The sequence below is a fragment of the Centroberyx affinis genome, unplaced genomic scaffold (assembly GCF_046629955.1).
Source record: "Centroberyx affinis isolate AG114_WGS23_722 - 3 ecotype Tasmania unplaced genomic scaffold, CSIRO-AGI_Caff_v1 ptg005133l_1, whole genome shotgun sequence".
Classification (NCBI taxonomy): domain Eukaryota; kingdom Metazoa; phylum Chordata; class Actinopteri; order Beryciformes; family Berycidae; genus Centroberyx; species Centroberyx affinis.
Window position 1 is genome coordinate 9,027 of NW_027282547.1, and position 63,918 is coordinate 72,944.

General features: G+C 42.4%; 2 protein-coding genes across 3 annotated transcripts; one reads left to right on the plus strand and one right to left on the minus strand.

Annotated features, from left to right (window-relative positions):
* Positions 1-413: 413 nt before the first annotated feature.
* trmt1 (tRNA methyltransferase 1) lies at positions 414-21,594 on the minus strand. The gene is made up of 16 exons (XM_071546127.1): positions 21,462-21,594; positions 19,430-19,787; positions 17,615-17,810; positions 14,726-14,913; positions 13,882-13,997; positions 12,201-12,313; positions 11,371-11,519; positions 10,702-10,785; positions 8,872-8,941; positions 8,422-8,556; positions 7,177-7,262; positions 6,371-6,479; positions 5,092-5,168; positions 4,281-4,400; positions 3,153-3,267; positions 414-842 (listed from the first exon to the last, which is right to left on the minus strand). Exons 2-16 carry the CDS (start codon positions 19,771-19,773, stop codon positions 783-785), a joined length of 1,962 nt encoding a protein of 653 aa, XP_071402228.1. The 5' UTR covers positions 19,774-19,787; positions 21,462-21,594; the 3' UTR covers positions 414-782.
* Positions 21,595-22,622: 1,028 nt separating this feature from the next.
* Positions 22,623-43,983, plus strand: nacc1b (nucleus accumbens associated 1, BEN and BTB (POZ) domain containing b). Of its 2 annotated transcripts, none has more exons than XM_071546128.1 (8): positions 22,623-22,685; positions 31,038-31,188; positions 35,029-35,271; positions 36,696-36,917; positions 37,915-38,338; positions 40,102-40,408; positions 42,182-42,279; positions 43,614-43,983. In XM_071546128.1, the coding sequence occupies exons 2-8, from the start codon at positions 31,063-31,065 to the stop codon at positions 43,949-43,951; spliced, it is 1,758 nt and encodes a 585-aa protein (XP_071402229.1). In that variant the 5' UTR covers positions 22,623-22,685; positions 31,038-31,062; the 3' UTR covers positions 43,952-43,983. The 2 variants fall into 2 exon arrangements, with proteins under 2 accessions (XP_071402229.1, XP_071402230.1); XM_071546129.1 differs by lacking the exon at positions 22,623-22,685 and adding an exon at positions 25,358-25,388.
* Positions 43,984-63,918: the final 19,935 nt, after the last annotated feature.

Genomic DNA, 63,918 nt, shown 5'->3' on the forward strand with positions numbered 1-63,918 from the left:
CACCTGTTGTACTCTATAGAAGGTGACATCATCCCCTAGCACCAAAGACCAGCCAATAGCAGATGGCCAGTTCAGTACCATACTTTTCACCATTAGATATCAGGCCTCACCACAGATTTGGGTTTGGGGTTTAGTTACTCTTTAATATAAAATTTTAATTTTAACATATTTTGAATATATTGCAACTTTTTTAGTGCTTTTCCATCCGAAAAGCCAAGTGACGTGAAATCAAATATAGTTGAGAAGCAAAAATTTTTATTGAATATCAAAGAGTGTGTTGGATTTGGTGACCGGTACACTACTTTAGCTTGAAGGCTAATGGAGGAATTTTTTGACCAAGTGACCAGGCTCTGTCTCTCTCTCTCACACACACACACACACACACACAGGCTGTGTGTGAATATGTAGTCAAACTAACATCCAGTGGTTTCCTTCTGGCTCAGCAATGGTAAAACTGTCAAAACTGATGACTTGACACAAAACTTATACACACTACACAACGAAAGGAGGGGGATTTAGAGGCGGGATAAGGACTTTATTAGACCGTCAGTCACAACAGTCAAAAAAAAAAAAAAAAACTGAAACAGAAAGCTCCGGCATAAAATGGATACGTATATTTCCAATACAGTTCTTTGGTTGCATTCCCACCCAAAAACAATCTAATTTCATTACATCATCCTCGCCATGCGCAGGCTGCACTGGGCCTGTACTTAAACCCCAGGAAAAAAAAACATAATAAAAAAAATCCAAAAAGGATAAAAGTGAGTGAAAGAGGAGGAGAATCAGTCCGTCAGCTGCAGGTCGTGGGAGTAGCAGCAGTCGTCTCCGTGGCTGCAGGTTCCCTGGGAAAGAGCACAATACACTGTTAAAAAGTGAAAAAATACAAAAAGTTTATTAAAGTAAATATGGTATTATTATTATTATTACACACTATTATTTTCAGTGTGTCATTCTGCAGTTATTTTGCACACAGCACACCCTCATAATGCTGCAGTTAATTTCATTTTTACCATTCTTTTCATTCATACATTTCTTGTATTTAATTTCATATATGTAAGATAATGTTAAACAGCAGGTATAACATGGATGGATATTTTCAAGATGTTAAAATCAATCACATTAATTGAGTCATTAAAATAAGATTCTACCATTCCTATTTAAAACATTTAAAAAGTAAAAAAAATCTTTTCAAACAGTTGAAAAGAATGGAGAAGTGATTCCTCTCCTTGTCATATTCATAGAGCCCGGTGGGTTCCAGTGTTTCTAACCTCCTCTCTCTCTGTTTCACCAGTGAAGCTGATGTTTAGAGCAGAATCCAGCCTCCAAACCTCCAAACACAGCTATGTTTTGGCAGAAGCTGGTAAATGGATCATCTCCCTGGCAGGTGAGCGGCGTGGCGAGCTGCCAGAGAGATGATAGAGGAGACAAATCCACCAGCGTGTGTCTGGTGTTCACTTCCCACCCAGGACACAACTACTGAACAAGTGTAATCATTATTAATAAGTTAACCGTCTCCCTCCAGTTCCAGGAGACTGGTGTGTGCCAGCGCTGCCATGCAGTACATGATGTGCTGAAACCATATTTCCCACGAGAAACTCCATTACCAGCTGCTTTATGTGCTGCAATAGAAACCATGTTACCATGATGTCTACTCTCTGGCAGGCTGCTGTGCTTCTACTGTAGGACTGCACAGTTAATAGTCAGAGAATATTGGCATATCGGCAATATTAAAATATTAAATTTCCTTTGGAATGTCCCCATTAGTAGAAAGTCATAAAAACCTAATTTAAAAGCATAAAGTGCAGTAAAATAATTATTTTCTTCCAATCATCAAGGATCTTCCTGATCATCCATGTAAAAATATTATTAAAAGTAAGTAAAACAGGAAAAAAGTCAGCAAATATAGAGGAGAAAAACTGGGTATCTGCTGTTTCAGAAAGACAGATTTTTTAATGCTACCTGGAATTGGATTTAATTACCTCCGCCAAGGAGGTTATGTTTTCGGTGCCGTTTGTTTGTTTGTCTGTTAGCAGGATTATGGAAAAACTACTGGTCCGATTTTCATGAAACTTCATGGAAGGGTGTAGCATGGGCCAAGGAAGAACCCATTAAATTTTGGAGTGGATCCGGATCTGACTCACAAACAAGCAATAATAGCATGAACCTTGGCGGAGGTCTGCGCTCTCCGAGTGCCCTTCTGGTTTAAACCAGAATCCAGAATCAAAGCTGGTAAAACCAGCCTGTTACAAATAATGAAAGCTCTGAAACAATAAATAGTCAGTATAAGAAACAACAGTAAAATAATTAAGAGACATGAAGTCCAATTGTGTTTAGTAAAGCAGATAGGTTGCATATTGTTCTACTAACTGTTCTGTATTGATCAGAGTGGACATAAAGCGTAAAAGAAAAGAAAAGGACGTCTAATAAGTGGATTTAAGATATTTTCATACTTTTAAGTCCTTAAATTTAGATCTTTTTCAGACCAGATACCCTATGAAAAAGCAATAAGGGTAAAAACAATGGTAAGCCATTTACCACTTTTGCAGTTTTTCCCCCTTTATCATATTATGTATCAGTGGAGGAAAAATAAACCAAACAATACTGATCCAACCTACAGTATATCCAGTTCATAAAGCTTCTCCACTCTCTGTTCCACAAAGGAAGTGATGCGTTTTACGTTTCCGGTTCGTTTGGAATAAAGAAAGAAGAGAGCGCCGCCTTCAGAAACTCAAACTTCATCCACATAAAATCCAAGGAAGGAAGACGTCACAGTCCCGCCCACACTGTTTGATTGACAGGTGATCTCTGGGAAGTGCAGTGCAGAAACACCACAGCAACGAGCCCTTAGCAACAAAGATGGAGACTAAATACGATCTTGCAGATTACCAGATCCAAGATACAGTCAATTGTTGTGGCGCTCCTTCTTGTTTAACTCAGGTATTTTAAAATCAACCATAAACAAACTGCAGCAGATATTGCTCACTTTTCATGAGCCAACTGTATTAGTGTGAATACAACTGATAACTTTTCCACAATTCATGATGCCAAGTAAGAGATATCAAAAAATATACGAAACATTCCCACATGTCCTACTTGTAATGACCACTAGGAGGCTGACATGAACATTTTTCCCCTCAGTCGGCAGAACTGACCTTTTTGAACCTCTTGCAGGGGAAGTTCTTCAGCTGGGAGGAGTCTGTGATCTGGTTCTTCCTCTTGTTCTGGCACTGCTTCCTCCTGTCCTGCAGGTCGGTACAGATGCCGCCGCTGGAGGAGAGAGAGAGAGGGGGAGAGAGAACAGTTAGAGAGAGAGAGAGCGGGGTGGAGGAGGGGAGCGGGAAGGATGGAGAGAGAGAGGAAGGGGGGAGAGAAAAGGTGGCAGGTAGGAAGCAAGATGGAGGCGGTAGGGGAAGACGGATGGTAGAAAGGAAAGAAAAGTTTAGATTGAAGGAAGGAGACAAAGATGTAAGGAGAGAGAAAGATGGATGGGGTTAAGAAAAACAGAAAACAGATGAAGGAAGGAGAGAGAAGTGGAGGGAGGGAAAGTTACTCCTCAGAGTACTGTGAGTACTCTGAGGAGGTACTCACAGTACTGTTTTTTTCCTTTTCACACTCATTTCAGTGGTGAAATTGGTCTGATAATTCATTCTAACTGGCATTAAAAAGGTCTTGAAACGTCTTATGATGCGTTCAGTCTGCGGGCTACAAAGCAACAGCAAGTCATTCATTTTCAATGGAAGCCGACAACACGAAGCTACAAACACCAGAGAGTGAGATGTAGCAGCTACAAACTGAAGTTCAGCTGCTTCAACTGTTTTCCGAACCAACCAGAGCAGAGGGAGGGTAAGGTAGGGTAGTTATATTTACTTTATTATTATTTACTTGATGAATAATTTCAATTAGCAAGAATGACAGTTGGCAACACTATCCTTACACATCCTATACACTTTCCTGCTCCGTTGGCAACAATGTAGCTTGGTACACCAGACTGTTCTGTATCTTTTGCAGCCCGTAATATTAACACACCTTTAGATTAACCTTGATGAAACTTGTACAGGTGACGGCCCCCATAGGAAAAGTAGCAAATTACATCGTGTGGTCCTCATGACAAGGGCTAGATGGCTTAGGGGTGTGATCCTGGACCATCCTTGACACTGTTGCTGCTAGATGTGTGTGTGTGTCTATGATGTACTGTAGGCGGGTGGAGCCTGTGTTAGTGTTAATGTTAGTGTTAATATTAGTGTAGTGTTAATGTTAGTGTTAATGTTAGTGTTACTCACCCAGCCCTGGCGCGAGCCTTGGGGCCCCAGAAGGCCTGGGGATTCTCCTGGAAGCGGGTCAGGTGGCGTTTACGGGACTGAGGGTTGGCATCCTCCCTTACAGTGAAACACGCCTGCAGGCTGTGCGCACACGCACACACACACACACACACACACACACACACACACACATACAAACACACAATCCAACCCAAGGTTATACAAGCACACAATCGCTCTCTTTGTTTTCTCCATGAAAAGGTTTTTATTATTGCTGATAATGTGTGTCAGCAAGACGTTTAAACTTATTCTCGCAGAGGAAAATTCAATTAGCAACTCGCTTCCACTGAGAAACAACTGGAAAGTCATTTTTATGAACTTGAATTTTACCATTAACTACCTCTGGCTAATTATGCAGTTGTAGTATTAAAAGTTTTCTTATTGGGAGTCCAGTACGTTTTCAGAAATCTGCTGAGCTGGCCTTTACAAGACAAGACAGTAGTATCAGCTCTCCTTCTGCATGAACTGGATGTTGTACTCAGTCGTCACTGACCGGCTGTGTGGACTTTCAAGCCGATAGTGTTACTTTATTTTTATATTTGTATAGTTTTGATCACATTACTGTTTCAGCCTTGAGCTATTTCTGATCTGCTGAGACAGCAGTCTTCCCTTTGTTCCAGCTGACTTTTAAGGTTTGCTTTCTTCACTTTATTTTTAGCGCTTTGCAATCTAGCTTTCTTCTTCTACTGTATACAAAAATGATAATAACGCTAACAATATATGAGCTTCATCCAGCAGCTCTGTGGGTGTGCAGCGTGTGTTGCGGTCTCACCTGGGCTCGGTGGAGAGGATCTTGAAGGCGGGGCTGCTCTCCGACAGCTTCTCCCTCTTCACAGGATTGGCCTTCTCCTGCGGCAGACAACCAATCAACATGCAGTCAGCACCTCCGCCGTATCAATGACAACAACGCTCACCCACAGCGTGATCGGGGCCTAATTCAAATAAACATCTGTGATGGGAAGTTCCCAGTTGATAAACCCATTTACCTGCCTCACACACTCCCTTGTTCCTCCAACATCCAAACCAGCACAAGAGATGGTTACATCAGATCCTGTGCACTGGCATAAGTTGTTGTTATGAGGTAGACTTGAAGTCATTTATTACCGATATTTTAATGAGACATTCTGTATTCTACAACAAGTCTACTTGTTCTCACACATCCGCATATTGTGCTTTTGTAATATTTTAGGAAAATTGCCAAATGTGTCAAGTATCTCCAATCTTCTCCTACGTCCGTTTTAAACCTTTATTTATCCTTGTATGCTCTTTTCCAGCTACACCATGCTGCTTTGTTTGCGTTTGTTTATATGCTAGAAGTGTGATGTTCCTCCATACAATGGCAGTGAATAAATAAATATATATATGAAGAAACGCAATTCTCCAATCTCCTCTACCGGAGCAATTAGGGCTGGGCAATATATCGATATTATATCGATATCGTGATATGAGACTAGATATCGTCTTAGATTTTGGATATCGTAATATCGTGATATGACATAAGTGTCTTTTCCTGGTTTTAAAGGCTGCATTACAGTAAAGTGATGTCATTTTCTGAACTTACCAGACTGTTCTTTGCCTTTACCCACTTAGTCATTATATCCACATTACTGATGATTATTTATCAAAAATCTCATTGTGTAAATATTTTGTGAAAGCACCAATAGTCATCCCTACAATATTGTCGCAATATCGATATCGAGGTATTTGGTCAAAAATATTGTGATATTTGATTTTGTCCATATCGCCCAGCCCTAGGAGCAACAGATAACAGAGAATCGCCAATTTTGGGGTTTTATCGTGGAGGAAGATACACAACCCAAGATACTACCAAAGTTCAATAGCACTTTAAGGGAGGGGTGCACGTTCCTCATTCACTCTTTCCACACCCAGATTCTCCCAGCTGGTCTGGGGAAACAACCTGCCAACCTTCTGGTCTCAAGCCTGCTTCTCTAACATCTAGTCTCCCTCCCCCCATTCCCATAAACACACACACACGCACGCACACACACTTTAACATAGGCCAGGGAGGGTGTTAAGTCAGTGGTGTTTACCCAGCAGCGCATGATGTCCCAGATGACCGCAGGAGGAGCGTCCGTCTTGATGCCGTTCTTACAGGCGTGAGAGAGGGAAACCCTGTGACCCGCATGGAGGAGAGCAGACCTGCAGAGAGAGAGAGAGGGAGAGGGAGAGAGAGAGAGAGAGAGAGATATGCTGAAACTCTTTCTGATATTTTTTCACACACCCACACACATATATACAAGACTTCGAACAAAGAACTACAATGCCTTTATCCTACACACACACAGTACAATTAGAGAGAGAATCAGTTTATTTACAATGTACAAATGAACAAATGTCGAGGAATTTTCCTTGATGACAAAGCAGGGACACACTGACAGCTAAGAGTTTCACAGTGCATGGCTGAAACACATGATGTAAGGAAAACAGCACATTGGAGTTTTAGTTATACAAACATTTATCAGAGGCAGAGCTGCACTGGAGGTAGAAATAATCTGATTGGCTGAGTTAAACATCAGTGGGCGGAGCTAAAGAACCACAGCTTTTCTGGCTGAGTAACGTTTGACTGAACCCCAGTGAAAAAGACAAGAGGTAAGAGAGGAGGTAGTACTGTTGATACTAACTGGAAAAATGCTGCAAAAACATTGTGGTTCAGTTAAACCTCTTTTTTTTGACAAGCATTGAAACTGAAAATGAAAAGAAATCGAAAAGCTGTGTCCACTTCACAATATTCAGGAAAAAAAAAAAACGCAATATGAATTTTCGTCAATATTGTGCATCCCTATTTGTGTGTGTGTGTGTGTGTGTGTGTGTGTGTGTGTGTGTGTGTGTGTTCTACCTGAACTGGAGCAGTGGTGGGGTGTTGCAGTGTATGGTGCTGCTCAGATTGTCCACAGCGTAATAGAGAGGAACGTCCTCCAACTCCTGGAACAAACACCACATGAGATGAGATGTTACCATCTGTTAGCAGACTGAAGCACTCACTTCCAAACTGCTATGTATCCATTTCAAGTAAAACAAAATCAAGTTAATCATTTCATGTCTCTAAAATATAGAGGATACGGTCTGCAAAAGTGTTTTTGGCAACTAGTAACTTAAATTACCTGCCTCTCTGTTGAAAGTAAAATCATTTAATGTTGTGCTATCAATCATTTGGTAATGGTTTGTTGTTTTTTTTGGATTTCTCATTTTGGAACAAGACTCTCCCTCACAATCATTCTTTTGTTTGTTTAACTTTGGTTTGCCACAACAGGACAAGACAGTCAAAGTCAGGAAGTTTAAGATAAGATAAGATAGCAATTTATTGATCCCTTGGGGAAATTAGACTACTTTAAAGTCAATTTATCATATTTTTTCAATTTTATTAACTTATCTGACGCCATCTCAACTGATACCGATACTTAACCCCACCCACATGGCACTCCCAGTAGATGAAAACAAACTCTAGAATGGAGGTAAACGTAAATGGCAAACCACAGAATTTGAATGGATAGAACAGTCTTGCCATTGTTTTCTATGGTATTTTGGCTGGTACACCAAAAAATGGCGCGTAGGTTTAGTTTCTATGGTGACAACGGAAGTTTGGCCATTAAGGCCATAAAGTGTGTCACATCGGCTGCCACTCAGCGTGAGTGGGTTAGCTTTGTAATGTTACAAGACGAACGTTTAATGAATAAAATGTGACAACTTGCCAACAGTAATATAGAGCGATTAACCCAATCGGTCCAAAAACCCTTGAGTAGCCTCCTGCTGACAGCAAAGCAACGGAGACAGAGCGACGCCAGTTTTCCACTGCCTGGTCCTCGCTGCGACTTGCCGTAAGTCGGTTTATACAGAAGTTAGGCCAATGGTACCAAGGAAGTTTTATGAGGGAACGGTACACATAAAAATGGCCGCCGCTCCGACCATCCAGGAGCGTTGATTAGAAAGGGAAAGACCTTTCTATCCATTCAAATTCTGTGTGGCAACCAAATAGTTCCACCGGGCTAGTATCCAAACTTGTCTACATCCATTACTTCCTGGTGACCTTTGGCCCCTCCTTCCTCCCTCCCCTTGGTGACCTTTGACCCCTCCCCCCCCTCACCTCGGTGACCATGCTCAGCATGCCCTCGATGCGTTTGGCAGTTCCGAAGCGGGACGGGTTCCCCGACACCGCCGTCAAAACCTTCTGGACGAACTCTGTGTCATGGAGAGGCTCCGCCCACACAGGACCGCCCAGCTGCAGGGAGGACAGACAGAGGCTTCATTTAGTGTGTGTGTGTGTGTGTGTGTGTGTGTGTGTCTGTGTGTGTACAGTAATAAAGAATGTGATCACCTTTCCACCTGGCATTAACATTCACTCTGGGTGAATCACAAAGCACTTAATAGGTGGCAAAGTGAAGACAAAATGGAAAAAAATGAACAGTAAAAGCAAAAAGCTATGTAAGAAACGTTTGTGTATACTTATGAATACATACATGCAAGTCTTTATGAGGTGTGTGTGTGTGCTATTGAATACATACATTCAAGTCATAGTTATGTGTGTGTGTGTCACCTGATGTCTCTGTCCACAGTGTTCACAATGCGGTCCGACCGGAGGTCCGGTGGCAGAAGAGTATTTCATACTGAAATCACAACAGATTCAGCTTTACCACACACACACACAGACACACAGTCAATCCACCGCAGCAAACACACTGAAGAGACACAACTGAGAAACTAAAAAAAACATACACTACCAGTCAAAACCCCTGATTGAATGTACTATGTTTTTCATTCTCTTGAATCCATTTTGATCTCAAGGCTTCTGCTTAAATGCTTGAAATGAGTTTCTTAGACAAATATAAATAGTGAAGTTGATCCTATGTATGAATTTCTTTCCAAAGCCTTTGCCTTTCCATCAAGGCAAAGGGCGGCTGCTTTAAAGAATCTAAAATATAAGATAGTTTTGATTTGTTTAACACTTCTTTTGGTCACTGCATAATTCCAGGAGTCACAATGAAATGAGAAATTACTTTTACACCTTTGCCAATTCACCATATCATAACATACACATATTTAACAATAAATGCCAAAACAAATGTAAATATAGATATTTTCTTGTATTCTTTTTTTTTTTTAATCAAAATCCCACTACTTTTACTTCATGTAAAACTGTATTTTTAGTGGTTACTTCATGCCGTACCAGCAGGTGAACATAAAAATTCCAATCAATAACACCATCACAGCTATTTTTAACAACCCCCCTCCACTCCTCCATTACATAAAACCTGCAACTTCACAGCTTTCAGAGTGACACAAGTGACAACATGGCAGTGCGGTGAAATCCCTGTTTCCCCTTCCTGAGATACCATGTTGTGTCTCAGGGGCTGGAATTTAATCATTTTGAATAATTGGTAATTTGCGATAGATCGAGATTATGTGCAAAGCATTTTTTTTTCAACTTTGGGACACTTTTGGACGGCCCCACCTCGTGTTATGTCCCGCCCCGACATCCTGTTTCAAGCGAAAAAATGACAAATTATGGAAAGCAAGACACCATCAAAGTGTCGTTTCCTTGTGACTTTAAGTTTAGATTTGTCACTTTCTGTGGGTGAAGAATTGAAGAAGTGTAAAATTTACAGCTTCTCAATTAGGGGGGGATGGGACACTCTTCTTTATTGCCGTCTCACGTTGTGGTTTAGGCTGATAAGACGGGTGTGTTTTAAGTCACATGGTTCTTTGACATGTGGGAAATCTTTTTTTTAACCATACTATACAGGTTTGGTTTACTTGTAATATCCATGATCTAGCCATGGGTCATGCTAAACCAACTGGAGTCAAAGGGGGAACAGACAAACACCACTGTTGTTTATCACATTGTATGAGCAGAAGTTTGAAATGTGATGGCTAGTTAGGTTTTTATGGCTTCTACCAGAGACCCAAACAATGTGTTACAGTTTTAGAGTCGATGGAGCACAAAATACACACAGGAAGTGCCACGCTAATTAATTTAAGAGACTAGACAACAATTCATCTGTTCATAACATATGCAAAAAACAGTTGCATTCTGGTCTCTCTCCTGCTCCTGTGGGTGGAGAAATTGGTCTCTCTCCTCTCCTACGATGGATTTCTCCCTGTATGATTGTTGAACTGGTCTCTTGGTGCAAAATGGCGGCTCTAGATTCTGAGGGACTGACACCAAAACCTGACGCTTTTGGATCAGTGGTCTCAAACCTCAAATATGCCGTTTACAGGTTTTCGTTCCAACAAAAGCCGACTCCAGGTGATTTCACTGATCAACACGCCTTCGACCAGACTGGAGGAACTACTCAGTGAAATCACCGACAAATCATCGAACCCTCAAACTGAAGAAAACGAGCTATAATGAAGCGGAATGTCTTACTGTTTTCCGTGGCTCGTTCTCTTGCCCATTCTCTGTAAGTGGAAAGAGCCGCAGCCAACACAGTTGTAGATCAGAGCCTGTTTGCTGCAACACAAGACATGAGGACAGGCAGGATGTCAGATCTGAGCACTGATATGGGGTGTGTGTGTGTGTGTGTACGCATTGAAACACAGAGACTTTGTCTTTCTGTCCAAAAACGTTAACTATATCCATATGTGTGTGCATGCATATATCTACATTCCCTCTGTAGACCTGTTAATGTGAATGTGAGTCCATTTTGGACTCCAGTCCATGCTGAATATTGTTTTTCTTTGCATTCTCATTTTTCCTCTCATTTATTACAATTTACATATATAATGTACATAGTTTTCCAGTTGTTTATTTCTTAATCTCCATAAGTTGTACAGCTGCTGTTTTGTTTTTGTTCATACTTTCATCCATACATTTCTATTTCTATACATGCTCTAGTATCAGTTGCATATGTTTATATGATCCTCTTTTGCTATATTCTTGTTTATATTTTATTTTTCTTTGCTGTATCCTGATCCCACTTGCTGTTGCAACAACCTGAAGTTTGTTTCATCTTATCTCATCTGGTCGTATCTGCCTATGCTTGTACACAGCCTAATGTATGCCAGTGTGTGTGTGTGTGTGTGTGTGTGTGAGCACCTAGCTGAGTTTTTGACCATGGCCTGTCCTGTGAAGACGCGGACGAAGACGCGAATGTAGAAGTCGACGCTGACAGACAGCAGGGGCTTGATGTAGCGCTGGTACACCCCCGCCCTCTGGTCCAGACTGTGGAGGATGATACGCAGAGCCTGGGGGGGAGGGGGACAGACAGAGAGAGACAGAGAGAGACAGGGGGAGAGAGAGACAGGGGGAAAGAGAAAGAGAGACATTCACTTTCTCTTGAAATGTGAAAAGCTGTGAAACTGTGAAAAGAATAGTAGTTCTAGGTGAGCAGAAAACAGAATATCTTGCCACACAACATGTTGAAAAATGCCACAACCTGAGGGACAGTGAGTGACCAAGACACACACACACACACACACACACGTTTGTACTATTATATTTGTAAGGACCATCATTGACTACATTCATTCCCTAACTTTACCTAAATTTAATCCTAATTCTAGTATTAACCCTAAACCCAAATCCTAAACAAGCCTCTCGAAGAAGTGAAGAGCAGAAAAATGTCCTCACTGTCCTTATGAGGGCATTTGGTCCTCATAAGAATAGAAATACAAGAACACACACACACACACACACACACACACACACACAGCCACAAGGTGTACTGTACTAAAACGTTTAATAGTAAAACTTTTACACATACCCCCAGGCCAAAATCCATTACAACATTCATTATGTTTTTGTGAGCAGACACACAGACACACACACACACACTCTATCAACAATGGGGATGCAAAGTGGTGATGTGGTTGTGTGTGTGTGTGTGTGTGTGTGTGTGTGTGTGTGTGTGTGCTCCACCCCCTCACCATCTCATGGCAGTATTTGGCCTTGATGGAGATGGAGCCGTATTTGCTGTAGCAGGTCTCTCCGCTGTTGCCTGCCATCACTGCCATGTCTGTACATGTTATACACAACAGACCTGAGAGAGAGAGAGAGAGAGAGGGAGAGAGAGGGAGAGAGAGGGAGAGAGAGGGAGAGAGAGGGAGAGAGAGAGAGGGAGAGAGAGAGGGAGAGCGTCAGGGAAGAGGACAAAAGAGTGAAAGGAAACAATATGAGAAAAAAAGCAGGAAAGAAGAAAGAAAAGTAAGATTCAGACCTTGGACAAACTGTAGTCAAAAAAAACTCTCTTTGTTTCAGCCCACAGGGAGCACCAGGTGGGTGGGGCTTACTACCTCAGAACAAAACACCTAGTGTTAGATAAGTTGAGTACACTAAAAAAGACTTTCAATCAGCCTAAACTTTATTCATTGTACTGCTCTATGAAGCAAACCCCACCCATCTGGGACTCGAAGTAGGATAAAACCAAACAACAATTATTTGCAAACACCATTTGACCCAATTCTGGTAGCAGCTCCTGAGTAAACAGCTATGTTTCCCATCCAGCTGTCAAGCGAATTTTATGCCAAATTTTGAAATGTCACAAAAACCTAAAATGCAATTTCCCGTCAGCTGGGCTGAAGTGAATAAAAAGCCTTCATGAATGTCAAAACAAACACATCCACCAGGAAAAAAGACTCTTTCAAGAATGGATTAGTTTTGGGCTCGTCGTTATTTTTCTAAACTGACAGCTACTGTTTCATACTTTGGTCTGAAGAGGAAAACAAAGAAATGCACTTGGCAATATTCTAACGCATCAACCAGGACAACAGATGCTTTATATATGGGAGAGTCAGCAGGTACGACAGATATTTGAACAGTTCAGAAGGTCAACGGTCGTGCAATGAGACGGAACCATTAATCAAGCTGATCCTGCCCAGCCAACATCATTATTTATTCGACAAATGCGTTTCCATCGCTACCTATCACAGACTTTCCTCATTAAAGCTGCATTAGGCAACTTCACAACTGGCAACTGCTTGAAAATGTTTCAGTACTTCAGTACCCAGAAATCCTGTGCAGTGAGGTCAGTAAACGTCACACAGCTCGCTCATGTTTACAAACCCGGCCGGTCTGTGATGCTTTATACCAGAGAAACCAAAGAGACAAGAGAGGAGACGATCTAATGTTGGTGAGTCCAGCTTTATCTGCTCACTGCTGTTTAGGAGACAGATTTTACTCTTAAGTTTCGATTTGTCACTTCCTCTGGGTGGAGAAGTGACCATACTGACACCAGATTTTCATTTAGGCAAAGGGGTATCAGATGCTCTTCTCTATTTCAGCCATACTTTGTGATTCAGGCTGATAAACCAGGAGTCTTTTTAAATCTAAATCTTGCCCTGAGGAGCTTTAACAAATCTTGCCGCTTCCAGAGAGCCTTTAAACTATTTTTGCAATATTGAGGAAAGCGAATTCTGCCATTTCCAATCAGCTTTTCAAATTCTCAACATCATGATCTGTAAAAAAAAATATACAAATATGGCTAATACTGTCAAGCTGTTGTTTACCATCAGTCCTATTCAAACCCTAAACTGAGCCAGAGGGAGGAACAGAGAGAAAAGCAGGAGAAGAGATGGAGGGATGGATAGATGGATTAAGAGAACTACCCACCTCCCTCGCCGACAGCCTGCACAGCGGCATCCAGGAAGGGGGCGGGGCTACCATAGGGGTCCAGATCGATGACATCGTAGCGCTCCTTCTTTCCTCGCATCTCATACATCAGCATACTGGAGAAAAAGGGAGGGGGGGGGGGAGGAAAATATGTTATGAAGGGATGAGGGATGGGTAGCGCAAATTCACATCCGTGACCACTGAAAGCTATCAAGATAAAGAAGAGGAAAGAAAACTCAGAGAGCAGAGAGGGATGGAGGACAAGAGAGAGAGAGGGAGTCGTAAAAAGTAGAAAAGGAGGGCAGATTAAGGTGGAAAAGAGAAGAGAAGAGAAGAGAAGAGAAGATAAGAGAACAGAAGAGAAGAGGAGAGAAGAGGAGAGAAAAGAAGAGCAGAGGAGAGCAGAGAAAGGAAGAGAAGAGAAGAGAAGAGAAGAGAAGAGAAGAGAAGAGAAGAGAAGAGAAGAGAAGAGAAGAGAAGAGGAGAGGAGAGAATAGAAAAGACTGAAGAGGAGAGAAAGGGAATGGGGAGGAGAGCCGAAGAGAGAAATGAAGAGAAGCAAAGATAAGAGTCAAATGGAAAAGAGAAGAGAAAAGAGGAGGAGAGAAGAAGAATGAACAGAAAGAAGAAAAGCTAGCAGACGAGATGAGAGAACAGAAGAAGAGACAGGAGAGAAATGAATAGAGTAGAGTAAGAGATCAGAAGAGAAGAAACAGGAGAAGATTGGAGATGAGCAGTGAAGATAAGAGCAGCGATGAATGAACAGAGCAGGAGAAGAGAATACAGTAAAAGAGAAAAGGAGCAGATAGGTAAGAAAGGAGGACCGAGCGTTTTGCGGCCGGACCTGGCGTCCCGGCAGCTGGCCTGCAGCAGGTGGTCCACGGCGTTGTGCCGGGCGTTCCTGGAGATGAGAGCCGCCGCCTTGGTGGAGAAGTCGTTGGCGGTGATGCCGCGCAGGCCGGGGACCTCCAAGGCAAAACGCACCGAGCGCAACCCGGACGCCGCCAGGCCCTCCAACACACGCAGCCCGCTCTGAAACACAGGGCCGGGGAAACAGTATTTAAAAGACCCCATGAAGTGGCATCTTTTACCTCCTTGAGTTGACACATTTAATGTTGAAACAGGATGTTGGGGGCGGGACATAACGCAGGGAGGGATCGTTCAAAAGTCTAAACCGATGGAATATGAGTCAGGGAGAGAAAGGCAGTTTGATTTGATGGGAGGAGTGTGAAGGGGCGGGACTGTTCAAAAATCTGTGATGGTTTTATTGGCTGGAATTTTTATTTACTCCTACTGGTGCAGCATGAGGTCACCATGAAAGATACTGGCCCTCATTTATCAATCTACCGTAGAAACCAGCGCAGAGCCGAGCGCAGAAATCATCTTACGACAGGGTTCACGTGTGATTCATGAAACGTTCGTATCTCGTCAATCACAGCGTAAGAATGATCGGGTGTTGATAAATGTGGCGACTGAAAACAATCATCATTTAAATATCACGCCCCTAAATATTCTCGATTTAGAGGCCTCGCCCCCAGAGTTTACGACATGGAGAGGCGTAATACGTCCAAGAAGAGAAACTTCTCCGACCTCGAAATAGAAACTCTAACGTCCCAAGTCCAATTGACCCAATGAGTTCTATTAGGCAGCCTGAAAAGTGGCATCAAAGGAAGTCGGAAAAATGCAGTATGGAAAAAAATCACTGCTGCGGTCAACAGCGATCAACAATCGAACTCCAGCTGAGGTTTGAATATTTAATTTATACATCCGTGATATTTATAGCCTATATATATAATAGTAGCCTAATATAAAGCTTGTATCGCAATTCTTTACATTTAGGTGAAGTAAAAATGGTCAGACCTCAAACAAGTAGGCTATCCCAAAATGAAAGAGAAATTAATCTTAATTAATCACCAGAAAACTGTTAACACCGTTAATTGCAAACAATATTAAAATACCTATTTATGTTAGGGATAGGCTGTATGACACATAGTCGATGTAGGCCTTTACAAAATAGAATATTTTGCCATAGGCTACATATTTTTAAGTGATGAATATGTGGCTGCATATGCTTAGATGCCAGTCAGAATATATGGTCTAATAACAATTCTCAGACTCAGCCAGATTTACTCTGCTGCACCGCAAGTCCACGCTGACTCCAAAACTTGCGTACACGAGTTGAGACTTGACGTGAGATTTGATCGTAGCCTCCGCTCACGTCCAAATTGATAAATGCCGAGCTTTGCGTGGAAATGACCGTACGCCCAGTTTTCTGTCGTACGTTCGTTTCATAAATGAGGGCCACTGTGTTTCCCAGGAAGTAAAAGTAATGGGAGTTCATTTCATGGGGACTTTAAAGCTACACAAAGCGATTTTTTCTGACCACTAGAGGGTGACAGAAACCACAACACATTTTGTAAACACACACACAGCAAAGCTACTGGACGGAAGCCCCTTAGGACAAACTATGCATGAAGGCTACTGACTAAAATAAACGTACCTATGGAGAAATGTCGCCGGTTACCAGTCTCGCTTTGCCAGATTTTTCTCCCGCTGAAGGTCACATGTCCCACAATGACAAGTGAAGAGGCGGGTAGCAAGTTTACTAGTTCAAAACGTTTACTCGCTCACTTCATCGATTCGGCATTTCTCGGGCCGAACGTGACAACACGCTTTAGGAAAGAGGTGAAAACAACAACACAGCTGGTCCGCGTGTGTGGCGGTTTGTTTATATCATTACGTCTCATGGAAATCTCCACGTAGCACACGTTAGTTTCAGGATTGGTTACAGGGTCTGAAATCGCTTAATGCAGGTTTAAAGCTGCACTACACAAGATTTTCTGAATGCCTCAGTCACAAACTGGGGGCCGCAGCAGAGAAGAGTGAACTAACCTCCCTAATTGAGATACCATAGATTCTGTCCTATTTTCCCCAAATTAAATTCTAGTGTCATGTCTGGTCACTGGTGGGGAATTTATATAGGAAAGTGATGAATTGAAACTCAAGGAGCAGAGAGCGAGTGCTTGGTTCAGAGAAAGCTGGACCTCTAAATCCTAACTTGGGCTGAAAAATCTAATCTAAAATCTAATATTCTAATACAGAATATTGCAATATTTTTCCAAGTCATATTTTTTTTTTTTAGAACTTTAAAATTGTTTAACGAAAAGTTAATTTGTTAAAGAAAATGATGTCAGTGTGTAGGATTCATTGAGTTTGAGTATGATAAAAGGTTTTCACCAATATTGTATTTGATTCATGGACCAAAGATTAACCTGCAGCTCTAAAACACCTTGTTCAGAAATCCATGTTGGACGCTCCTCTCTCTTAAGCAAGTAATTGCAGCCTCTACGATTTGGGAATGCAGAGGTTCATATTGCGATTTTGTTTTGGTTTTTTTTCGATTAATTGTTCAGCTCTAATCCTAACAATTAAATATGAAAGGTCAAAAGTTTGATGATCTGTGCAGAATTTATTTCAGAAACTTATTAGCCCAGGTTGTTATGATGGTAATGACAATTATACACAAGGGCTAAACCCAATTCACTTTTACATTTGGAGGGAATTAACTGTAGAACATTAAATGTGTATTTGTAGTGCAAAATGTGAGCTGATATCAGAGCACTAACCGCAAACTTTCAGGTAATTTGGATGAACTGCAGACAAACACCATGTAAAGGGTTGATGGGGATATAAAGGGAAGATAATCGTATCATGAAAATTCGATCCTCCGTACCTCGCATTTCTCCCCCACCACTGCGGTTACGACTGGCTCTTTCACGCCGTTTTTCTCCTCCTCCTCCATCGCTCCGTCGGCCTCGTTCTTCTCCTCCGACAGAGAAACCACCACTCTCTCCTTCTCCCCCGGCACCACCACCTTCACCCCCCTCTGAGCCAGCTGATCTCTGGCAAACTCTGTGATCACGGCACATCTGGAGGGGGCAAAGGGCACGGAGGAGGACTCAGATACAACCCAAATATCGTCATGACAGGGAGGAAACGGGCTAACCAGAGCTTACTAAATATTCATGACAGTTGCTTCTCCCCAAAAGTAAACCTCTTTTTGTGATTATTTCTGCACCTAAATGTCAGAGATCATTTTCCAGCTGGACAGTGGTTTGAAATCAGAGTTCTTACAAAGCTGTAGTGCAGGTTCTCACGTTTGAGAGCCCTAAAAATAGTTATTGAGAAGCATGACTGGCAAAGTGTGACTAACAGAGTGAAGGTGTGAATGATCATCCAATTTGAATCAGGGAGACTGAGCCAGCTGTGCAAGATACAGCTGTAACGAACCAAACACACAGTATGAGACTGGGTGAATATTGACTATTGATTTCGGTAGCAGTGTTTCGTTCTTTTGCATATTTCCTTCTCCCTTCATGTCACGCTGTGTGACTGCAGCTGTAGTTTATGCTGCATTCACTTGAATATTCAGTGAACGACCTGACAGCTCAAACCACTGACTCAGAAGTGTCTAGGGCTGCAACTAACGATTATTTTCATTGTCGATTAATCGATTAGTTGTTTGGTCTATAAAATGTCAGAAAATGCCCAAAGCCCAAGATGACGTCCTCAAATGTCTTGTTTTGTCCACAACCCAAAGATATTCAGTTTACTGTCATAGAGGAGTAAAGAAACCAGAAAATATTCACATTTAAGAAGCTGGAATCAGAGAATTTTGACTTATTAATAGTTGACAACTAATCGATTAATCATTGCAGCTCTAGAAGTGTCACTCATTTGAAGCCATGATTGGAGTTTTCTGTCAATTTTGATTGCTTGGTTTTTTCACACTTGTCACACATGTATATAGTGAGTGAAACATCTGAGTTTGTTTTACAGCAAACCAAACACTGCAATGTCAACCGCAAACAAGTAGTTGTGTCCTGCCACGGCATTTTATTCTATCACTGCAATCTGTCACAGTGTGCTTAATTTAAAAGACACATTGTCACTTCTACAGTGGTATAATCTGGATGCTTTATATCATAAGGACTAATTAGCCTTATTCTTTCTTTATCTCTTTTATGGTGAGGTGGATGATTTTCATATTTGTAGCTGTGGGTCAAATTTTGCCATTACTAAAAAAATACATGTTAATTTATGTTGTCAAGCTCTTGAGAAATAGCGGACAAATGTATATTATGTATCAAATGTGTGTAAAATATGCAAATGGTGAGAAATGTGTGTATGTTATACAGGTACTATGCCAATGGTAATGACATTATCATGCCAATTGAGATGTTGATTTCATAGCTGAATAATGCTGATTATTTTTCAGTGGCCTAACCAGAGTCAACATAAGAACACCAGTGAACTCTGCATCGCTCTTTATGGGACTGACTCAAATCATATGAGAGCCAATCAAAAAAGAATCGTATTGAATTGACGACCTGCTCAAAGTCATCTTTTCTGCATTGAATCACTAAGTAGATTCATATTGAATCGGTCTGAGGAGATTCACATCTCTAGCATGAAGTGATTATGCGTCTTCACGTTGAATGACTAGGACCTTTGGGCAAAGACGATAACAGCCAGTGTTCATACTCACGTTAAATCTCTGTTAAACTCCTGGACTGGGTTATAAAACACTTCATTGGCACTGGGGAACAAGATGGCCGCCTTGCCCTCCCTGACCACCGTCTCCCCGGGCAACAGTCCTGTTTGTGGCGTCTCCTCCAGGTCCGCCGCAGCGGCGGCGCCGGCTGGACTTGCTCCCTCTGGCTGGGGGTCCTGAGCGGCTCGCAGGGGCTCCATGGATCTCAGTCCTCTACTGGCAGCAGCAGCAGCACTGCCTACGCTCGACCAAAACTTCTGTCTGGCAGAACGGGCGCTGGATTGGTGCAGGTGATGGGAGATAATGAGGGGGAACAGCCGGGCCGTGCGCACCAGCATAAGGGGGAAACGTACTGGAAACAAAACAAAATAAAGACCTGAGTATTGCCAAATGTCTTCTTAAGAATATACTATAAAGTCTCCAAAGACAGATTAAAAAAAGACTATAAAAACTTGCAAAACATTATTTCCACACTCTTCTGCATACTTCCTCTCTGTTTGCTCTGGCACGAAAACAAAAAATAGCGTTTGCAACATAACAGTGACAACATTTCACCACAAGGCCTTATCAGGTCACAATATCAAACACGCACACGACTGTCTTCAAGAGTAGAGACCTGCAATTAGATGAGTAACCAGCTGTCTGGAATTTGTTGGTCCCTCCCATATAACATGGGACCTGTACTTGATGTCATGGATCAAAACAAATTTTGCAACCCTGCACTTTATAAAATTGGGTATCACATAACTGAACCTGACCTGACCTGAAACTCTGTCCAAACCACATGGTCCAAAATTAAAAAGATAAGTACAGTAACAGAGATATTTTCACAGTTATACACTGTTCTATTATACAGGTAAAGACTCCTGAGTCCTGAGGCAAAAGCAAACCTGGGTATACCAAATGTACACATGAAACAAAAGACAACCAAATCTGCACAATCAGAAACTGTACAAACAATCAGAGACAACTAGACACTTTCAATTCATAAAAAGGGAGACAGTTAAAAACCTTCATATAAAACCAATGGGTGATAGTGTGTTTACGTTGAAGACACCGCCTGGAAACAAATGGGACAAAAGCCGGTCTGTGTAGTTGAGCTTTATCTATTCTGATAAGTCTTGTTAATTAATCTAAAGGAATCAACCAAGGAGTTAAGACTTGTACACCCAGTGGTGGAAGAAGTATTCAGATCTTTGACTTAAGTCAAAGTAGCAATACCACAGTGTAAAAATACTTTGTTACAATTAAAAGTCCTACATTCAAAATCTTACTTAAGTCAAAGTAAAAAAGTATTAGCATCAAAATATACTTAAAGTAGCAAAAGTAAAAGTAGTTATTATGCAGAATGGCCCATTTCAGAATCATATATATATAATGTTATTGGACTATAATTATTGATGCATTAATGTGTTCATCAATTTAATGTTGCAGCTGGTAAAGGTGGAGCTAATTTTAATTACTTTATATATTGATGGGTAGCTTAACCTATAAAAATATATCATAATTTACTAGTTGCTTTATAATTTGTATTAATAATCTAAATTTGCAAAGTAACTAGTAGCTAAAGCTGTCAAATAAATGTAGTGGAGTAAAAAGTATATTTCCCTCTGAAATGTAGTGGAGTAGAAGTATAAAGTAGCATGAAATGGAAATACTCAAGTAAAGTGCAAGTACCTCTAAACTGTACTAAAGTACAGTACTTGAGTAAATGCACTTAGTTACATTCCACCACTGTGTACACCCCACCTGAACTGTGCCTCTATCTCCAATGGCTTGTGGCAGATTTATTATGGGAAATCAAATGGCTTCATCACATTGACTACAATAGCGTTAAGTTGATATGTCAACACAGCTGGTAATACTCTTCAATAAGGCTCAATTAGGTAAATGCTAGCAAACAGCAGCTACTTAGCAAGAAAACCCAGTCATCAGCAAAGTAAAGGGATAGGGTTAGGCACTGCAGCTGCTGCAAGCTAGCAAAGTTAGCTAATTTACTAGCTAGTTACGTCAAGTGAAAAGTTACCTGTGGCGCTTCCTCTAGCCTGATGCTGCTTTACACTTGTCAGGGGTTTTACTGTAAAAGCAATATAACTGGCCGTGCGTGGTCTGTTTACTGTCCTGCTGTAGGTTTCTCCACACTCCACTTCTCGCCTCACGTTAGCACACGGAGGCAGCCATGTTTGGAGCGTTAACTACGGAAGCCCGCACAGGCAAGAACCGCGGAGGAGCGAGGAGCGGAACTCGAGCCCGAGCCCGAGCCCGCCCCTCTGGCGGTGCCGTGTAATGTCATGTAAGCGGTGTAATGTAAGGACAGATAGGGTCGCGCAGTCAGCCGCTGAGCTGTACACACTGGCCTACTTTCCCTGCAGTGAACATGTGAACAGAGTGAGTAGGGGAAAAAAATCAGTCAGCCTTTATGAATAATCTAATTTAATCTTATCGTGCCTGAAGTGGATGATGAACCCTTACGAAAAGAATAAACTCATTATCCTATAATATAATAGGAGATAACACAAAAACTTCAAGAAAAATAAAGTCAATTAAACTCGCTATTGAGAATCACAGTCCCTACAAAAATACAGTGATTTCTTTGTTCGGGCATGAGTATGATGATGCAGGTAATGACAATAAATGCATTGTTTAATTAACTGAAGCTTTGAATTTTGATCATAGACACCACGCTTTATTATCTTCCCAGTGACCTACATTATCACAGATGTCTTATCTGTGGCAAATGCATGACCTGCACATCTAAACAGCGGCGCAACAATCATTTCACGGTGGAAACAGCGGCCATTAACTTTCATTCATTTATCTCGCTGAGTGGTTTGCACCCAATTCCCCCTAAAAAAAAAAAAAAATTGGGACATGAATGATTAGGCCTATAAAAAAAAAATAAAAAAAAGTAATTCCACCTAAAATTGCACATCTGGAAGGGGGGCGCTATGACAATAACTGTCCACAGAGCGTCGTGCTGTATACATCTGACACTGGAGAATTATAGAGTTAATAGTATTTGGCATGACAGAGAGAGTGGGGAGAGCAGGCAGCCCGTTTCCCCCTCCTGCCGCGCCTGAATGCAGTCTCATCCTGTTTAGTATTCAGCGCTGCACCGCCCCGCCTGGAGGCCCCGGAGGGCTCACCTGCCCGGAGTCTAGACGCGCACAGACGGAGACAAGACAGCACGGGCTCGAACCGGCGGCTCCGGCTTCACGGCCCGCGGTGTCCAGAGATCCACTGACTGCAGGTGACAATTTGGGGGGGGGGGGGGCAGAGAGAGGGGAAGGGAGTCCCACCACCACCACCGCCACCAACACCGCCACCCAAGGGAGAAGGAAGGTAGGTAGGTGAGTGGGAGGTGGGTGGGGCTCAGACAGTCGGGTCGGCTGGGGACGCTGCTGCCTGCAGGGTTACTGGGCTCTAAACCAATTAGGATACTCGTTTCAAATGTAATCTGAATACTTCCATTTTCGTTACATTACTCGTTACATTACTTTCCCGTTACATTACCCCCCCCTCCCCCCACCCTCCCCAAAATTGGTGATTTGCATCTTCTCTTACCTTCAGAAATCAAATGAACCCCTAATTATATCTGCTGGGAATGATTATGGCAACTAAACAGCATTAATGTTCAGTGTTCATTGTCATTATTTGGCTGAATAAAATCAAACTAGCATAATTTTTTTTTTCCTGCCATTTCTCATTTAAATAAACATTGTGTGTGCTAAGCTATATTTAATGATTCGGTGTGGGCGTGGAAATAATTCACCTTCAATCTGATATTTAAAGGCGGTGATTACAAAAGTAACGACTTGTCTTGATTTGTAACCAGGGATGTAGTGTAGTTTACAGGTAAACTCAGTTTACCCACCTTTGTATTTGAATAACATTAATAGTTTACCCACCTTTGTATTTGAATAGTTTACCCACCTTTGTATTTGAATAGTTTACCCACCTTTGTATTTGAATAGTTTACCCACCTTTTTAGGCTGACATATCTTTATAAGGTACATTTATATAGTATGCATCAGGGCAAATAGTGTCACACTGATATAAGATATGGGAAGATAGGGTTGTAAGGAGAAAGGGCATATATATATATATTTATTTTTTTTCTGAAAATATTTAGTATTGTTTACCATTACATGACTGCTGGCAGCTGCAATTTTATTACTGACACTAAAATAGGGGCTACAGTAATTCAGTTAAGTAATGAGTACTGTAGTATTGTAACGACAGACTGACAACACTGTCTGTCCGTCTGTCTACCTGTCTGTCTACCTGTCTATCTGTCTGTCTGCCTGACCGATCGATAGCTCTGTGATCTTTCTGCAACCCCTGGGAGAAAAAAAAAACCCGCTCTGCGTCCACTCTCGATAGCTCTGCGCTCCTCGTCTCGCCTGTATGTGTCTGTATGTGTGCGTGCGCGTGCGCGCACGTGTATGTATGTGTGTATACGCTTGTCTGAGTGTGTGTGTGTTTGTGTGTGTGCGTGCTCTGGCTGCTGGTTCAGTCACAATGAATGGCTGCCTGTAGCGAGGCGGAGGGAGACACTAGACCGCTTCTTCTGCGCTGGCTGCTCCTCCATTGAAACACTTTCCAGCGGAATACAGCGAGGGGGTGAGTTGAAACACGGCGGGTCACCGAGGACAAGGGCTCGGCCGGCGAGACGGGTCGGCCGCGGTCAGCCGGCTTGAGTGGGTCGGTGTCCGAGGGGGGCTGAATTCGGCCGGGCTCGGGGTGAATTTGAAGAGGGTGGCGGTGTGTGGTGTGTGCGGCGTGTGTGTGTGTGTGTGTGTGTGTGTGTGTGTGTGTGTGTGTGTGTGTGTGTGTGTGGAAGTGGGGGGTTAGCTATTGTTTTTTTGGGGAAGGTGTGCTACTATGGGGGATGGGCTCGCAGGGACAGCAACCAGCCAAACTTTAACCACTTCACCGACTTCACTCATCGCCGCGGGCTGTCCCCTTTTTCCTCGGTGAGTGACTTGATGAGTCTTCCGCTCCTCTTTCTCCGCATTCCTGAACTTTTAAAAAACTAGGTGGTGGAGGTGGGGGGAGGTTGTTTTTATTTTAACCGCTAATATAACAGTTACATTGCGTTTGACTAATCTTGAATCTTGATTCGATTAATTTGTGGACGCAAATCATGGTGTCCTGTCGGTAAACGGGTTAAGATTACAGCCAACCCCCTCCCCTCCGCTCCTCTCCCCTCCTCTCGCCTCGCCATGCCGGATCCATCCGTCTGTCTCGCCCACAGTTGCAGCGCATTTGTGTCCCGGGATGACCTGTTGATGTCGGCTAAAGATGGAGTGCGAGGATCGCCCTCCGCTATAGACCCCCCCTCCCCGGTAAAAATTTAACCCGTGAAGATTAACGCCGGATTAAGTTAAGTGAACGCGGGTTGTGCGGATTATTGTGTTTTTTGTGTGGAGATTAATTAAATAATTAAGTCGCTGTGATATAATATAAGCGACATTTTTGGGGGAACAGCGTGTGTCTGTCCCGTATCGGTAGCTGCCGTTAGGCCGGAGGAGGAGGAGGGAACTCGGGCTAACCGACATCACACCGCGCTGGCACGGAGAGACGGAGAGAGCGCTGAACTGCTTAATATTTTATCCCCTCGACTATTTTTGTGGCAGATTTCTTGCCCCCGGTGTCTCGCTCGATAAACGGGGGGAGTGAAAACCCGGTTGACATACAAAAGAAAGGAGAGGGGAGCTATCTTTTTGTCCGTTGTCCGCTGCTCCCCCCCTCCTCCGCCACACACACACACACACACACACCGGCCCGGGCCAGCCGAGGACTCCCAAATCCTACCGGGCATCGAGGCTGGCACACGGCGGGGCACCGAGAGCTCTCTGCCCGCTCCGACTGCCCTGCTGCCCCGCTGGCGGCGGTCTCTTTCTCTCCCGAGGCGTCTACCGGCGAGACATCGGCTCCGCTAGACTTTGATGTGAGATTAATTAATGTATAATTAATGTGTCTATATAATATTCCGTTTTGAAGTTTCAATTCTAGTCGTGCTCAAGGGAGGCTACACTATAGCCACATTTTGGGGACTGTCTAGCTAAGTCTCGATAAATACTGTTTGTTCAGCGTTAAATGTTTTTAAAGTAACGGACACAAACGGTTGGAATCGAATACGTGTGATATGTAGACGCGTTCATGAATTAACGCAGAGGTGTAGTATTTTATAAATGCCAATTTTAGCCTTAGCTTTAGCTTGCTACTTGCTAACAGGCCACCTTTAACCTCCCTAAACCAGGAAACTGAATATCATTAGTCAGTGATTGATGTTGGTATCACAGGCTTATGTTAGTTTTGATTTAAATAGAAGTATTGATTGATTATATGCCAACATGTTAACTATAGTGATCAAAATTACTTTTTTAGTTTCAACATAGTTGTAGCATGTGGTTAGTCTTCACAAAGTCAACCTGAGTTGGTGGCATTGGAGATGAATTTGAATTGAATTTTACAAGTTGCACTAGCTACAGCCCACACACACACACACACCAGGTTAGCATGGTGGTGTCATGAGAGCACATAATGGGGCACATGGGGGGCTGCAGGCCAAAGGTCAAGTGGTGGAAATTAACTCTCTTTTATGTTTCCTGGAAGTTGTGCTGACCCCTGTGACCTGTGAGGAGGAAACGGTAGTCCATACTAATAGGATCTCGGCCTTGGATGACATCTCAATGCTTTTCAATGCACTGAAGTCAAGTCAAGCGTGCAGTTCACATAGCCTATATATGTAGGCTAAAGTTAGCTTTAGGCTACTTTGAAATACGACGGTCGAACCATTATGAATTTGATCACAAAGATTGGTGTGTCATCGTGAGTATCAGCTTCAAGCTTTAGCCTGATTCTAGTTGTTGGTGGGATTGAATTACATTTTTTTCCTTTGTTTATCCGGGGAAGGTTTTCTGTACACGAATGCTCTTTCTTAGCAACGCCCTGCTTATTATTTATACGGTTGCACATATTCACACCTGGAAACTGCTCAGTACAACCACAGTCTTCTGCTTCAGCTCCACTGGACCAGCTGTCGGGTCAATGCCTTGCTCAAGGGCGCGCAAAGTGTAGTAGTATCATTCATTTTCACTGCCTGGAGTTTCCCCAAGCCAGTCCAGGGATTTGAACCAGCAACTTTTCCATCAGAAAACCCGCTGCTGTGTTCTCCTGCCGCCGTGCATCATTGATCCTACACCGTTTTGTTGTGACACAAAAATCCACGATTATTCATTATCACGTAAATTGTTATATAATCATTTTAAGTAGGGGTAATATATGTAAACAAATCCTGGACGAGACCCAAAATGCATGGAGAAAATTTCATTCCAAGCCGCTTGGGTTGAATTATAATTACATTAATCTAATGCATATTGATTTCTTTACATTTGCACAAAATGTCAAGGCACGCCAGTGTGTCACGGCACAGTGGCTGATCAACACTGACTTAGTTACGTAAAATATTTGTTATTTTATTGAATTAAGTAGGAAAAAGTAAATGCTCTGGATTAGCGACTCCATTCATACACTTTGGATTGATAGTGTTTTGATATGATGGGAATGTTTTTCAGGCCGAAATAGTACAAATTGCTTCCAATCCAATAAACCAATAGTCCATCCAATAGTTTCCACAATTAATAGAATATTAATTGAGAATATTGGCAATATTGGTAATATTGAAACATCCCATGTAAGTTGAAATGTCTGCTGTAGTTGAAAATTGTCCAAAATTTTGATATAAGATGCCAAAACAATTTTGCCCAAAAATCATCAAGACTAATACATGTGATCACATTTTATGGCAAAGTAATCAATAAGATGTAACAAGATAACATAGTCCAGACAGTCCTATTTTCAAAAATGTAAATTAAATTGAAATGAAATATGTATGACTGGTATTCCAAGTAGGCAGGCTTTACAGTTTTACTCAGCCCAATATGCCTATATCTGTCAAATTAATTAGTAGCTATAAATCTCTTAAAAATTAATTGGCCTATGTTGTAATGCTGAAGACTGTAATAGGACATTATTCTCTGTGCTCTCCTCCTGTAGGCGTAAGGCTGGAGCCCAGGATTGCTTTAGCCCACATATTTTTTTTTAACCTTTATTTATCCAGGGAAGGTTTGCTGAGCATGCATGCTCCTTTTCAGTAACACCCTGCTTCACATTCACACCTGGGAGCTTCCCAGTACAACCACAGTCTGTATTGTCGGCCAATGAGCGGCTCCACTGGAGAAGTTGGGATTTAAAGGAAAATTCCACCCTCAGATCCTCTTACGCTGTTATATAACATCAATCTGTGATGTTCCATGCATTCCAGGAGTTATTCTGTGATGATGTGTTGGAATTGACTTTTTGTGGTGTGGGCCTATGACTTTACACAGCCGCCAGAGAAAGGGGCTTCTCTGTGTTATATATATATAGGTGGAGAGAGTGATAGCGCTAACGTAAGTTTTTCCAAAAAATGAGAGTGGAGAGAGAGAACAATGCTGTGGTTTGCTGTGTGCCTGGCTGTTCAAATAGCCAGAAAGCTGCAGAAGAGGGCGTTGTATTTCACACGATACCAACGACTCTGATCCGCAAAGATTCAGGCTGTGGCTGCATTGCATTCTGGTCTATTGAGGCTCCTGTGGGTGGAGAAATTGGTCTCTCTGCCTCTTCTTTCGATGGATTTCTCCCTTTTATGATTGTTGAACGTCGGTGCAAAATGGTGAATTTAGATAGAAACTAAGCTCTTGGTCTTTAATTCTGACGGACTGACACCAACACCTGACGTTTACTGCTTATGTTTTAGATCAAACTCCATTGTAGCTGCACTGGAAATATCTCGATGTGACGTCACTTCATCTAGTTTTGGCCACTTATCCACGGGAATAGGACAAAATACACCAACAGACAGTAAAATGGACCCAGAAATGCAAGATACACCACCCAATAGCTGCTTTTTTCAACAGTGTTAAGGTGTTTTAGTGTGGATTTTTCCTTTTTAAGTATCTGGCTCAAGCAGCACATTGGCGGTGGCTGTTGAAAGGGAGGTGACCATTTCACATTGACTCAGATTTGGGGATTCGAACCAGTAATCTACAAAATATTTTTGTAGATTTGTGTTTTTGAGGTATTTTTTCTCCTGGGGGCCTATTCCAGCATCAGTTTCAGTAAGTGTTACAGTTGAAGAATGGCTCTTATTTGGATATTTCTATCATGATATGAGGCCAGTTTGAGCTGTAATCAGAGTTGTAATTTTTTTGGCGGTGGGAATTTTCCTTCTACACGTTTACATTTTCCAGCTGCGGCGGTATCCATCACAGATGAATGTAAAGGAAACAGTGAAGCATCTGGTGACCTGCCGGCTTCTCCAAACTCCGGGCCTCTGCTGCTGCATCAGCGTACTTCCTCCCCGGTGTCGGCGAGGGGGGGGGGGGGGGGGGGGTGGAGATGATGCAGCAGCCTGCTTTTTAGGTCACTAGGTCTAGTCTGGAAGTCTCCCCCCCCCTGGACAGACGCAGCTAATCACTATCATATTGTTTCCTTCCTATCAGTGGTTTGTTTTGGGTTGTAGCCAGGGAGGGAACTGACCACCAGCCAATAGCCAACTGCTGCTAAATCTTTCTGTGTCCAGTAAGCTTTTCTACTCTGGCATCATCCATCACTCGGAGGTCCTGCTCTGGTATAAAAATCTTAATTTTAAGGTAATGTAGTGAAAGTAGTTACTGTGGTCGGTGAACAAATAAGATGCAGGGCTGCAACTAACGATTATTTTCATTGTCGATTAATCTGTCGATTATTTTCTCGATTAATCGATTAGTTGTTTGGTCTATAAAATGTCAGAAAATGGTGAAAAATGTGGATCAGTGTTTCCCAAAGCCCAAGATGACGTCCTCAAATGTCTTGTTTTGTCCACAACCCAAAGATATTCAGTTTACTGTCATAGAGGAGGAAAGAAACCAGGAAATTTTCACATTTAAGAAGCTGGAAACAGAGAATTTTTACTTATTTTTCTTAAAAAATTACTCAAACCAATGAATCGATTATCGAAATAATTGGCGATTAATTTAATAGTTGACAACTAATCGATTAATCGTTGCAGCTCTAATAAGATGCCTCACTGGTTGTAGTATTCTTTTCTCCCATTTATTTCTGCTAATTCAAACTAGAGCTGAACAATTCATCAGAAAAAAAAATCGCAATATGAACTTATGCAATTTCCAAATTGCAGAGGCAATTAATTTCTTAAGACAGAGGGGCATCCAACATGGATTTCTAAACAAGGTGTTTTAGTGCTGTAGGTAATCTTTGATCCATGAATCAAGTACAATATGGGTGAAAACCTTTAATCAGACTCTAACTCATTAAATCCTCCACACTTGCATCTATTTTTTTTAACAAAATCACTTTTCTTTAAACATTTTTTTAAAGTTCTAAAAAGAATGACAAGAAAAACTTGAGATGATACGATTCATCACACTTTAAACGGCAATTGCTATATTCTGTCAAATAATCGCAATTAGATTTTTTTTGTCAATATCTTTCAGCCTTAATTCAAACCCAGAACTATGGTTATAATAGAATGCTACATATCTATTTTGCATATTATTATAAACAAACATAAAAGAGTCCACTCTAAAGTGATGCGTTTATTCCCCAGCAGAGATTTTTTTTTTTTTAAATAGATTCCTTGTGTGTTTTTTTTTGTTTTTGGTTTTTTCATGGCGTGGCAAGTTTGACAGTTCTTCCGCTTTTGATCACAGGCTTCTTTGGTGGATGGTGACGACGACAAGTGAAATAGACGAGTTATGTAAGCGACTCTGTTTTGAATGAGAAGGAGCGATGAGGAAACAACAAAGTAGGCCAAAAGCCGCCAAACAGTCTATTAACTGTGAATTAGATGTAATGAAACAAGGTAAAAAACAAGTAGAAAGACGGCTTATATAACTATCGCTGGTGGCCCAAAATTCTCTTTCATTTGGAACTTAGATTTATGCATTAAAGTTGTTTACCAAATACTTAATTCATTAATCATCATACACTTGACTTACCACTTTTCCTTTTTTTTTTTTTGGTACTCTCTCTCCCTTCTCGTTTCTGCCTCGCCCGCCCTTTCTTCCTCCTTACTTTCTGTGCATCCATCTTTTCTCTCTGTTATCCCTCCTCTCCATCACTCATGTGTCTATTCCTTCTTCTCCTGTCCTGCCATCTCTCTCTCTCTCTCTCTCTCTCCCTCCCCTCTTTCTCCCTCCCCATCTCTCCCATGTCTCTCCATCCACTTATTCCTCCTTCCCCTCCCTCCTTCCATAATTTCCCTCATCCATGTATCCCTCCCTCTCTCCCAATTTCTCTCCATCACTTCATCCATCTATCCTCCATCCCTCCCTCCCTCCATCCATCCATCCATCCATCCATCCATCCAACCATCCCTCATTATCCATCCTTTTATGTCATCTTTACTCCCCTGCTGTCCTTCAAACACCCATTTATCCATCCCTCCTTGCTCTCCTATGGTCTTGTCCTTCTCCCTACTGCTCTCTCTCTCTCTCTCTCTCTCTCTCTCTCTCTCTCTCTCTCTCTCTCTCTCTCTCTCTCTCCTCTATAGACCCTGTGGTGCTGGGCAGAGCGTTATGGCTCAGACGCTGCAGATGGCGATCCCTAACTTTGGCAACAACGTCCTGGAGTGTCTGAACGAACAGCGGCTGCAGGGCCTCTACTGCGATGTCTCCGTGGTTGTCAAGGGCCACGCCTTCAAGGTCCCATATTGGTTTTTGTTTTTTCAACTGTTATCTGTCTAGGGAACGCTGATTCATAGTCATAGTTCAACATGTTCTCACCTGGGAGCTGCAAAGTACAACCACAGACTTCTCACTTAAAGTTTTTGGGAGATTGGGCTGTTGGTCAGCTTACCTGTTGTTAAGTGATGAGAACATAGACACCAAAATCATCCATGTGTCCCCAAAAACCTTAGCATACATTATGTTGAGGGTTAGTAGGTGACTAGCATTATCTCAAAAAAGAGAAAGTGAGAATTTGAAGCACATGAAAGTAGGGCTGGGCAATAATTCAATATTATTGTTTAGCGTCTTTCAGTGGAATCATATCGTGATGATATGAAGATATTTTGATATCTATAACTCCCATAAAATGGAGTATGGTAGGAATATTATTTGAATATTTCTGTTTTGTTTGACATCACACCTAACATTACCATTCGGTTCAACATTAACATTAATATATTGATATCGAGAAAAATCCTTATGATTATCATGATATTGATTTCAACCATATCGCCCAGCCCTACATGAAAGGTAAATCGGAAATGATTTTTAATCATCTTCGGCCAAATCTGGCAATTTTGTGTCAGAGATTGGTAAAATTTACAATAAATATGATACAAAAAAATTGCTATCAGGGACTACTTTACTTGTTTCCATAGGAAGTGATGCTGGCGTGCAATGGGAGACTGTGTACAGATAAAAATCACTGCTCAGTGGATGCGTACATATTTGCTCACCTAAAGCTAGAGCTATATTGACTTATTGATATAATATTTGTAATTTATGAATCCACAGACCATATAATACAAACCACCAACAGCTGTTTATTACTAAAAGGTCAGTCTGGACCTTGGATAATTTACATAATGCTAGTCGCCTACTATCACTCCACATAGTGTCTGCTAAAGCGTTGGCATGGAGCGCTGGAGATGATGATCGACTGGGGACACATGGATGATTTTGGTGTTTATGTTCTCATCACTTGACAAGTTAAGTAAGTCCCAAAACGTTCATTCACTTTCCCCACACAGATTATTCCCTGTTTCAAGCTTACTGTGTCTCTGGATGTGAATAATGTGTTTCATGATGCTTTTTTTCTTAAATGAATTTAGACAATAAGGTTTCACAAGTAGAAAGGTTGTGATTGGCAGACGGTGCCAGCCCCTGCAATTATTTATTGACTGTTTATTGGGACTAGTGTAAACATCTTGATAAGAGATGCTAGCATAAATAGCTACACATGAAAGAGTGGAAAAAGTGCAAAACATGCTCATAAAAATTTAATAAATTCACTGGGTCATGATTTTATTATAGCCCAATGAATACTTTTGTATTTTTTTTTTAAATGAGAAAGAGCTGCGCCTTCCATTCTGTTAAGTTGTTTATTGAGGCCAGTCATGATCCAGACCTCATGGATGTGGTGAGGTCTGCAGACCAACTGGTGATATTTCACTTCAGCCAAACATGTTCGTTTTTAGGGCACATGTAGAAGTCTATGAATTGTCCACAACCAAATTTGGCTGCTCTGGGTCAGCATCACTTTACTTTACATTTTGAAAACCTTGTCCCAAACCATCTATAACACATTTACAAACAGGTAAAATTAGACCCAGGTAGTGTTATTTCATTCTGTTTTCTGGACTGTTCAAGAAGTTATTTTTGCGTGCTTACAAGAGAAATTGTGCTAACAAATTGAACTGCCACTTTAAAGCATAACTCTGGCCATTTTTGACCAGGACCCATCATTTTCATACCGACCGATTCTGAGCAAAACCTCATCAACTGTTTCACTAAAGAGTCACTTATGTCTTGCTTGACTGGGTCCGTCTCTCAGAATCAGAATCAGCTTTATTGGCCAAGTATGTTCACATGCAAGGAATTTGACTCCGGTTTTTCGTTGCTCTCAATGTACTTACACAGAATAAATATGCAGCTAAAAACAAGGACAACAAGATGAATGGAGGTAAACCTAAACATTTAACCACTATGTAAAAATATGCATATGTATATAAAAAAGTATATGTAAACAACACTGGAATTTGTAAGCAAAGGACAATAGTGCAATGGTGCAGAGTGCAATGATGCTGGAATAAATATGGAGTTGTTGGTGTAACAGGTTACATTATATACATGAGTTATTACACATTATACATTATACACATATATAGAAGAATCTTATTAGAATCTCTCATACGTTGCTATTGGGACTATGGACACACCCCAAAACCATCCAAAGCACGTCTTTTTCAACATGGTGACACTCACTTTGTAATGAGACATGCATATATTTAGTTTTCAGTTTATCCATGACCTGACAACTTTCACTATTTATTTGGCCCTGCTTTGCACAGCGGGGGAGGTAGACAGGCAGCCGCAGTCGGCTGGAAAACAGTAAACAAGGAAGTAGTAAAGCAACGGCCAAGGTAGCATCAAAACTGTACGAGCAAGACTTTCGATGGTTAGGGTTAGGGTTAGGGTTACTTTTCATTTGACTTTTTACCGACATGACTCATGCCAAAGGGAGGAATCGATGTGTTGAAAAAGACATTCATTCATTCATGTGCTTTTGGGGTTGATTTTTGGAGTGTCCATTGGCCCTATAGGACTCTCTGTATTGGAGAGCTACAGCAAGATGTAATTAGCTCTATAGTAAGGCTGGGCAATATATCCTATAAAATCGTTATTGTGATATGAGACTAGATATCATCTGGGATTTTGGTTATCGTAATATTGCGAAATAACTTAAGTGTTAGTTCTTCCTGGTCTTAAAGTCTGCGTTACAGTAAAGTCATACAATTTCTGGACTTATTGGCCTGTTCTGGCTGAGTAGCAGGACTGGGCGATATGGTTGAAATCAATATCACGATAATCAAAAGGATTTTTCTCAATATCAATATATGTCACGATATGGTTCATGTATGCAAAATCACATTAAATAATCAAATTAATGTTCATCTCATTGAACCGATTGGTGATGTTAGGTGTGATGTCGAACAAAACAGAAATATTCAAATAATATTCCTACCATACCTCATTTTATGAGAGTTTTTAAGTACAATTTGCTTGTCATCATCAATTTAGACAGCAGAAATGTGTTTCACGATATTAAAATATCTTCATATCATCACAATATGATTCCACTGAAAGACGATAAACGATAATATTGAATTATCACCCAGGCCTGCTGAGTAGTATGAACAATGATTGGCTTTATCTGCTCATCGATATTGAGGTGTTCGGTCTAAAATGTTGTGATATTTAAATTTGTCAGTAACGCCTAGCCCTACTCTATAGTGCGGTGTTTATCAATGTGGGGTCCGGGGACCACCAGGGGTCCTTGAGGGGGTTCCAGGGGGTCCCCAGCAAATTGATGAATTGTTAAACTTCACTATTATTTAATTTACAAGTTAACACAATTAGAGAATGTAGAAGAATGACTGTTTTGATCATAGTTTCTCTGTTTTCTCTCTACCTGCAATACAGATAGTCATGGAATTCTGGACAAAATCATATCTAACAATAAAAATATTCTCAGATTTGGGTCCAAGAGACAAAATCTCATCAAATGGGGGTCCGTGGCCCTAATGCGTAGTAAATTAGGGGTCCTTGATATGAAAAAGGTTGAGAATCACTGCTATAGTGAAGCAATTGCCGAGATTTTGGTCAGAATCAATCGGTGAGATGGGAAAATAGGGTCCAGATCAAAAATGATCAGAGTTATGCTTCAGATAATTTCAAGTCATCCATCTCTGCTCTCTCTGGCCGCCTCACTTACCTCTCCCTCTTGTTGCCCTCCCCGCCCTCCCGCCCCTCCAGGCCCACCGCGCAGTGCTGGCAGCCAGCAGCTCCTACTTCCGGGATCTGTTCAACGCCGGGGGGAAGAGCTCGGTGGTGGAGCTGCCCCCGGCCGTGCAGCCGCAGAGCTTCCAGCAGATCCTGGCCTTCTGCTACACGGGACGCCTCAGCATGAACGTCGGGGACCAGTTCCTCCTCATGTACACCGCCGGCTTCCTCCAGATCCAGCAGATCATGGAGAAAGGCACCGAGTTTTTCCTCAAGGTAACCTGGGGGGACTGGTTGAGGGAGGATGGACAGATGGGTCGGTGGGTAGATGGATGATTTGGGATGGGAACTGGTTTGGACGGATGGATGATTAAAGAGTTTCTTGAGGATGAACGCAGATGTAGATCTGTTGGAAGATAATTAAAGTGCATAGGAATTTGAGGACTATTACATACACAGGTTTCTACAAGTGAAATCCCTTAAATTGTTTGTAGTTCTGGGGAGAAAATGAACCAAACATGGATAAAAATGGTATATGATATGCGGGACATTATGTCATCATGGTGGCGTCTTTCTTTCTTTCTTCTTCTTCTTCTTCTTCTAAATTCTGAACACAATAACTCCAGAACAATATATGATGGAAACGTCATACTTGCACCACAGGTTCCCACCTATATGATTAGATTTTGAAGCACATTGCTACATTAATTTGCATATTAATGAAGAAAAGCGGACTCTCTTGAAACTACTGTAACTTCTTAATGCTTAGAGATAGAGTTCATATTAATATAGCCCATGTGTCGTGTGAAGACAAATATGTTTGGCATAGAAATATTCTCTAATGAGTGCATTAATTAGCTTAATTTATCACCTCATTAGCGTAACTGGTATTATGGTGATTGTGGCGGGACATTAGGCAGCTCAAGTGCCTCTTGTTTATATTCTTAGATAAGCAGGAAAAGTCGACAAGTAGTGGCCAAGACCAAGACAAGTCCCAGATAAAATAGATATGAGACTAAGACAAGTCAGAGTTAAAATAGACAGGAGACTAAGACAAGTCCCAGATAAAATACATATGAGACTAAGACAAGTCCGAGTTAAAATAGACAGGAGACCAAGACAAGTCCGAGATGTTGTAATGAGAAGTGCATTACAAATTAAATGTATTATTATTATTATTGTTATGTCAGAAGTTCTCTCGAGACCAAGACTGGACTCGAGTCCTACAGCCCCGACTAGACTTACCTTTACCTTTTACTCACACTTGGTTTGGATCAGAGAGGGAAATGCCGATGATTTGTTTGCCCTGGTTGGCGTTGGAGAGTTTGTTTAATCTACCAACCGCTTTGGCAGGTGTCCAGGTATTGCCTGGAACTTGGAACGATTCTAAAAATAAATCTAGCCTGGAAAATAGTGAAAGTGGCAGAATTTTTTGCCTTGTTTAAGATGGATTGGTGGATTGATAGACTGATGGGAGGAGGACTGGTTTGTATGGAAAGATAGATGGATAACCGGACTGGTTTGTATGGAAGGATAGATGGATGGAGATGGAGTCGTGGCATTTTGATACCGTGTAAACATGAAAAATGATGGCAGTTTTTATTTCCATACTATTTCCATCTTCGTTGGTCACTATATGTACTCATTCTTTGCATATCAAGCGTGTTTGATTAATCCATCCCCCACCCCCCTGCCCCCAGGTTTCATCTCCCAGCTGTGACTCCCAGGGGCTCCACACCGAGGAAACCCCGCCCTCCGAGCCCCAGAGCCCCGTCACTCAGACGGTGGGAGGGGGCGGAGTCGGGGTCGTTGCCACGGCTGCGGGAAGGCCCGCCTCCTGCCTGACGCCCCTCCCCCTGGTGTCCAAGGTGAAGACGGAACAGACGACCACCGCGCCTCAGTCCAACTCACAGCCACAGCAGGTAGGCTGTTCTGCTTTTCTCAAAACGATTTTTACGACGTTTACAGCTAAAGGTTTCTTGAATTGAGCAGAATAGCCTTTAAAAAAACACATCATTCAGTGTCAAATCACTTGAAACAGGGGTTCGTGAGTGGGTGTTGCTTTGGTTTGGAGTTTGAGATTCGAAAAGGCTTTGAGTAGATTTTCAAAGAAAGCTCACTCCCGGTATTACAGATGGCTCCAGCTCCACAACTTAATCTACTTATCTATTGTAATGGCAGCTGAAAAGCTCCTCTTCAAAACGCTATAGCCTACATCCATTTTGTAAGAGAAATCATTAGGTCAGGTTATCATTCAATATTTCTGAAATAAAGATGATCCAGTCTGTTTAAATGTGTTATCATTTTGTCAACCAAGGAGTAAAATCATCTGCTATGTTTTAAAAGGTACCATCATTTATTTACATTTTATGCAGTCAATCATTTTAAGAGTGTCACTTTTTTCCTAATTGGTGGAGACCTCTTGAATGAATGAAAACTCTTCAAATGTTGTTAATTTCTTTGCTGGAGACCAGTATGGTTTGTGAAGTCCACCTTAATAAGCTATGGGTGTTAGAAGAGCACAAATCTTAGATATATATATATTTATTTGTTTGTTTGTTCTTGCTCCTTTTATTGTAACGCAAAATGGTCAGCATGGACAAATATATATCTGGAGTTCAAATGATGGTGATGCAGCGTCATGCTTATTGATTTGAAGTCATTTCTTAGAGGCTTCCCAGACAGGTGATGGTGAGTAACCCTCTCTCTCTCTCTCTCTCTCTCTCTCTCTCTCTCTCTCTCTCTCTCCCTCTCTCTCTCTCTCTCTCTCTCCCCCTCCCCCACCCCCTCTCTCTCTCTCTCTCTCTCTCTCTCTCTCTCTCTCTCTCTCTCTCTCTCTCTCTCTCTCTCTCTCTCCCACCCCCGCTCTCTCTCTCTCCCCCCCCCCCCCCCCCCCCCCCTCTCTCTCTCTCTCAGCAGGAGGCGTCTCCCTACTCGGTGGTCTGCACCCCCGTGGCCAAGCGACTGTGGGAGGGGGGCAACCGTGACGGGGGAGGGGGGTCCGGAGGGGGCGGGGGCGGCGGGATGAGGAAAGCCGCGCGCTACTCCTCTTCCTCCTCCTCCTCTTCCTCCATTACCCAGGATGCCTCTGGCCGCGGATCCGTGGGCAACGCCGTGATGGTGGGAGGCGGAGTCAACAGTAACCATAACAACAACAACAACAACGGCGGGACCCCCGAGGGCACGAGCCCCGGCACGCTGAGCATGTACACCAGCGACTCGCCCATCAGTTACCACGACGACGAAGAAGAGGACGACATAACGGACGAGTGTGCCGAAGAGCAGTACAGACAGATCTGCAACATGTACACCATGTACAGCATGCTGAACGTCGGGGCCACAGGTAAACAGCCAGATCAATGCATTAAGTTGAGCTATGTGTGTGTGTGTGTGTGTGTGTGTGTGTGTGTGTGTGTGTGTGTGTGTGAGTGAGAGAGTTCATTTTAAGGTTACTGTGTTTTCACTTCTTCTGTTTTTGTCTTCTGATGTTTCAAAACTATTCGGTAGCTCTTGCTAGAATTTGCTTAGAATTTGTTTACATATACAAACTCTATAAAGTTTGTTGAGCCAAACTTCTCGGGGAGTGGAGGTTGTTTGGGAGAATGAAACGTTCAAAACACTGAAACTTGTGCACTGAGGATCCTGCTGTGTCGGCTCATAAATTGTTTATAGTTTGTTTAATCAAACGTCTCAGGAACGGAGTGTGGAATGAAATATTCACAACACCGAAAAGTGGTAGAAATTCTAAACTCAAGGTTGTTCAAAATATTAAATGTGCGCGTGTTAAATGCTTTGAGCCGCATTCATCAGCGGTGAAATTCCAACAATTGCTCACAGTCGTCCTGATGTGTTTATGCACCATAACAGATTTAGTCTGTTATTTGGTCAAAGGATCACTTCCGTCAAGTCTACAAAAGTATGAATGTCTGAGGTGGAGCGGTCACAAGTTTTGGTTCCTGATTTATATTTTTTAAAAAAAGGTTGTACTGTGTGTGTGTAGTTAAGTTCCTCGCCGCTAGAGCCACGTGTTCCTCCTCTGGCCGGGGAATCGAATCATGACAGATGGCGCTGAAATGGTCAGTCGATTAATCAGTTAGTCCAGTGTTTCCCAACCCAGTCCTCAAGGACCCCTTTTCCTGCAAGTATTGGTTCCAGCTCTACTCTTGCGCACCTGATCCAGTTAAGGTCTTAATGCTGATTGGTAGAGACAGATCTACCTGAACAGAGCAGCATGAAAGTGTGTAGGCCCCAGTGGGATCAGGTGTGCAAGAGTAAAGATGGAATAAAACCTTGCAGGACAGGGGGTCCTTGAGGACTGGGTTGGGAACCACTGAGTTAGTCGATCGACAGAAAACGAATCGATTTATAGTTTTGATAATTAATCGCTTTAGTCATTTATCAAGTAAAAGTATCAAAAACATTTGCTGTCTACAGCTTCACAAAGACTAAGATTTGCTGTTTTTCTCTGTTTCTTATCATTCTAAAATGAATTCAGTAAATGTTTTTTAACTGCTGGTCAGACTAAGTAAGCTAGTTTAAGATCATCATTTTGGGCTCTGGTAACTTGTGATGGGCATTTGTCAATATTTGTGACATTTTATAGTAGAGCTGCAACGATTAATCGATTAGTTGTCAACTATTAAATTAATCGGCAACTATTTTGATAAACGATTAATCGGTTTGAGTAATTTTTTAAGAAAAATAAGTCAAAATTCTCTGATTCCAGCTTCTTAAATGTGAATATTTTCTGGTTTCTTTACTCCTCTATGACAGTAAACTGAATATCTTTGGGTTGTGGACAAAACAAGACATTTGAGGACGTCATCTTGGGCTTTGGGAAACACTGATCCACATTTTCCACCATTTTCTTACATTTCATAGACCAAACAACTAATCGATTAATCGAGAAACAATGAAATAATCGTTAGTTGCAGCTCTATTTTATAGACTAAATGATTATTCAAAAAAGATAATACAAATAATCAGTAGTTGCAGCCCTAGCAGAGCTTTCTATCCTACTCTACCTTCTTCCTCTATTTTCCACTGTCTAAATAAAGCCTAAAAATGTTAAATCTAATGTTAAATCCTCCTTCCCTCCTCCCTCAGTGGCCGGGGAGCGGGTGGAGGCTCTGCCGGACCTGGCGGCGGAGTCGGGCGGCGGCGGCGGCGGGCGGGGGGGCAGGGGCAGCCGCTCCCGGCAGGACCTGGCGTCGCTGCCCGCCGAGCTCATCAGCCAGATCGGCAACCGCTGCCACCCCAAGCTGTACGAGGAGGGCGACCCGGCCGAGAAGCTGGAGCTGGTGACCGGCACCTGCGTGTTCATCTCCCGCGCCCAGCTCATGAACTGCCACGTCAGCGCCGGCACCCGCCACAAAGTGCTGCTCCGACGCCTGCTGGCCGCCTTCTTCGACAGGTCAGGGGTCCCACATGAACTCTGGGGGCGGTTTTTGGTCTTTGTCCGTTCTCAGACTTTGTCCCGGCACCCTCTCTCTGACCGTGAGCCAATCAGATCGAAGCAAAATACTGCAAACTTCTTCAAACTTTTCTTCCTGCTTCTCTGCTAACCCAACGGTTGACTATCTTAATATTAGATGAGGATTAATATCAGATGGTGATTTTTTTTTTTTAATTGACACACAAAAACTGGTTCTACACACAAACTGGCATTGGAAATAAACAAGTAGGGTGACATATTTTGCATATTGTTTATTTTGGCCAGTAACAAGTAGTCTTGTAAGGTACATTTTTGTTAGTTTACCAGCCATTGACAGTCAAAAAGTTAAGTTTGGACAATGCCTATGGACCATAAAAGTTTGTAAACTCAGAAATTCACCAGCTGTTTTACACTATTTTACCAGCCAACTAAAGGGTTGCCATTAGTCCTGGAGTTTTAGAGGTGTATTCCAGATAAAGTCAGGGAATTTGATCAATTCTTTGGGTCAGTCTGGGAATATCAGGTCATTTTACAGATGGGTCACTTTATGGGAATATACCAGAATGTATTTTCCAACTTCATTGCCTTTATATAGTGGTTTTCAGCTGTTTTTTTCTCCAAACCTCTCTCCTGGGTATGTTGAAAGTGTGTAGGAAGTCACTAACTGAAGTAAAACTAGACGAGGCCAGTTGAGGGAAAAAGTGGGTTCACCAAAAGATTACAACACTTCACTACAAAATAACTCCTGGAATGCATCGAACATCACAGATTGATGATATCTAACAGTATAACAGTCCGAGTGTGGGTTTTTCCTTTTAACAGGACGGTTGGTTAAATGCCAAAGTGAATATAAAAGACAAACTTAAAATTTTGCAGCATGAGGCTGGCAGCTGGTGGGTGTTTCCCACTTCAGGGATGGAGGGAAAGACTGGTTTGTCAGCTAACTGTTGTTTTCCAGCGATGATACTGTAGAGATAAACCTTCTGTTGGGTACAGCTAGTGATGCTACCACTCTCTCTTTACATGTACTGTGTATAAATATAGAATAATACTGTATATGGAGGTTGACATGATGAACAAAAGTACTAAATAGATGTTTAGTTGTTGTAGTTTACTGATTATCTAAAATCTGAATGAAGAAATCTTATGAGTGGCTGCCCCCCGCTAGTTTATTTTTTTCCTGGTTCTTTTCTCTTTTTTCCCTTCTCTCTGTGGCCATCTACAGATAAATGGAGAAATATGCTGATATTGTGTGTCTCAATGGGAGAGACAAGGCCGAGTGTGTCGGGGCTCGGTCAATTCACTTTCACTTGACTCAATTTAAAATGTGAACTGAGACTGCAACTCGCATAATGAAAGAGCCTTCACTCTCAATAAATTATTAGGAGATTGGATATAAGGAGCTTTTCCTAACAAAAGAAAGACAGGATATTTATTAGAGCACTAGACGGTTTTGGCATTGTGAATCAAACTTGGTTATTAGGTCCTGCGCTAGTCTGAAAATGTCCCAAAAAAAAAGATTTGGATAGAATTTTGGATAGAATTTGAAGAGAATAGACTTCCTAAATAGATTTTAAATTGGAAGTGTGTGTCAGCATGCACCCAAGCACGGATTTTAGCGGTGTTTTCGCGTTTCCGAATTCACTGTAGTTGCATATAGTGACCAGGGCTGCGCTGCCTCGCATTAGATATTAATAATATCTGTTGGTGTGTGTGTGTGTGTGTTTGTGTGTGTGTGTGTTTGCTGCTCAGGAGCACTCTGGCTAACAGCTGTGGAACCGGCATCCGCTCCTCCACCAACGACCCCAGCCGCAAACCCCTGGACAACAGAGTGCTGCACGCTGTCAAGTGTGAGTCATACATACACACACACACACACACACACACACACACACACACACACACACTGGCAGTCAGACACACAGCTAGTGGATTGCACATTGTCATTGTTCTGTACATATGGTATCTCCATCTGGAGTTTTATGTATTTATCCAAATCAGCTCATACTGTATGTTATCTGCAGCTGTAAAGCGAATATATTGACATGGTTTATAGTTTCACCATCACACCTAGACACTTTCTGCACATGTATTATGGCCTTCTGCCGACCTGCTAGTGTGAGCGCGATGCCTGTTCTGCAGGTATATTTTTCTGTAAATTCACGCATCTGTTTTCCTCATATTGCTGTTATCCGTCTCATTTCCAGGGTTCCTACGGGTGCTGGAAATCCTTGAAAACACTTGAATTTTAATGTGGTGTTTTCAAAGGTTTGAAAAGTGCTTGGATTTTGAATAAAGTGCTTGAGACTGCTTGAAATAGTAACGTTAATTTGCAGATATTATATTCCTATAAGAAGCACACCTTCGTACAAAAGAGCGTTACAAACAAAAGAGGAACCGGATAACCCAAATATATCATTCTAAATTTAATGTGAGAGCCAGGGGAGTAGCAATACTTGTTAAGAAAAACATCCCGTTTATTTCCACTAATACTATCTCTGGTATTAATGGTCGCTACATAATCGTTACAGCATTGTTGTCATGAAACATAATTTTGGTTGTTTATAGCACAATAACATCTGATTTAATGTGATGAAGAAGTGAAATAATCATTTTGAGTGTGTATAAATATGTAATTTACCACAGCTGTAAGGTGCTGGAAAAGCTTGAAAATGCACCTTTGAAAATGCTTGAAAAGTGCTTGAATTTGACTTTGGAAAAGGTGTAGGAACCCTGCATTTCATAGTTTTTGTATATTTTGATAATCTTGCACACCCCCATAATGCTGTAATCCATTCCTCTTCCCATACTAAATCACAAAGTGCAACAGAGAAAAGCGTCCCCCTCCTCCCTAATTTAGACCCTGTAATTTTACCCTGTTTGCCAAAAGGAAATTCTGGCGTCGGGTATGGACACCTGACGATCTGAAACAACAAATTGCTGAATCAGGATTGTTGGTAAACATGAGTGTGCAGTTTACTGATGTCATGTTACAGGATTTCTGGGAATTGGAAGTTCAAGTTTCACCAACAGTTTCCTCTCGCTGCCGTTTTGGAGCCGCCAAACCTGCAAAGTTTCCTTGTGCGGCTTTTAAAATCTACTCCTGCTCCTCTTCTCTCCTCTTCTCTGTGGTCTCTCCTTCCTCATCTCTTCCTCACTTCCCTTTTCTCTCCCTCCCTCCCAGTCTACTGCCAGAACTTTGCGCCGAGCTTCAAGGAGAGCGAGATGAACGCCATCGCGGCCGACATGTGCACCAACGCCCGCCGCGTCGTCCGTAAGAGCTGGATCCCCAAGCTGAAACTGCTGATGGCCGAGGGCGACGCCTACTCCGCCTTCCTGGCCGACAGCGTCAAGATGGAGGCCGACGCTCTGGGGGCGGAGCAAGGCTTCGACCCCGCCTCCCTGGAGGCGGTGGCGGCGGCGGCGGCGGCCAACAACAACAACAACAGCGACGCGGGAGGCGGGGCCACGCAGGCGGACGCCCTCCAGGGGGCGGGAGGAGACGGCAGCACTTTGTTTTGAGTGAGTGAACGGACAGATGAACGAAACGAAACGAAACGGACACATGGATGGACGGAGGGAGGGAGGGAGTTGGATTGAGGGAGGGATGGCGTTCCTCTAGGGCGACGAGCAGAGAGAGCGTCGAATCAGTCGTCTCTCCTCCCCCTAGCCGCCATGTGTTTGGGGAACTTTTTTTTTTTTTTTTTTTACTTCCTGTTTTTGGTCTCACTTAATGCTTTCCTTTTGCTTTCCTTTTTTTTTTTTTACCCGCTATTTGGTTTATTCCTTTTTTTTATTCCTCCACATTTTTTCCGTCTCTCTCCGCGGCCCAGAAAGCCTCACTCTTGGGGCCGCTTCCTCCTTCCTGTTCTGGCGGAGAGAGGCGGAAGGACGGATGGAAAGGAGGAGAGAAAGAAAGAGGGGCAGAGGGAGGAGCTTCTTACCCCCCCCCCCCCCCAATACACACACCTCTCCACCCCTCTGCTCCTGCCTTTCGAGACTCTCCTGATTGTGTCAACCTTTTTATTTTTTTTGTTGTTGTTTTTAATAGCGTTTACTGTCACTAAAGCCCTTTTTTCCTTTATATACCATATTCAATCACACACATTCCCTGTGGGGAGGTGGGAGGGGTGGGGTTCAAGAATGAGGAGTGGAGGGGGGGGGTGGTGGGTTGAGATGATATTTTGGAAAGCGGTATATTTCCTCCCCCAGAGTCCGGTAACACTGTCGTTTTGATATTGAATGTATGCGTGCCGAAGCGTCCGAACCGCGGCGTTTGTAAATCAGAGGAGGTGGAATGAGATTGTTTACCAAGACGCTGGATGTCCAGACGAAAAGCTTTTCGAGAGAGCGGGGGGGGGGGGGTTTGGGGGTTGAAACGATTTAATATGTATATTGGCATGGTTTCTGAACCCCCCCCCCCCCCCCAATTCCCCCCCCTTCCTATTCCTGCTCTTTAACCCCATGCGGCATGCTGGGAAACTACCCACCAGCCATCAGCGAGACGGAAAACCAGATATTATCGTTGTAGGCACTATAATCTAAAAAAAAAACCTGATTGGCTGGTGGATGTCGGGATTTGCCAGTAAGTGTCGCGGATTTAAAAAAAAAAATATATTTGCTTCCTACTCCTTGGCTAAAAACCTTTCCCCACCCCGCCATTTTTGATCCTAAAATGAGAAAAAAAAGACCATTTCAGTTTTGTTTGTGTACTTTTTTTTTAATATGTTTGACTTCTTAATTTTCCTTCGTGTGTGTTTTTTTTGTTTTGTTTTTTTTGTTGCCAAGGCTTCCAAGCGAGAGGAAATTTGTTACCGATGATTGTCAAAGAGTTTTGCGAGTTGGCGAGTGATAAATGCACTGTGTTATTTCCTGCGGTATGAGTACAATCGAACTACGTTTTTGTACGTATCAGAAAGAGAAGAGGGGGGGGGAGGGAAGGGGGGTTGGTTTTACTAAGAAAAACTTATATATATATACTAGCTGAAATCCAATTTATATCCGTTCAGCACCCATTTTGTTTAAATCTGAAGGAAAGGCCAGAAATATTCCAAACAAACCCAAGTTTCTGCCTCTTAGCTTAGCACCAAGTTGTGTGGGTGTGTGTGTGTGTTCGTATGTGTGTGTGTGTGAGAATAGAGCGGTGGCGTTTTTTTCTTTTTTCGCCGTGTGTGTTTGTTAATTTTTTATTTTTTTCCCTAAGAATATTCATCGCCATGACCGTAAGCGGCAGCAGTGCCCCCGAGCTCTGCTGGCTGGCTGGATGCACGCTCGCCTGGCATGGACAAAGGTGCTAATTCAGGCGTTGGTACACGGCAAGGAATAGAGAACTGTGTGTGTGTGTGTGTGTGTGTGTGTATGTATTTGAATGGCCACACAGCTTGCTTGTGTGTGTGCGTGTGTGGTCACGTGTGCTGCGGCAGAGAGAGAGAGAGAGAGAGAGAGAGAGAGAGAGAGAGAGAGTAGGCCAGACGGCGTGTTTTCACACACGCTTGGTCGATTCATTCATCCATCACTGCGGTGTGCACACATACACGCTAATTCACATTTGGGCGCTGTCAGCCGGATCAGCTACAGTCCAGCAGATCAGCCCGGTTAAAGGGGAATTACACCCAACTGGATCTGAAATAAGGTTGTGGTTGTTGTTGTTGTTGTTGTTCGGGCAAAAGGTGGCGTTTATCTCTTGTTTATTTCCTGGTGTCTTGTGAGTCTGGAGGTGAGGAGTTCTTCAAGAGCGAGGAAAAGGCAAAACTGCCACGTCACCGACTTGCATTGCCAGAGATTGGCTGAAAGGAAAAGAAAGAGAAAGGTTGTTTTTTTTTTTGTTTTGGACAGCCATGTTCCTGTATCCGTGTTAAGGCCTTTAGAATTATCAAAAGAGAACTTTTAAATCTTGGGAAATCCCAGAAAATTGCTGCAGAGTAACAACCCTAACAGTCCAGTTCGCCTTTGATGCTAGCGCTGCTTAATGCTAGCTTTTAGAAAGCGGATTAGGATACAGAAGCGGATCTGTTCTCCTCCGCCCGGGCGTCCCGTTTCAGAAAGCACCTCCAGTATCCCATAATGCAGCTGAAACACTGTGATCCACCCAAATCCTCTTGTCGAGTTTGAGCTTGAATGCCGGGGGGCTCCAGATGAACTTTTTTTTTCCACCGGTGACTCTGATGCAGCAGCAGCAGCTGATGGTTCGGTGCTACGGACGTTTCAGTTCCGCTTCACACACTTTTCACTGTGCTGTTTCATCTGGATAAACACAGATAATTTGAATGATGAAGTCGACTTTACTAGGCAGCTTTGCTAGACTTCTCTTTACACCAGACTTTAGTTTGCCTCCAGCCAGCGCTGAAGAGTTTAAATGAAGTTAATTCTCATTTGTTTTTAATCAAAAGTCAATCCCAGACAATCAGAACAGGGTTGGTCTGCCTTATGACGGGTCTGCCATCACAGTGAGAGCTGTAAATCGATACCAATCATTGGTTCATTTCGCATGAGAGAGTTTTAGATCAAATCTTGCTAAAAAGAAAAGACTGGTCTTGAAAGAAAGGCCCTAGGTTAGGCTAGTAACAGTTCAATACATGTTTAAATTCATTGAGCAATAGTAGTTTGTGTGATCCCAAATTGCATCCATCATACATTATAAAGAACTTGATCAGCTACCGAAAGACCAGCAGGTTTTATTCTAAAATGGACCAGACTTAATCAGAAAAGTCCGTTCTTTATCAGCTTTAGAAAACACAAAACATTGCTGTAGTTGGTTTTTTTTTGCCTTCTGGAAATTTATGAATCAATATTTCAGAGATCACACTGGTACGACCAAAGATAATATTCAGCGGCTCGACTGGAAAAGAGCGGCTGTTCTCTGGAGCCCTGGAGGCTGAGTTCTCCCCCTGTGGCTCTGCTGGCCGTTTTGGAACAGAGGAGGAACAGATCATGAAAAAGCAGATTTCAGGGTTTCCTACTTAAGTCTAGAAAGTGTGGAAAGCTTTGGAAAATTATGATCATTTCTAGGTTTGGAGGAGTTTGGGAATTGCTCAAAAAAAAAGTTTGGATATTCTGCAAAAATAGTCGTCAAGTCACAATACATCTTCTGTCAGCGAACACCGACCAAAATCTGGAAAACCCAGTCAAGAAGTTAATTTTAAAATGTAAAATGGACCGAAATCCTGAGATGTATTTTTAATTTTTTATGAAAGTTTTTTTTTTTTTTTTTTTTACATGAGGAGAAACCTCAAGCACCTTATTGTGTATTGTCCACACGGCTGTAGTGAACGTTGGAGTCGGTCTGTTTAATGTCACCGCAAGTTTATATTGATGTTTGGACTGCCCCACACACACACACTCACACACACACACACACACACTCACACAAGTTGAGGGGTCAATCGTTAAAAACCCTCTCTTGATTGCTTAAGCTAAACACAGAAACGGCACAAATGTTGAATCTGAACATTGTAACACCCCCCCCTACCCACACCCACCCCACACACACACACACACACACACACACACACACACACACACACACACACACACACACTCTGGAGACGAACCAAAAAAAGCCATTGAGTCGTTGTCTAACCTATCTTGAATTGAACCAATTTTTTTTAGACACAGTGTTATAAAAATTGTCTGCTTTTTAGGGCCTGGCTTTCGAGAAAATATGTTTACGTGACTGTTTTTTTAATTTTGATTTTTATATATGTATATCAATTTTTATTTTCTTTTTATAATACAAAAGGCTATCAGTCAAAGAGCCCTGGTCCTGAGACAAGCACCTATAGGCAGCAGGAGGTTTTGATGGAGAGCTGGAGTAGAAGAGGAAGAGGAAGGGGGGGGTTGTGGGTAATGGGGGGGGGATCCTAATTTTTTTTTTTAATCCAGCACCCCCCCCCTCCACCCTGCCCCACCCCACCCTCCATTACTGAGCACATGGTACGATCCGTGGAGACTTAACCAAGTTCAATAACTGAGGACAGAGGAGGCAGGAAAGATAAAGAAAGAAAGGGAGGGAGGGAGGGAGGGAAGAGGGGAGGGGGGGAGGTAGAGAAGAGATAGAGGAGAGAATTTGCACATTTTGTTGTGTTTTTCGTTTTTTATTTTTTCCAACGCGTTGTTTAAAACCGCCGCCTTAAAGGAAAAAAACAGTCTGTGCCTGAAAGAGAGCGAGAGAGAGAGGAGAGAGTGTGAGTCTCTCTAGAGAGGAGGGACGAACGAGAGGGGGGGGTGGGGGGGGTGCTGGGGGGGGGGGGGTGGACGGGACGCTTGGATGATTCGGTGTGAATGCATGCATGCATACTGGTGTGTGTGTGTATTGTGTGTGTGTGTGTGTGCGCTTCATTGCTGGGTGGGTTTGGCTGCTGTTTGTAAAGGCTTTGTGTGTGTGTTTGTGGGCGAATATAATGCGTGGGTGTGTTTTAATGTGTGTGTATCTATAATCACCGTGTGTGTGTGTGTGTTAATGTATGTATGTGCTGCTTTTTTTTCTTTTCTTTTTTTTCCACCCTCTCTTCCCTCCATCGCCATTTATGGAGTCATGCGTGTTAATGTCTGCCTCCTCACACGAAGAGCTTTTGACAGCAGCACAGAGGGAGTGTGTGTGTGTGTGTGTGTGTGTGAGAGTGAGTGAGTGTGTGTGTGTGTGTGTTTAATGCGCATGCCTATGCCAGGCTGGGTCTGCGTCTAGATCTATGTGCTGCATACGTGTGTGTCTGGCTTCATGCGGCGACTGCGCATGCCTGTCACTGTGTGTGGGTGGTTTGGGTACTCAGCTCTGCAAGCTCTGTATATAATGTGTGTGTGTGTTTATGTGTGTTTATGTGTGTGTGTGTGTGTGTGTGTGTGTGTGAGTGGGTGGTATGCGCGCAGAGGTTGAGATGAGTGGCTGTTTGTTTTTGTCTGCCTCAGTGAGCGGCATACCTCCTTTCTGTTTCACTCACACACACACACACACACACACACACACACACACACACACACACACACACACACATCTGCAGAGTCACATATGCATATCCATAGCAGAGAGCCTATACATCTGTGCCATATCAAAGCTGCAGGCGGAGCGCGGTCATACTGCACAGTCATATCATCCACATCATGGCTGGCTTCTGCAGTAGAGCTGTGGTTTTTGGATTAAGAGTGCGTTTCCTAAGAAAGAGAAGAGGAAGAAAAAAAAAAGAATGAATGAATGAATTAAATGCAGAATAGACTTCTGACAAAAAGGAGAACAAGACGGGCGTTTTCAGGTGTTTTGGGTTTTTTTTCCTCCTAAGTGTCCCTGTCCTGTTGCTGCCTGCCTGGTACACATCCTGTAGTCCTGCATGGGACACCGGCAGAGCTGAAGCTGACTCTCTCTCTTTTTTTCTCTCTCTCTCTCCATCTCTGTCTCTTGTCCTTTCTTTTGTCTTTCTTTTTTCTGCCTCTGTGTCCTTACCTCCCTCTCTGTTTTTCTCTGTCATTCTTTCTGTCTCTCTTTGTCTCCTTTTCTCTTCCTCAGTTGTCTTTCTCCACCTTTATGCCTTTTTCATTCCTCTCTCTCTCTGTCCCCCTATGTCTCTCTCCCTCTCTCTCTCTCCACCTCTCCCTCTCTCTCTTTCTCTCTCACACACACACACACACAGGTAGGAAGGCAGACAGTGTCAGTCCCTCATCCCTTCATCGCTAAACGAACCATCGGCTTCCGTTCACCGCTGCCTCATTTCTTGCTTGACTCCATTTTCATTGTAGGACCCAAATCCCAGCCAAACGCCTACCTCTGTCACCCATGCATCTGTGTGTGTGTGTGTGTGTGTGTGTGTGTATTTGCATATGTGTGTGTGTGTGTGTGTGTTTGCGTATGTGTGGGTGAGAGCGAGCAAGCGTGTGAGTGGTTGCTGTCTAAAACAACAGATGGGGCTGCCAAATGTGTGTGTGTGTGTGTGTGTCTGTGCATAAGTATTAGTAGCAGCGTGTGTGTGTGTGTGTGTGTGTGTGTGTGCATACATGTGTGCTACGCTTTCTAATGCAAATGTGTGAGCCACTTTGTAAACGGGCATAGGTACGTATGACGAGGCACATCAGTGAGTTTGCTGTGCTTTGTGCTGTGAGGGTGTGTGTGTGTGTGTGTGAAGGTGTGTGTATAGTGTGTGTGTGTGTAGTTGTGTTTGGAGAGCTGGATTGCGTGCTGTCCGCCCCCCCCCCCCCCCCCCCTTGGGAGACAGTGGTCCGATTCTGTGTTTTGTGTTTAATGCACCTTTAATAATCGGAGACGGGCGATAACGACGACGATGATGATGATGATGATGATGATGATGATGATGATGAAGAAGATGTCTGTCTGTCCCTATATTCTCCCTGGCCGCCGTGGCCGACCAATCAGAATGTCCACACTAGAGACCCGGCCAATCATGAGGCGAATATCGATCAGACTGTTGAACAAAGTGTAAAAAAAAAAAAAAAAAAAATTATAATCATTCTAGACTTGAGCGGGGAGAGGGAGGGAGGAGGAGGGAGGGGAGGAAGAGGAGGGAGGGGAGGTGTTGTTCTCTTCTTCCTGAGGAGGAGATCTGTTTGTTAAGAATCTCCCAGGACAGATGAGGCATTGCGGCAGTCTGCCGTCACATGAGCGAAGCCACAATCCAGACAAAGAGACAGAGAGAGAGAGAGAGAGGAGAGTGTGTAATGAAAGAGAGGAAAGGCAGAGGAGGAGGTGGAGGAGGAGGAGGAGGAGGTGATCTCTTCTCTCTGGCGCTGTGCCACCAAGATAAATACCTGGGTGTTTGTTTATGTAGCGTGGGGATGGGCGGAGGGGTGTGGGGTGGGGTCTGAGTGGGGGGACGCTAGCTTTGCCCTAAATCTCCCCCCCCCCCCCACACACACACACACACACACACACACACACACACAAAAAACGCTCAGCAGCCTCCAGAAGCTGACCCGGGCCACACAGGGCGGCACAGTCCGGACGAGCGTGGAAAATGAATTTTGATCTTCTTTCCAGGTTTTGGAAAGTTTGGAAATTGCACTAAAATATCTGTTAAAAAAAAAATAATAATTATCGAAAAGAATATAGCTGTTTTGTCCCGATTTCCACATTTGACTGCATGTTTCATGTAGCTGCAGATGATCCCATTTGTCATTTTTAAACATTGCAATATGATAATGTGAAGAATAATAATGTTCAGCTGTAGAGGTGATGGGGGGGCCTTCTTGTTGTTGTTGTTGTTGTTGACGGTCGAATTGCCCGGTGCATCATATTGACTATCAAGAGAAATCTTCCAGTGCAGTAAAGAAATAAAAGTCTGGACAGAGAATGAATTTTTTTTTTAAATGGAAAACGAGTAGGAGCGGACAGTTTGGATACACATTTTATGTAGTTTGAGATCCCGGTTTGATTTTACACGGAGTGAAGCGTACACCGAATCTGAACGCAGACAAGAAATTAAGGTTTTGGTGGGAAAAAAACAGATATTTTGAAATGTAATATTTGTCGGTGAGCTAAATTTTGTAACGGAAAACGTATAGGAACCCTGTGTAAAGGTGTAAGACGGATGCAACACGCCCTCTGTCCTCGGGTATCGGACTGGGCTTTGGACTGGGTTTCAGGATCCAGGACTATACGGTTTTCTAGATTCATTTTTGCCGCACTTCCGACGAGCACAGTCGAGCGGATATTTTGCTTTCTGTGTCTCCTAATATTTTTTTTTTTCTTTCTCTCTCTTCAGTTTTGAGGAAAAAAGTGGCCCGAGTGCTGCTGAGAGGAGGTAAAGAGGAGAGGAGGGAACGGTTCTCAGAAAATAAGTCTTGAACACTCCTCTGCCCTGCAAAATAAGCAAAATATTGCGTGAAACTGAGCGGCAGTTTATCTCAAGTGTTGTTCGTACGATACTGTGGGCTGTATATCATTAAATAGCAGTTGTTTTTTTTGGGGGGAGGGGGGAGTTTGATATGAAATCTAAACCCTCGGCATGACCTTTGACCCTTTAAATCACACAAAAGGTTGCGGCTGTTTGCCTTTTTGTAGGGCAGTTTTTGTCTTGAGCACACAGTTTTATGACTAAAGGTTGAGCGGGGCCAGAGCGAGTTCGGTCACGCTTTTTAGAAGAGCTTTGTAAACATTTCGGAAATTACTGATGGATTAGTTTATTTTTTCTTTTTTTTTTTCTTTTTTTACTGTTTTTTTTCTGTTGCTATTGTGTTCTGTTTTTTTTTTTTTTTTCTACAATTGAGCTAGCGTACTGTAGTCCTTGAAAGTTATTTTTAAAGAGATGCTACTAACAATTCAACATTAACACCTGTACCTAGAGTTTGCCAAGTTGTGTAAAAAAAAAATTTCAAAAAAGAGAAAACGGGAGAAAGGAGGAGGTGTAAAATAGTTTAGAGCAAGAGAAAGAGAACCACATATTTTTGCATTGCGATTGTGTATGACTGAGGTGCTGTGGGTGGGGGTGGGAGGAGGGGGGGGGGGGTTATTGCTGGACCAGAGGGTTGATTACTGTACTGCAACTATTGTGTGTGTGGGTGGGGGGGGGGGAGCTGGTGTTGTACTACAGAAACCAGACAGACAGACGGACAGATGGATGGATGGATGGATGGATGGATGGATGGATGGACAGTCGAAGCGCAAAGAAACGCTGTCAGGCTCACTTCATTTCAAGACTACATGTCTGAATGTCTGTAAAAAAAAAAAATAATAATAATAATAATTCCTACTGGGCAAAGTATTACTCTCCATTGTCTTGTGGCGATACATAAATATGTTTTCAGCCAGGCCTACGTTTAATCTTCCATTAGAAATCGACGCAAAGCATTTCTAAGTTTACTTGACCTGGTTCTCGAGCCAGCTTTTTTCCGTAAAGAATAAGCTACTGTTGGTTGAATTTTTTTTATTTTTTTAAGTCGCCATCCAGTGGTTGAATGCGGGTACTGCAGCTGAGAGTGAGCGAAAGAGGGGGGGGGGGGGGGGGGGCTCCAAGGCTGCAGTACCTGTGAGCGGCCAGCAGGGGGGGGGGGGCGGGATCCCAAGATGCAGTGATCCAAGACAAGCTACGATTGTACTTTTCTCGAGTCTCGATCACTGTATTCAGCCGAGCACCTTAGGACCGGACCGCAAGAGGGTTCTGCTCCTCGCTTTTTTACAAATCAAGACACAAGACGCCAAAACCCGCAAACACGCCAAATAAAGCCGTCGGTTGATTTGAACGTTGCTGACGTGACTTCGTAAAGAAAAGAGCGCGGCGGCCGATCGCAGCTTCGACTCCATCCATCCGTTCCGTCCGTCTGTCTTTCTTTCTGTTCCGTCTGTCTCGCTCCGGTCGCCGCCTCGCCTACCGATCCGCAGGCGGGACACAGAAGTGACAAGGAGAGAGTGGAATAATCTTTAAAAAAAAATTTAAACATTTTTTTTAAAAAGCACCTTTGGGTGAGCGCTCATCTGTCACACACACACGAGAGACAGCGAGCCAAAGCCTCTGCACCTTTCTGAGCACGCTCCCCACGTCACTTCCTGTCTGCGGGTCGGATGCTGGCGTCCGGAGCGGGATTCTCGGGTTTTGATTTATTTGTTTGGGGGGGTGGGGTGGGGGGGGGATCGAGATGTAATGTGAGGGTTCTTTTTGTAAGTTCCTTATTTTTGTTGTTTTTATCTTTTTGTACTATTATGACTTTTTTTATTTTGTTTTTTTTTTCCTCTCTCTCTCTCTCTCTTCGGCATTTGATGTTTACTGTAAACTGTTGATGATGTGCCCGTCGCCCCCTCTCCCCCAGGCGGGAACTGGGAGCGGAGACTGTGCAAACTCTCCTCTGCATGGGGGGGGGGGGGGGTGAGGAGGGGGTGGAGGGTGGAGGGGAGGGGGGGTACTGGTGGAGGGTGAAGGAAAGGAGTCATTCGCTCAAACGGGGTTCCTACGCAGGGCTGGAAAATACCGAGAAATGAAGTGTGATCTTTTCCAGCTCTTGAAAACAATAGTCCAGAAAAGTATGGAAAAGTATTTACCCAGCATGCATTTGTCGGATGTGGCCTGGTTCAACGTCAACCCAAACAAGCACAAAATCTTTAACAATATGACATTATTCCATGGTAAAAAAAAATTCATCTTAAAAAAACAGCTTTGGAAACTCTTCTGAACTGATACCAGAAAGAGATTTCGGTCCCGATTTTCACAAAACGTCTCAACCTTCGTTCAGGTGCTACAATTCCACGGGTTTTCAGCGTTGGTGCAGCAGGCCGCCACATCAACATCTGGTCCAACGCCAGAATGTGTGCTGGGTTAGACCTCACTTAATGTGATATTTGTTGGGTAGAAAAATGTTCAGGTTCAGAGTGACACGGCCTGTCAGCAAATCACACTGAACAACGAGCAAATTATTTTAATTCGATCGAGAAGTTAAAGGAAAAACCCACCCTGAAACACTTAGACACTGTTTAAAAAAAAAACAGCTGTTGGTCAGTTTTTCTTATTCCTGCGGATAACTGGCTAAACGTATACGTAAAATATTTCGGTAAACGTTAGATCTTTGGTGTCAGTCCCTCAGAATCAAAGAGGCGAGGGCTTCTTTCTAGAGCCGCCATTTTGCACCAAGAGACGTTTCAAGAGACACGTTCTGAGAAATAAAGGAAATCGTAGAAGTAGATGTAGATGAGGCAGGTTGTGGGGAAATTACACTTTCATCAGAGAATAACTCCTGGAATCCGAGGGTGGATTTTTCCTTTAAGGTCTGGAAACATTAGGGTGTTTTAAGAGGAAATGTGTAGGAACCCTGTTGAAACCCTGGAGGGACTCGGGAGTCGGGTCCCACTCTGTGTAAAAACTGGCTAAACTTGAGAACAGAGGAGGGAGGGAAGCGTCCTCATCGTGAGGCGAGTCCTTGTCCTTTATCTCTCGGCTAACAGGCCCATCTCTCTCTCCATCCGTACGTGCCCCTCCTCTCCTCTCAGCCGCCTCCCTCTTCCTCTTCCTCCTCCTCCTCCTCTTCCTCGGCGCTGCGACCTGACCTCATCACCCCGCGCCTGTCTTTTTTTTTTTTTTTTCCTCTTGCGCTCCGCAAAATCCTGTGCATCCTTCTCTGCCGCTGTCGGCAGTCCTGTAGTCTTCTATCCAGAAACATTTACAACTAGTACTCCGCTCTTTTTTTTCCAAAAAAATCCCCACACACCAGAGACAACACACACACACACACTTGCATATGTATACACACAAACGCACAGGCAAACCTCTGAGATATACGCGCTCTGTCACACACACGCTCGCAGACGTTGTGTCCGGCGTGTGTGTGTGGGTGTGTCACTGATGCAGTTTTTTCAACAAAAAAAAAAAAAAAAGTACCAGTTTTACCTCGGGAGCTCTCAGCCATAGCAGACCTTAAAACCCACAGATAACCCGGCACTGGGAACGGCTTTCTAACTGGTGTGGCTGGCGTTATAAAAGCAGGTACATAATGTTTTTTTTTTTTTTTTTTCAGGAACAAAAAAAAAAAACTGGGAGGCTCAGCAGAGTTCCTCCCAGCGAACATTTGAATGAGAACAGTGCAGGGTTTTTACTGAAACGGGACAGAAGCCGAGAGTCCATGTCAAAAAACACTCTTACCTCAGAATCATACTACAGAAGGGGGGCGGGGCTTAACATATTATCATAGCAACCGTGAATGACTATTTTTATTATTATTTTTTTTTTCCTTGTCTCTGGTGTCGTCGGGTAAAAAAATACTCTTGCAGAACTCTTTTGTTTTCTTGTTTTTCCACTATAAATATATAAATATATAAACTGTACATTATTACATAGAAGCACTATCGAAGTTTGATTGTTAGATGTGCACTCGCAGCATGAGGTATTATTCTTACGATTATTATTCTTCATAACCCAGAAAAGAGAAAAAAGTGAAATACAGCTTTTGGAAGTAAGAAAAAAAAAAACAACAAAAAAACAAAACAACCCAATGCAGTAGCGTCTACTGATGTCAAAGAAAATACCCCCACCCCACCCCCAAACCCCCCATACCCCCATCCCAGTACCCTGACCCTGCCGTGTGCCCCCCCCCCCCCCCCCCAAAAAAAAAACTGCCTCTCAAACCGGGAAACAGATTCCAGGCAGGTACCATGTCATGTACCATGACACTAGAGGAAAACTGTTCCTGCGGAGGTTGTTACCAGGTAAGTATTGATGTAATTTTTAACTTAAATAAAAACAATTCCGTAGTTTTCTAAGGTGTATCTAATAAACCCTTTATAAATGGGTGTAGCCATGAACAATAACTATATAAGAAAAAGTAATTATTGGAAAGTACTATCTTAATTTCTAGATAGTACATAATTAAACTTGGGCTGTTACCAACATAAACCTTGGATAACTACAATTGTAACTTGAATTGATGGGTAATAGAGGAGGTGTTTCTAAGAATTGGTTGCCTACTTTCCTAGGAAGTACACAATTATATCTGAGTTATTACCAACCTAAAACGGTCACAACTACACAGTACTTAGTTGAGTTGATGGGTAATAGTGGAGATTTTTCTTAGTATTTTAGCTGTAGTTTCTCTGTATTTACCTACTTATTTACAATGGTAATTACCCAATAATATACTATAATTTATCATATATTTACCGGGTAAATACTTATTAATTAGGGGACTGTAAAAGGAAGGGTTACGACGCATATTACTTCAGTGGAAATGTCCAACCCCACCCTCTGCATCTTCCTGGTTGGAAGATTCGATGTCTTTTCTTCATGTAGAAAAAGTGAAATACACCTTAAGAGGCTCAACTGACAATTTCCATAAGAGATGGAATTCTGTACTTACTTATATCAATTCACTCACTTCCCTGGACTGTGCTTGATAAGTCTGTATATATAATCCATTGTGCAGTGGAGCAGTGTGTGATGAGCATCAAGCAATTGCATATGTGTTCATCTTATTTTATTTTACTCTATTTTAATTATTTTTTTGGGTTCATTAGTGGGAGGGTTTTTTATTTATTTTTTCTTTTGTTTGTTTTTGTCTTGTTGTTTCTTTACGCTGTCTAAAAAAAGAAAATGGATCACATGTTTTTATGACGGCTACTACGGTATTGTTTTTGATATCATGTTTTACACTAAAAATACTTATGGAAAAAAAAAAAAAAAAGAGATGACCATAGCCATGTCCCATAAACTTTTTAGCAGGTTCTGTAGTGTAGTAAAGCTAAAGCAATAAATACATTTAAGAAAGAGAACGCTACACATTGCTGCCAATGCTCCCATATATTACAAAGCTTTATACTGTAGGTCTTCATCAGGTCACAATCACCAATTGCAATCACAGCAGTGATTGCGGTTGTAAACGCCAGTTTCCCTACGCATGTCCCATAAACTTTTGAGCAGGTGCTGGAGTGTAGCAGAGCTAAAGTAGCCTATGTAAGAAAGAGAACACTGCTGCTGCCAATGCTCCCATATACTTGTCTTCCAACGTTTCGGTCACCATCAGGTCACGATCACCACTGGCCAATTTATAATTTCAGTAAATGACATCATAAACATTCGGTTTATCACTTGTGTCCTATGATTAATTATCATTGGAAACGTGAAAATGTTTAATAAGGAGGAGGAGGAGGTTTATCTGCCGCTCTAACGCTCTCTGCTGCCCATTGACACACAGCGGACAGGTGTTGCATATGTAAAGCTTAATTAACATGTTGCTTTTGATTGGCTGTCACCTGGGCTACAGAATTACGCATGCGATACGCTTCCATACAGCTGAGGATAACACAGCGGTAATGTGGCTCCGTCACAGTTTTCACGGGTGTGGTAGATTTATGAATCAGGGAAATTGACCGTGGTGCAGATTTTGCGTCACTATTCTGTGACCGCAGAGTTTTGTGAATTAGCCCCTAAGTGCGTAGGGTGTGTTCTATTTATAACTCCCTCCTGGGCTTGCTTCCATCCTACTTGTGTAAATGTCTCTCCAGGGGCCAAAAGTCATTACGGCCTGTGCTCACAAGATGTTTTCCAGTTAACCGTGAAGTTAGGACAGAGCTGGGGAAAAACTTTTCCCCTCCACATGGAATGCTTTTTATGCTGTCCTTGTATGTACCTCGGTTGTTTTTCTGTTTTTATTATGGATATCTTGGATGTTTTGTCTGTTCTTATGCTGCCCTCTTGGCCAGGTCTCTCGTGTAAAAGAGGTTTTTAAATCTCAATGACACTTTTTACCGGGTTAAATAAAGGTTAAATAAATAAAAATAACATTAAACACAAAAATACAGCATGTCAGGTAAAATGACATTATCAACGAAAGAAAGAAAGTAAGAAAGAACATGTAGCAGGCCACAGTGGGAGCACATCTCAGTGCATCTGGAAGTTTATTCCAGTAATTGGGAGCATAATTGCTACAAGCAGCTTCACCTGATTTAGTTTTCACCCTGGGAACAACTAACAGACCGGTCCCAGAGGACCTCAGAGGTTTGACTGACGGAAGCCAATGCAGTGAACTGAGAACTGGCGTAACGTGTTTTGTTTTCTTAGTGTTAGTCAGAACTCTGGCAGCAGCATTCTGAATGAGCTGTAACCGCCCCGGAGTGTTTTTTTTTTGGGAGACCTTGCAATATTATAATATTACATTGCTTTATTGCTGAGCTTTCGGCCTTGGGCCATCATCAGAGCAAAGTGAGCGGTGCAACAAACACAGAACAAAAGAACCACTACACAGGTGGATACAATGAGTTCATTAGCTCAATTAACCAATCACAGCATAGAAGTACACATCAAAATAACCAATCACAAGATCATCTTTCGAATCATTAATATTGGTTACAGATACCATACAGCAATATAAGAGTCTACAATATTATATTGAGTATTTAAGAAGAGAGTCAAAATGTTTATCCAAATAACCAATCACAGCATCATCTTCCGAGTCGTAAATATTGGTTACCGAGATAACATACAAAAATTGAAGGTCTACATTACATTGAGGAGAAATTCACACAATGCCAAAAAAGTGAAATGTCTTCCAAGTCATGTTTGAAATCATTAAAATGGACTGCTACTGGATAGGTACGGTCACTTCTGTGAATACTGTTTTTGTGTTCACAGGAGTTTTTGCCTATATAGGCCATACCGCAGGGGCAGGTAATCATATAAGTTACATTTATAGATGTATGTGATTACATCTTTTATCGCATATTGTTTTTTGGAAATAGGGTGAATGAAAGTGGAAGTTTTTTTTTTTTGTATGGTGGCATTGAGCACAGTGCCCACAAGGGTTGAACCATTGATATTGTTGTTAAAATTGAGATCGGAATCCACAATGACACCAAGATTCCTAGCTTGGTCTTTACTCTTGAGAGACAGGGTGTCAAGGTGAGCCCTAATTTTCTGCCTCTTCTCAGTTTTCCTTATTTAGCTGAAGAAAGTTTTGACACATCCAGTCATTAAGTCATTGATACACTGAATCAGTGAATCTACAGGACCATATATAAAGAAAACAATGGAATATATGTCAATCCATGTCAATTTTATACTATAAAATTGAAAATAAATGGTAGATGGTTGCTAATTTAAATGGGGAAACATTACAATTATCGGTTATATTCACACTAATATAATCAACCGCACTCTGTGAAACTGAGAAATACTGCGGTTGTTCGTTTATGGTTGATTTTAAATTCGTATGAGTTATAGGAACTTGCACACTGATTAAATGAGGGAATGTCCATAAGGGAGCCTTACCGATGAAAGATTTAATACAAAAAGTGCTCCATGGTGAGAAAAATTCATGACACAGAAGTCCTATGGCAACAGCAGTACTGGGCCTACAGAGAAAAGAGAAACGTTTATAAATAAATATACTGTACATTACAAAAAAACAGTAAATGTCATCTCTTCATTAAGTCCTAATGGATGCAAAGTCTTCAAATAATAAATCCATCTACATTCAGATTGTTCAAGTTCAAGTTTATTTATACAGCGCTTTAAAAAAAACAAAGGTTTGAACCAAGGTGCTTTACAGAAATTGGTTATAAAAGACAAGACATAAAAAAACAAGGAATAAAACAAGACAAGAACAAAAATGCAAGAAGAATAAAAACTCATAAGAGCAGAAAAATGAAATAAGTAGACATGCACACAGCCATGAGTATGCATACATCCACGGACATCTGATCAATCAAAACAAAAAGCTAGAGTGTAGAAGTGGGTTTTAAGACAATTCTTAAACGAACCGACTGACTCAGCAGATCTAATGTATTCAGGGAGACTATTCCACAGTTTACTTACTGCTACGGAAAAGGCCTGATCCCCAGATTTCTTAATAACCCCACCAAACAGCAAGGGTACTACCCCAATTCCCTATCGCCTTCTCCTAGAATTTTCTCTGCCAACCCTTGACTTTTCCAAAACTTTCCTTTTCCCTTACTCTTATTTTCTTTTCTTTTTTGTGCTCATTTATTTATTTAATTTTCTTTCACATCTTTTGCATTATTATGTTAGCTGTCTTATCAATTTGGACAATTTGGATCCCTTTTTTCCTCTCGGCGCAAATTATCTCAGAACAAATAACTCATATTTTCAACCTTTCTATTGCCTCCGGCATAGTTCCCAGAGTTTGGAAAATGGCTCATGTGATTCCCCTACATAAGGAAGGTGACAAGAGCAGTCTTAACAACTACAGACCAATAGCTAAACTGCCTTGCCTGGCAAAGGTCCTTGAATCTTTAGTTAATGATCAATTGAAGGTATTTTTGTCCGGAGCTTCCATCTTGAACCCATTTCAGTCTGGTTTTAGAGCGGGGCACAGTACTGTAACTGCTGCTGCTATGGTCCTAAATGACGTTGTGTCAGCTTTGGATAAAAAAAAAAAAAGCACTGTGTGGCACTTTTTGTTGACTTATCCAAAGCTTTTGATACCGTAGACCACTGTCTGCTCTTGCAGAGGCTGCGTAACATTGGATTTGATATCAATGCATGTGATTGGTTCAGGGACCAATCAGAGAGACAACAATCTGTTAAATTAGGAAGCTTCCATTCTGAGTTTTATCAGTAACAAAAGGTGTTCCACTGGGTAAAATTTTAGGCCCAGTTCTTTTCACTGTTTATATCAACAATATTGTTTCATGTTTGACAAACTGTCATGCCCATCTGTAGGCGGATGACACAGTGCTGTATTGTGTCGCTGACACTGTTCATCTAGCAGTCGAGGACTTACAGCGCTCCGCAAGGTGTTCTTAAAGACCTAAGACCGTACTGAATGTTGATAAAACAAAGTTCATGCTATTTTCAAGAGCCAGAGCTATAGACTATGATGACCTTAATATTTCTACTTCAAATGGACTTATGATTGAGAGAGTCACAGAATATAAATATCTCGGCATCTGGTTTGATTAAAAACTCACTTTCAAATTTCACATAGACAATCTTGTGCGCCGACTCAGGCAACAGGTTGGCTATTTCTACAGAAATAAAACCATTTTTCCCACATTCTGTAGAAAAAGAGTTGTTGAGGCAGTTTTCATGTGATGTGATTTACAGACACACATCCTCTTCCACTCTTAAACCTTTGGACTCTGTCTATCACTCTGCCTTGAGATTTATTACTGGTGATGCTTATGGTACACATCATTGTACTTTATATGATAGGGTTGGGTGGTCTTCTCTTCAAGAGAGACGTGATACTCACTGGTATCTTTTTATCTATAAAGCCCTTAATGGAAAACGACCATATTACCTTTCAGAATGACAGAATGGCTCAGATGGGCTCTATCAGACCGGCTCTACTGACCAGCTCTACTGACCCGCTCTACTGACCGGCTCTACTGACCCGCTCTACTGACCGGCTCTATCAGACCGGCTCTACAGACCGGCTCATCAGACCGGCTCTACTGACCGGCTCTATCAGACCGGCTCTACTGACCGGCTCTATCAGACCGGCTCTACTGACCGGCTCTACTGACCGGCTCTACTGACCGGCTCTACTGACCGGCTCTATCAGACCCGCTCTACTGACCGGCTCTATCAGACCCGCTCTACTGACCGGCTCCACTGACTGGCTCTATCAGACCGGCTCTACTGACCGGCTCATCAGACCCACTCTACTGACCGGCTCTATCAGACCGGCTCTATCAGACCAGCTCTACTGACTGGCTCTATCAGACCGGCTCTATCAGACCGGCTCTACTGACCGGCTCTACTGACCGGCTCTATCAGACCCGCTCTACTGACCGGCTCTATCAGACCCGCTCTACTGACCGGCTCTACTGACCGGCTCATCAGACCTGCTCTACTGACCGGCTCTATCAGACCGGCTCTACTGACCGGCTCTATCAGACCGGCTCTACTGACCAGCTCTACTGACCCGCTCTACTGACCGGCTCTATCAGACCGGCTTTACTGACCGGCTCTATCAGACCCGCTCTACTGACCGGCTCTTGCTTCATGTTCCAGGTCTGAACTTGGAAAGAGTGCTTTTAAATTTAGTGCACCTGATTCCTGGAACAAATTACAGCACCTCCTCAAAATCAATACACTCATACTGTTTGGACATTTTAGAAACTCGATCTTAAACCTCCCAACCTCTACTTGCAATTGTTTTACATAACTGTATTTTATTTGACATATTTTACAAATTATTTTAATCAATTTGGGCATCATGTAACCTAAAGGTCACAGGTTCAAGCCCTAACAATTCTTTTATTTTAATTATCTTAATCTATCTTTTCTTCCCTAATAGGTACGTTTTAATGGCTTTTTATTAGTTAATTGTGGTATTGCCTTTTCTCTGTTGGTGTATCTCCTTGCTGTTGTTTTGTTTTTCTTTGTTTATGTAATTTGACTCGAAATCATTGCAAATGAGGGTCTCCCTAAATGATTCTCTCGAGTATAAATAAAGGTTGAATGAATGAATGAATTTATTCCCAAAGGGAAAGTTTAGATTTACAGCGGCTATCACATACATGATGAAATGACAAAAGACACATGTAGCAAAACAAAAACACACACAATGAGGTGTGTGTGTGTGTGTGTGAATTACCATATATATATATATATATATATATATAAAAAGTACTATACTAAATGAAGATAAGTAGAATAAAAACAAAGTAGAATACAAATTCAAACGCAAGGCAAGATATTGCTATTAATGTGCAAATTGAATGTAAAATGTGCATTGTGCATTGCAAATTACCATTGCAAGATTTACCTGAACGTTGAGACTGTGGAATGACTTGTGTTTCACATAATGGGCTTCATTCTCACCCAGACCTGCGGAGAGGGGAATGTGGGTGCAATCTATGGCACCGATCACTCTGGGGAAAGGAGTAGGCTGCATTTGTGTCCTGTATGTGTCCAAGACACATTTCCTTCGGGACAATAAAGTCTATCTTATCTTATCTAATATACAACAGTATACGTCATAGGGTCTACATTATTTATAGATCAAATAGTCAAATAGGTTAATGTGTACCTGCTATGTCATAAGAGCCTTGTGAATTGCGCTGCTGACTGTGAAATTCACACCCTATGAATTGCCTTGGCTCAGGTAAG

What these genes read in the sequence shown, in the direction of transcription:
- trmt1 (XM_071546127.1), bottom strand. Translation starts at nt 19,773, where the DNA reads ATGCTGGTGCGCACGGCCCGGCTGTTCCCCCTCATTATCTCCCATCAC. An exon ending in TGGTGGGGGAGAAATGCGAG is followed by an intron (nt 14,914 to 17,614) that starts GTACGGAGGATC and finishes CCTGTGTTTCAG; the next exon opens with AGCGGGCTGCGTGTGTTGGA. An exon ending in CCTGCAAGAGGTTCAAAAAG is followed by an intron (nt 843 to 3,152) that starts GTCAGTTCTGCC and finishes GCTCTTTCCCAG; the next exon opens with GGAACCTGCAGCCACGGAGA.
- nacc1b (XM_071546128.1), top strand. Translation starts at nt 31,063, where the DNA reads ATGGCTCAGACGCTGCAGATGGCGATCCCTAACTTTGGCAACAACGTC. An exon ending in CCAACTCACAGCCACAGCAG is followed by an intron (nt 36,918 to 37,914) that starts GTAGGCTGTTCT and finishes CTCTCTCAGCAG; the next exon opens with GAGGCGTCTCCCTACTCGGT. An exon ending in CTGGCCGCCTTCTTCGACAG is followed by an intron (nt 40,409 to 42,181) that starts GTCAGGGGTCCC and finishes TTTGCTGCTCAG; the next exon opens with GAGCACTCTGGCTAACAGCT.